The 63,018-nt window shown below is 42.3% G+C and overlaps 1 protein-coding gene and 1 long non-coding RNA gene across 2 annotated transcripts; one reads left to right on the top strand and one right to left on the bottom strand.

Annotated features, from left to right (window-relative positions):
* Positions 1 to 3,192: 3,192 nt before the first annotated feature.
* On the top strand, positions 3,193 to 8,231 carry LOC105499698 (ESX homeobox 1). Its single transcript, XM_011772465.2, has 4 exons — positions 3,193 to 3,387; positions 3,580 to 4,003; positions 5,424 to 5,469; positions 7,490 to 8,231. Exons 1-4 carry the CDS (start codon positions 3,306 to 3,308, stop codon positions 8,048 to 8,050), a joined length of 1,113 nt encoding a protein of 370 aa, XP_011770767.2. The 5' UTR covers positions 3,193 to 3,305; the 3' UTR covers positions 8,051 to 8,231.
* Positions 8,232 to 51,015: 42,784 nt separating this feature from the next.
* LOC139360572 (uncharacterized) lies at positions 51,016 to 60,482 on the bottom strand. The gene is made up of 2 exons (XR_011618056.1): positions 59,740 to 60,482; positions 51,016 to 59,363 (listed from the first exon to the last, which is right to left on the bottom strand). It is a non-coding gene; the product is annotated as an uncharacterized lncRNA (long non-coding RNA).
* Between the last annotated feature and the right edge of the window lie 2,536 nt (positions 60,483 to 63,018).

The raw sequence follows: 63,018 nt of genomic DNA on the forward strand, positions 1-63,018 counted from the left end.
CATATTAACAGTATATATCGAATAGTAAGAATTAGCTAAGTGTTAGCTATTATCATTTCAATTAATCCTCACAACAATTCCATGAAGTAGGTGCTTTCCATTATTCCCATTTTACAGATGAGAAAACTAAGGCACAAGGAGATTATGCAACCCACCAAGTTACCTATTTAGCAAACGGCAAGCAAAGCCAGCAGTCTGGCTTCAGGGTCCCTGCTTCTCAACTATTGCTGTGCTTGACATAAATCTGGTATATGTAAATCTGGCGTTCATAAATCTTGAATTCATAGCTATTTTTGCCTAGGATGAGATTTAATTAGGTATTTAAGGTTTTCAAAAAGTAAATCAATTTAAGTAAGCGTGTTAAGTAAATATCGTCCTCTCTGGTACCCAGATACGACAAAACTTGCAAAGGGACACTTGAATGACTGAGGTTTAGAAAACATTGGTAAACCATGGAAATCTAAGATGTGACAGAACACATCCATACTGTTACCAATTATACTAGGTAGGCTACTGCACACCTTGATTAAACCCTGTACGGATTTCTTGTGTGATATAACACCCCAGGCAAAAATTGTTCGCCAGGTATGGAGCCCAAAGAGAAGAAGGCCTGCAGACTCAGCAGGAGCCAGCCTTAGGAGGGTCTTGCTTAAAATCAGAAAGGCTGTGGGGTTGTAACCCTTGAAATCTTTTTGCAAGTGAATATGAGGCAGGAGGACTTATTAATTAGACACTGTAGTCGAAGTGCCCTAGGCCCATCGCACTTTTAGGGGACTGTGAAAATGTCTTAACTGACTGGGCGCGGTGGCTCACGCCTGTAATCCCAGCACTTTGGGAGGCCAAGGAGGCAGGACCGCTTGAGCCCAGGCGTTAGAGACCAGCCTGAACTACATAGAGAGAGCTCGTCTCTACTAAAAACAACAAAAAAAAAATTTGCCGAGAGCAGTGTCCGGCGTGCCTGTAGTACAAGCTATTTGGGAGGATCGCTTGAGCGGGGGAGATAAAAGCTGCCCTGAGCCCTGAGGGCATCGCTGCACTCCAGCCTGGGCGACAGACCGAGGCTCTGTCTCAGGAAAAGAAAAGAAAAGAAATGATCTTAATTTCTTTTAAAATCATAAGAAAAAAATTAATATAATCCATCCCAAATTATATTCATCCTTATACCAACACAGCTGTAAAATACAATTTTTTTTCTTAATGGAGGAAGGGGCCCAGGAAGGCAAAAATGTCTAGGACCCACGAAAGTCATAATGTGGCCCCGACATGAGGGTGAGAGTGAGGGTGAGCCTCATTACCTCTCCCTCCTGACCAGGTCTTCCAGACACCAGCTCAGCAACTAATGCATGCAGTATCCTGTCCTGTTAATATCCTCTCCGTATTGAGCAAACGTGAAGTGGTGGGCTGGGGGAACCCAGAAGTGCTGGATCCCAACCCTGTGGTTTAGGGACATCCAGCCGAGGCCCTGGAGCAAGGGGAAGAGGCCTGAACTAGTGTGCAAAAGAAGGAGAAGACCCCTCACACCCAGGAATTGTAAAGGTTATGTCTCCCCCAAACGCCACCTCCTCCTACTCTTACCTGAAATCCCACTATTATTTACTCGTTTGAATTAAGACAGCCATAATATAGTGAAAAGTGCACACATTTTGTAGTTAAAACTGGCATGTATTGCCAATGGCAAGTTGCCTGGCTCTTTGGAGCCCAGTCTTCTGTATTTTTTAAAAAAATTGGGGATGATAATGGTGGTTATCAAGGTGAAAGTAAGATAAATCATGTACAGTGCCAAGCATAGGGCCCATTATTAGCAGGCTTTTAAAAAATTTTTTTAAATTATTTTTATTTTTTGAGACAGGGTCTACTGTCGTCCAGGCTGGAGTGCAGTATCCTGATCATGGCTCACTGCAGCCTTGACGTCCCGGGCTCAAGCGATCCTTCCACCTCAGCCTCCCTAGTAACAGTCTACAGAGCTATTTTTATAATATTACGGATATTAACACGTCCTGGGGAACCTGCAAACACTTATTGGAGGGAGAACCATATAGCCTTCAATCATAGCCCGGCCTTTTAAATGTGAGACATCACTGGGGAGCAAGAATTCAGGAAGACAGTTCCAGAAAAGCGGAGGGGGGGGAGGGAGAACGGGTAGTGGGGAAGGCGGGAACTCTCCCAGGTCCACAGCACAAGCCCGGGGAATACGCGCGCTTTAGGAGCCTGCAGAACGGGCTTCTGCAAAGTGCGCTGCAATAAGAAGCACAGCAACCTAGCACAGCAGACGTTGCAAGTACCGCGCATCAAAAGACGGGGCCCCTGTAGTGTAAGCATTCTTGGATGCACTACGCACTTAGCAGATTTCTATACTTGCACTCTGACATAAGTTCATTACTGAAAATCTTAAGTCTTTGGAGCTTTCTCAAAAAGCACGTTGGGTTTCTTGCAGCGTGCACCTGAGCAGCGGACTGCTCTTCAAACTCAGCCCCAAATTCCCGCTCCCGGAATGCACGGTGGGTTCTGAATTCAAAAATCCAGAGCAAGCAGCCTTCTAGCCAATCATTGCACCTTATCACTATCCTGACTTTGGCGCGAACTGTACAGAACTAGATAGTCCTATCCATTTGTCACCAATTTCTAGTAGGGGAGAGTCGTTCTCAGAACCCAACTGCATGGTAGACTAACAAGTTCACTTTTGCATGTTTGGGCTGCTGAACGCTCCGCGCTTTCTTCAACGCCATCTCTGGGTCTTTTCCGTGGGGGAAGCAAAGGGCATTGCTCCACCCAAGTGCTGCGAGGTAAAGAGGGTTGGGCGGAGGAACACTGCCAAAATACCTCTCCACAAGCTAGTGTGAGGTCTCAACCCACCCCCTCGCCCCCAAATCGGCTTTCACAACCCAGTCGCTTTTTCCAATCCCGGTCTCCGCTCAAGTTGGAAGTAGTTAGTTAAGCGACCACTTGGAGCTACTGTTCCCCGCACAGCATGCTCACTACCTGCACCATGCTTGCGCACGCTCGCCCTATTTTTTGTACGCCCTGGACACTAATGCGTCCCCACGGGGTCGCACTCACAACTAGATGTACTGTGAATGCTAATAGGGGGCGTTTAACCGACGCGTGTGCGTACGCTTTGAACCTGCGGAAGGCACCGTACCGCTATATAGGGCGCGCAAGTGCCAGACGGCGCCAGAAAGAGGTCCCGGCGCCAGAAAAGCGCTCGCCCGAGCCATTGGTCCCAGAGCCAGTTCCAACCCCGGGATCGCCGCGGAGCCCGCGCAGAGTCTGCAGAAGTGCACGGCTTTATCGACAGCACTTGAAGCATGGAGGCTCTTCGCGAGTACACCAACAGTGATATGGGCTACCGCAGCCTGGCAGTCGGCGAGGACATAGAGGAAGTGAATGGTTAGTGCTTGGACAGGGACAGGAGCTTTCGCGAACTCCAAAAGAGGAATTTTTCCCTGGGAGAGGCGAGCAGACGGGACGCTGCGCGGCTGTCGCAGTTGCTCTTCCATAGCGGGTCCCCTGCCTCCTCCAGCCCTCGCGCCGTGGGCTCCAACGCCCTGGGGTCTCTCTTTTGCTTTCCTCCCTTCCCAGATGAGAAACTTACCGTGACCTCGCTGATGGCAAGGGGAGGAGAGGACGAGGAGAATGCACGGTCCGAACCTGAGTACGGAGCAGAAGCAGAAAACAACGTTGGCACGGTGGGGTTCGTCCCCTCGGACGACCAAGACCGTGAGGGTGGCGGTGGCCACGAGCCGGAGCAACAGCAGGAGGAGCCGCCCCTGCCCGAGCCGGAGCAACAGCAGGAGGAGCCGCCCCTGCTCGAGCCGAAGCAAGAGCAGGAGGAGCCGCCCCAGGCAACCGTGGAAGGGCCACAGCCGGCGGAGGGGCCACAAACCGCTGAGGGGCCAGAGCCCCCAGAGAGGAAACGCCGCCGCCGCACCGCGTTCACCCAGTTTCAGCTGCAGGAGCTGGAGAACTTTTTCGATGAAGCTCAATACCCCGACGTTGTGGCGCGGTAAGTGGCCTGCCCCGGAGGCGCCCAGTTCATCCCGAGACCCTTTCACTCTCCTCCCGAGCCAAAAGCCACGTACGGGGCTCACGGGCGCTGGCTCCGCCCTTGCTTTTTGAGGGATGTGGGGGGCGGGGCGCGGAGGATGTAAAAGACTGGGGCGGGACTAGGGTAAAGCGAGTCAGGGAGGGTCCGATCCCGCCTTTATTTAAAATTTTGGCAGTTTGCTCATCATGGGTTGTTTTTGCATTAATTTTGATACGTTTTAATATTGCATTAAAATAGTATTGAGTTTTTAAGCGCCATTTACCTTGTGCGCGCGTGGCGAGCGCCTCACTCTTTTCGCTCTAGTAACCGCCCTGCCACGTGGAGCGCACTTTTACAACCAGGAGGCGGACTTTTGAGCTTTCGGTAGCCAGACACCCCTTTCCTTCGCTAGCCTCTTCGGAGCCCTCCTCGTACCGGCCCCCGTAGTGTACGAAGGGGCAGGCCTTTTCTGGCCAGGCTGGAATTGGGGGCAGGGGTCACCTGGACAGGTCAGAGTAGGGTTTAGGGGACCTTTCTGGCTTCGTTGTACTTAGCCTTCGCCCGGCAAAGAGCAAGAAAGAATTTCCCGAGGGCGTGCTTGGCCGATGTGGTTTGGAGTTCACTCCCTGAGAGTTCACCTCTCCCTTTTACAATAAACAGAAATACTGTGGTTCAATACAGCGCTTTAAAGGTGTTTTGGCATTTCATTTTTTTTTTTTTTCACGGACGGACTTCCCAAGGAAAGATTTCCAGGGTTGTTGTCTGCTGTTTCACAAACAGAAGAATTGAGTCATATTCAGCTAACAAACCATCGGGCGCTTTTACATATATTCCCTTTTTCTATCTTATTTAACAGCAAAGTCGTTCATGGGAAAAACTTCCCTAAAGCGAGTCCCAACCGTATTAGGGAGGTGCACTGGGAGGTGGGGGAAAACTGCATTGGGAGGTGGGGGATAGAAATAATGTACATTCATACACACACACACACACACACACACACACACACACACACACATATATATATATGTATTTTTATTTTTATTTATTTATTTTTTTTTTTGAGACGGAGTCTCACTCTGTGGCCCAGGCTGGAGAGCAGTGGCGTGATCTCTCCTGGCTGCAACCTCCGCCTCCCGGGATCAGACGATTCTCCTGCCTCAGCCTCCCGAGTAGCTGAGATTAAAGGCATGCACTACCATGCCTGGCTAATTTTTGTATTTTTAGTAGAGACAGGATTTCACCATGCTGGCAAGGCTGGTCTCGAACTCCTGACCTCAGCACCGTCTTCGGCCTCCCAAAGTGCTGGGATTACTGGCATAAGCCACTGCACCCAGCCACATTCATATTTCATTTTATCCACAACTCCAAATACTGAATATTTGTAATTTTCTTCCCTAAGAGAAAGACTTGCAGCACGCCTGAATTTGACTGAAGACAGAGTGCAGGTCAGTAAATCTTGAAAAAGCAATTTGGCAGGACAGCCATTCTAAAGCATGCTTTAGGTTTTGTCCTGGACATTCTCAAGTTTGTGTTTTTTGTTGTCTTTTCCATGGTTGGCAAATAAGTTTTGAATAGTAGGGGCTTTGGTGGTAGAAAATAGGATATGTAAACTTCAGATTATGGAAATTGCTCGTTAACAGAGGAAATATGATTTTCTAAAGAAAAAAATGACTGTTCTCCTATCTCTATCTATCTGTATCTGTCTTTCCTTCCATATAGTGTATGCACATGTGTATGTACATATATACATTTACATACACATATATGCACATGTATACACATACATACATACATATATTCCAATAAATAAGATTAACCTTCTTCTAACACTGGTATTCTCTAGGGAGAATGTTAGTTTTCCCTAAAGGATTACTTCTATATGGAGTCATGTTCGGGGCTCAATCTGACCTCGGAAGTAGTCAAATTAATGCACAGAAGAACTGAGTTTTATAAGAAAGTTCAACTGTACTAAATTATTTAAAATATTTAAAACCAAGCACAAGCACTTAGCTAAATGAGTGAATTTATATTTAGGCATTGGGATGAAGGAGTAATTCACACACAGAACACAGTACTTAAGTAGAGAGTGGCGGACCTAAGTTTTAATTTTTTTGGAAGATTTTGATGTCAGCCTGAAAACATTGCTAACGTATTGCAATGAAGTGGTAATGGGGGAGACATTCGTAAGCTTTGGAAAACTGTCTTTAAAAAATGAAACAAGGGTACATGTGCATAACGTGCAGGTTTGTTACATATGTATACTTGTGCCATGTTGCTGTGCTGCACCCATCAACTCGTCATTTACATCAGGTATAAAGTATAATAATAATAAATAAATTAAAAAAAAAATGAAACAAGGAAAAGAAAGAAGAATTTGAATAAAGTCCCCTTACCTAAGAAGGATGGAAAGCTTAGAGAAGAATTGTATACAGTCAAACACATGCATTGCAGATGTCACACAAATTCAACTTTATGAAACTACCAAATGCATAAGAGATTGTTCACTTTTTGTAAACACCTTAGAAAAAACATCTTAGATGTTTTATTCTTTTTGGTGGTATTATTTTGAAAAGGTGGGTTTTCTGGAATTTGATTGATTGGGGGGGTGTCTCGATTCAGGCAAGATTCTTACCTGTGTTGATTTAAAATACCTTTTCATTTACTCAGGCAGTAACGACTAATTTTGCAGGTCACGAGATCAAAAGTTGACTGTTTAAAATTACAGAAGACCATAGCTGCATCAAGGAAGTATTTGCAAAAAAAAAAAAAAAAAAGTTAGAATGGGCTTATTAGCTTTGCCTCAGGGTGTGTGTGTGAGTGCAGTGATGGAAATGCACTGCACGCCTGTGGGTGTGATGTCTGGAAAAGCAGTCCAACAAAGCAGACCACTGAATGCTGGAGTCCTGATGTGCCACAGGCCTAGCCTCAGGTTGGGATGATGTATCCTCTGCCTTCTCAGGGAAGCAAGGTAAACTCAGAGGAAAAGAAAAAAGGTTTGTTGACCTGCTTTTTTTCCCTCCCAGGGTTTACATAGGCCTCTCAATGGATTTCTGAAGGAAGAAAGAGCCAGAAAATACAAAGAAGGAAAAAAGACAATATTCTCATCTATTTCCAAATTCTACAGCATGAATTTCCCTAAAGACACTTTTAGTAGACACTCCCCTCCTTTTCTTTGCAAATATAGTATACTTATTTTATGAAATCAGTATTGAGAATACAGACCCAATATGGGCCCATACCAAAATTTGCCGTCTGTTGGCTTTGGTTATGTTTAAGCAGGGGTGACCACTAGCACATCTGAGCCCGCCCCTCCCTCACTCCTCTAAGATATTTCATCAATAAGAAAATAGCTTCACCTCTTGCAGTTTAAAGTCTCAATGGCATATAGAATTGCATGTCATGTTTTTTTCTATTATGACGTTAGCTGTTCAAAATACTAAACCAATTCATTTTTCCCCTCTGAAGGTTTGGTTTCAGAACAGAAGAGCCAAGTGGAAACGAAATCAGAGGGTGCTCATGTTGAGAAACATTGCTGCCGCCGCCCTGGCCCGCCCTGCGGAGGTGTTCTTGGGTGGCCCCTATAATGCCACTCCTTCTCTGGATCCTGCTTTGTGTGTTCATCTGGTGCCACAACTACCAAGACCACCTGTGCCACCTATGCCACCCAGGCCACCCATGGTCCCTATGCAACCCAGGCCACCCATGGCACCTATGCCACCCGGGCCACCCATGGCACCTGGGCCACCCAGGCCACCCATGGCACCTGTGCCACCCAGGCCACCCGTGGTCCCTATGCAACCCAGGCCACCCATGGTGCGTATGCCACCCAGGCCACCCATGGCACCTGTGCCACCCGGGCCACCCATGGTGCCTATGCCACCCAGGCCACCCATGGCACCTGTGCCACCCAGGCCACCTATGGCACCTATGCCACCCAGGCCACCTGTGCCTCGTATTGGCCTGGCTCCTGTACGCATCACATGGGCCCCTGTCATCAATAGTTATTATGCAGGTCCCTTTTTCTAAAGTAAGGTCTTCATGACAGTTTTTCCAAAGTTCTTTCCTGCCAGATAGAAATTGTGCACAGCACAGCATCAAGTAATTCGTTAGATACTTGTTAAATGAAATGGATAGATGAACAAAGTTGACGAATGCCCTGTTATTTTTGTAGGCCACATGATGGTAGTATTTTCAATAAAGATGTGACTTAACAGTACGTTGGTTTTGGATGCCAATTGGGGTCAGTAGAATACGGATGGGAATTGCTAAGGGAATGCAATTTGAGTAGAATGGTGAAGAGGCCTCTTCTCATCAGGTAATATCCCTGAGTCACCATCAGTATGTCCTGCACATCACAGAGCTTGCCAAGTGCCCGTGATGGATTTACATTGACCCATACATTTTCCTTCCACATTTCCCCCTACCCCATCCTCAACCCTCCACCCTGCCCCACTGGGAACATATAAATGTGCGGGATGGGAAGGGGTGAGTCTAGTGAGACAACAGTGCGTTTCCAGGGAGGGCCACGTTCCATTCATGCTAAGGAGCTCAGGCTAAATCATGAACTCTGAGAGAAACTTAACTGAGGGGCTACTCACAGAGCCTTGAGGGAACGGGACAGCTAAATGTGCATCTAGTACTCTCCAAATTCTGCTCCCTGCCCTTTTTATTATTATTATTATTTTGACAGGTCTCTCTGTCACCCAGGCTGGAGTGCAGTTACATGATCATAACTCATTGCACCCTCGAACTCCTAGACTCAAGCGATCCTCCTGCCTCAGCCTCCTGAGTAGCTGGGACTACAGGTGCACCACCAAGCCTGGCTAGTTTCTGTTGTATATTTTGTAGAGATAGGGGTCTCACTGCAGTGCCGAGGGTGATCTCAAACTCCTGTTCTCGAGCGATCCTCCTGCCTCCAGCCTCCCAAAGTGCTGGGATTACAGGTGTGAGCCACTACACGCAGCCTGCCCTCCACTTTGTGGAGGAGATAGTGGAATAGGAACTATTCTGGTCCAGAGGTTCTGCAACTTCAAGGGAGACACAAGAAGGGGTTCCATCAAGACCAGAAAGAGGTGCTCTCTCTTCTTCACCAGTAGGCCAGGAGAACCTATTACTGTAGCTTCCCCAGCTAAGAAGTGGGCAGTTACACCTTCCAGTGTATTTTTCACCTTCAACATCTTTGAGAGAATCCTGGTTCCTGCCAATTAAATTGAAAGGGAAACTTTTGGTTTAATGCTGCTCAAAGCAAGAGATGGTCGGTGAGCAATGTTCCAGAATAATCACTCATTGAAAAGCGGTCAGACCTTTGCTATGCCTGCAATCTTTACACAAATCTGCTTCAGTAGGAAGCAATAAAAACCAAAATGGAGGAGGGGGAGGAAGCCAAGCCCACTATTTTTTAAACATTGAACTTTTTCTTAGAGCTTTTACTTTTGAGCAATTTCTAGCCATTTGCAGTAATTTTATGAACACATTTTATGCTATGAAATGATTGCAATGGCTTCAGATAAGGGTGTCATACCAGAATTTCTTCTCGCAGGAGGTGGGCTGGAGGGGGTTATCAAAGACAAGTTTCACAGCAGTTAAGTACTCCCAGTTTGAAGGGCGGCTCTGTTTTCTCAGAAAAGCATACTTTTTTTTTTGCAGTGTTGCCTGATACTTTTTTTTTTTTTTTTTTTTTTTTTTTTTTTTTTTTTTTTTTTTTAGACAGAGTTTCGCTGTTGTTGCCCAGGCTGGAGTGCAGTGGAGAGACCTGGGCTCACTGCAACCTTCGCCTCCCAGGCTCAAGTGAGTCTCCTGCCTCATCCTCCCAAATAGCTGGAACTACAGCCGCCTGCCACCATGCCCGGCTAATTTTTTGTATTGTTAGTGTAGACGGGCTTTGACCATGTTGGCCAGGCTGGTCTCAAACCCTGACCTCAGGTGATCCACCCCCGCCTCGGCCTCCCAAAGTGTTTGGATTACAGGCGTGAGCCACCACGCCCGGCCTGCCTGATACTTTTTATTCCTTTCTTCTCTCCCTTCACACATAAGGATGTCAAGCATTAGCAAGGCAGTTAGAGTCTTAGATTAGATTATATCTAAGATTTCTACAGCAAGGAGGTCATTACCTCCCCAGGAGTCCCAGTCTCTGATGGGAGTGAGAAATATCCAGTAATGTATCTGTGGTGCCCCTTGCCATCCTCACCGGGTGATTTTGAAACTCAGCCTTTCTTGTTTCCCATTGTTGAACTTTTCCCTTTTGTTAACATCTGGTTTCTCAATGCTTTAAGTTCTCTTAGAGCTACAGGGTCTGTACAAATAAAGGTGCCAATACCCCATCCAGTCTTGCCACTCTGAGACTCAAAGCCAAACAGCATCCAGCACACAAATCCCACAGTTAATTCATAACCAATTGGACACACACAAACAGAACTTTTTTTTCATCTCAGGCAGCCTGGAAGAAGCAAAAATAGGAATATTCTTTTTCATACGTGAATAGGGTCTTCAAGAGACATTTATATTATTTTCAAGTCATATCTACTTCTTCCAGGTTCCAGTGATTTAAGGAGGGATAGTGGGATGGGGACAGGAAATATGCAACACATTCCTGCAGATAAATACTTCCTCTGGCCAGGTGCAGTGGTTCACACCTGCAATTCTATCACTTTGGGAAGACAAGGTGAGAGGATCACTTGAGCCCAGCAGTTAGAGACCAGCCTCTATAACATGGTGAGATCCCATCTTTACAAAAAATTTTAAAAATGTAATTGAGTATGTTGGCACATGCCTATAGTCCCATCTACTCAGGGGGTTGGCGTGGGAGGATCACTTGAGCCTGCGAGGTTGAGGCTGCAGCGAGCTGTGATCGAACCACTGTACTCCAGCTTGGGCAACAGAACCAGACCCTGGCTCAAAAAACAACAGAAAAATAAACACCAAAACAAAACAAAAACAAGAAACAACCTTCCTCTCAGTCTACGTTGTAAAAGGAGGAGGTCTTCTACAATGATCTCAGAAAAAGCATGTCTCTCTCTCTGTCTCTTTTTAGGGACAGGGTCTCACTCTGCAGCTAGGACTACAAACGCATGTCACCACACCAGGCTAATTTGTTTATTTTTAGTTTTTTTGTCAAGACGAGGTCACACTCTGTTGCCCAGGCTGGTCTCAAACTCCTGGCATCAAGCTATCCTTCCACTTTAGCTTCCCAATGTTTGGGGATTAGAGGCGCGAGCCACTGTGCCTGGCTTCTAAACAGCATTTCTCTCAAAGCGCATTTCCAATTCCCTAAGACATGGATAAGAATTATTGTAATATAAGGAAATTAATTTATAAAAAGGCTTTAGAAATTAGCTGTCAGCAAATAACGTTTACCTGTCACAGATGGTCTTTGCAGAAGTTAGTTTTGGCTGAAAAGTTATGAATGTGATCTCAGGAGGGGTGCAGGAGCTTCAGCATTGTGCAGTAATCTAATAATTCTGGATATGCTATTGCTTTATAAAGTTGTTTCACATTGAAGAACATATGCCAAGGAGCTTTCACAAGAGTAATTTTTATGGTCAAATTAAGCAGGGAGAAGTTGAGCTATTTGAGGGGACAAGAAGCCTCTTTGATTAAAACTAGATTTCTATAACTTGGATCTTGTTTTTTTTTTTGTTTTTTGTTTTTTTTTTTTTTTTGAGACGGAGTCTCGCTCTGTCGCCCAGACTGGAGTGCAGTGGCCGGATCTCAGCTCACTGCAAGCTCCGCCTCCCAGGTTTACGCTATTCTCCTGCCTCAGCCTCCCGAGTAGCTGGGACTACAGGCGCCAGCCACCTCGCCCGGCTAGTTTTTTGTATTTTTTAGTAGAGACGGGGTTTCACCGTGTTAGCCAGGATGGTCTCGATCTCCTGACCTCGTGATCTGCCCGTCTCAGCCTCCCAAAGTGCTGGGATTACAGGCTTGAGCCACCGCGCCCGGCCTGGATCTTGTTTTAAATAGATGTCATCAGAACTTAGAGGTATAACTTGGAAGTGCCTGAGAATCAAAATTCTAAGCCATTATTTGGACTACAAGTACTTAGAAAAAAAGGGCAAAGAAAGAAGGGACTAGAAATAATTCTTTAGCTGAGAATACAAGGGTATCCCTTGAGATAGGTGTGAAAGGTGACATCTTAAACAAAGAGAGAAGTTACTGTAAATATATACAAAATAGAAGAACAGAGTTTTGACTTTTTTTTCAAAAGAACAGACATTTGCCCGAATTTTGATCATGGGGTGTTATATTTAAAATTGGGCATGTTCTGAGCATATATGGATGTACTGTTTTTCTACCCAATCATTTGGAGCTGGTAGCTCTAGGAATTGTTGAAAACCTGAAGGTAAAATATGACGCTTAAATAGAATCCTGACCAGATGCAGCAGCTCACGTCTATAATTTCAACACTTCGGGAAGCTGAGGCCGGAGGATCGCTTGAGGCCAAGCATTTGAGACCTTCCTGGGCAACATAGCAAGACACTGTTTCTACAAATTTTTAAAAAAATTTGCCCTGTAGTCCCAGCTACTTGGAAGGTTGAGGCAGGAGGATGCGTTGAGCTCAAGAGTTTGAGGCTGCAATGAACTATGATTATACCATTGCACTCCAGCCTGGGCAACACAGCAAGACCGTGTCTCTAAAAATAGATAAATAAATAAAAATTGAGTCCTTTACTGGATTTCCTAATTGGTAAATCCAACTTTGTCTAATTCAAATTTCTGTAGCCCAGGGACTCCTATTGATGGAAGTAGGGGAGTTAGTACAAAGTGGTGCATAGATCCTGGAGCAGGGCTCTCAAATCTTGAGTGGAGGCTCTCTGGAGGCAGTAGATATCATAGCATAACCCTCATCACACACTCCTCTTCCTGAGAATGCTGCATGAAATTGGGAAAATACATCTGGGACTTTCCTAATGCTCCCTTCCAATTAGTCAAGGCAGTAGGGTGACCCAAAGAGAATGAACCCTTTGCCTCAGACAGTTCCTTTTTCCTAGCAGGCACTTTCTCATGTTCCTTTGCAAGTGAGACGAACGTTCATGAGTCCTGCAGTAAAAGTATGGTGACCACAGGGAAATCCTGTCATTTCATGCCACTCTTCCAAGCAATGGGCCTTTCTCCTTCTGGGGGACATGCAATTGAAAGGAAGAGACCATGACATTCTTTTTGAGCCGAAAGGGGCTTTCACAGCCATCCAGTGCACTCTCTTCATTTTACAGATGAGGAGACACAGGCCCGGAGGAGTGGAATGGTCTGCCCGAGATAGCATGCAGAGTTCATCCCAGAGAAGGCCAGCTTCTGTATGGCCATGGCCTCCCCTGGTGCCCACGATTGCCCAGCTAGGGGCAGCGCATACCATTGTAGGTGTAGCTCCTCAGTGCGTATCACCTCCAGCTGCCCAGACCTTTTTCCTTCAAGGGCTGTAAACTCAGGGCTCCTCCCCAGGCCTCGGCACTGGGCCATTTTACCTCTAGGAAAAGTAAGCAACTTCCCCTGAAGGCATGCAGTATTCTGGTGTCCGCTCTTGAACGCTGAACAGCAGGGGCTTGAGAGAGTGATGCAATTTGTACCCTCCTCACAAAAGGCCGAGTGTGCTTCCACTACAATAATCCTCATTTCCCCCAATCCCCTTGCAAAGCTGTGCCTGCCAACTGGCAGCACAACACATAAGCAACAGCCAGTTCTGGGCTTGTGTTGAATTAACTTTTTTTGTAAAGTAGGCTAATAGTTTGGAAACTGTCATTATGCAATTTGTATTCATTTTTAAATGTGGTTATTTATGCTTTGCCTTGATCAATGTCACACTCTCTCCTTCCCAGATGTTAGCACAGCACTATGGGGCAGGGACCCAAGGTGCAATTGGTGTAAATTTAATTTTCAAATGCACCCCATTGATCTGAGTGCCTCCCCATGAGAAGCTCAGATCTTAAGGAGACTGTCTGGATTCCCAACATTTACATGCAAATATTTTTAGACTCTAGGAATACAAAAGACTCTTTCTGAAAGCACACTCTGTTGTGCTTCACAAACAAGGGGACACAAGTGATTGAAGAGGTGGCATACAGGCATGGGCAGCATAATTGATACACCTGGACCCTTCCGAAACACAACCCCCAGACAAAACTAGGATCTCTATGAAAACTGTGGAGTTGGAACACAATTTTCTATTCCAGGCTCAAGAATCTTGGTTCAGGAAATAAATAAGAGGCAGGGTAGAGACCAAGGAAGAGTCTCTGACCAATTCCCTTTGAACAAGAGAGACAAAGAGATGAAGCAGATGTTTGAAGTCAGGAGTAGGAAATCAGGCTGTGGTGACCTAGGGGAGAAAGAAAGCCATGTCTATGGCTGGGAACTGAGCTGTTGCTGTGGTGTGGGGATATAGGTGGTAAGTTGGCACTGGCCACTGTATAGTGTCTCTGGGAGGTAGCCAGTGGGGCTCAAGGAGGTGGCTCTAGCCAGCTGGGCTTTACAGAAAAGAAGACAGGAAAAACAGAACACAGGTTCATATGCAAATCAGTCCCTACTATCTCTTTCCCCAGTCCCAGTCCCCATCATAAGGCAAAGCAATGCAGCTGCCTTTTCTCTTTTCCCTTCATCCTTACCTTCCATTAACTCAAGGGATCATCCCAAGGGGCTTCCCCAGGACTGAAATATTCATGAGGAAAGAGGGAAAGCCAGGATAGAGAGAAGGTCCTACGATGTGATTGTCCCCGGCCAAGATGCTCAGTCCCAGTACCTCCAGAAATACCCAGGATGGTTCTATTTCTTCACTTTAACCAGAAGGAATTTCCAAGCATGTCCAATTAATTTCATGGGCCCGCCTACCATATCAAAACCTCAGTTCCAACAGGGAGTCACACAGAAATATTGCAAGGTACTGAATTGGTTCTTCTGCTGTTTATTTAACATAGAGGCTTAGACTTTAGGGCCTCTCCATGGCCCAACCTGTTCTTCCATTAAATGAACATCTATAGTCTTAAAACTCTGCTTGACGGTTCAATCCATTTATTCTAAATAGGAAGCAAGAAGGCTGGTCATCAATTGTGACCCTGGTCAACAGGCAGGACATGAAAAGATAAGAAGGTCATCTTCACAAGTATGAGGTCCCTGTACAAGGGTAACAAGCAAAGCGCAGGCCAGAAATCAAGGTCCATTCACCTCACACTACTCTTTATCATTTTCTCCCTGGGGAACCCTGAGAAGGCCTCAACCGACAGGCAAAATTCAAATGGCATTTTGAATTTCTCTATCCATAGCCCCGCTCCCCGACATTTCAGGGATCTTTGCACAAGTGTGGCTTGTTCTCTCCCATAGCTGATAAGCCTTGTAATATTACATGTCAATGTCTCAATTAAATAGGATCATATTTGCATAGAACATTGGTTCATCAGGATTGTGTATTTATTGCAGACCAAGGTAAACCACCAGGAAAGTCTTTTTTCTTTTAATCCCTTTTCCTTTTTAAGTCTCTTAAAATTATTTTGCTGTAGTTTTCATTGTGTTGTACTTTGTATACCATTTAGAGAAGTCCCAGGGATCAGCATCCATTCGATCCAATTGCCCACTTCTTTTTCAGTTACAGGCCTAGCAAGGAAGTTTGATCTCCAAAATGATGACCCTGAGGCACTGCAACCACACAGCAGACCTCCAGAATATGCCATGCTCATTTCTGACCCACACCTTTCTTAGCTGGTACTGTTCCATCCCCCTTCCTCGTCTAGCTGAATCATTCTGGGCTTGCTTCTGTCATGGCTTTTCCTCCTCCTTTCAACTCTCCTCCTTCCTCTTCCTTCCCTTTCTCAACCTCACCTGCCCAGCTCTTTTCTCCCCTCCCTGAACCCCTATGGGCCTGAAGTGTGCATCATTCATTTGACAGGAACCTTCATAACTTACAGCATCCCACTAAAACCAAACTGTTTTGTGGATGTAATTCTTGTATCCCTTACCTGGGCAGTAAGCACCTGGAATTTCCATCTGGTTCTCCTTGTCTTATTCCCCCATTGCACCTACGATGGTGCTGTACATTTAACAATAATAAATAGTGATAATGGTAAGAGCTAAAATTTGCTAAGGGCTTACAATATGCCAAATACCATGCTACATATTATGCATGAATTAATAACTATCACTATTTTGCAGATGAGGAAATTAAGACAAAAGAGATTAAATAACCCACCTGAAATCACACAGCTGATAAGTGGCTATGATAGAATTCAAGCCAAAGACTTTGAATCAAACGTTTAATTTGTTCGCTAGACTTTAAATTTGAGAGAAAAATGGACTAATACATATTTTCACAATTTTTTCAACGTAAAGGATAGAAATGGACAAAACATGGGTTTCTTGTTAATTTTCAGTTTATCAGAAAGTGCCATTAAAAAGAATAATCCCCATTTCTTGAGCATTCTGATCTATCAAGGATTTATTTTAACATATCATCATGCAATATTTCTGGAGAAAAACTCAGCATTTAAAATCATTGAGTATCAACCTGAGAATTTTGATCTCATTTGTTCCTCTACCTGAGCCCTTTTCTCTGTTTTAAGCTTTCCTTTTTAAAAGAGAAAGCAATCTCCCCTTTTCTAGGTGAGTAGAGGACAGACTGTGAACACACCATATGGTTGGAATCTGGAAGCTTCATATTTTCAAAAGAAAGGTAAAACGAGATCATGAATATTGCCAACTCTGCTTGTTTGAATCAAAGTGTGTCTCTTTTGGTGATTTTTGCTTGTTTGTTTTTTGAGACAGTCTCTCCTTGTCACCCAGGCTGGAGTGCAGTGACCCGATCTCAGCTCGCTGCAGCCTCAACCTCCCAGGCTCAAGCAATTCTCTTACCTCAGCCTCCCCAGTAGCTGGGACTATAGGTATGCACCACCACACCCTGCTAAGTTTTGTAGTTTTTGTAGAGAAGGAGTTTTGCCATGCTGCCCAGGCTCATCTCAGACTCCTGGGCTCAAGCGATCTGCCCACCTCCTCCTCTCAAAGTGCTGGAGTTACAAGCATGAGCCACAGTGCCCAGCGGTGATTTTTTTTTCTTAAGTTTATCAGACAATAGCTATGAAAGTAGTTAATGGACTACAGGCACTGGAACTGCAGGCACCCACCATCACACCCAGCTAATTTAAGATGGAAACGTTCATGTTATGTATATTTCACCATAATTTTTTAAACGAAAAAGTAGTTTGTGGAGAGTTTCTTGCAATTCTACACTCCTGTATTCAAAGGAAGTCCTGTTCGTTTATTTTTGAAGAAAACTGTCTTGAGTGTATCAAATGCCATAGTTCTACTTTTTCCCCACCTCCCTAAGGTCACTCTACCTGAAAAGCCCTTATTTATGGAATGAAGTACAGGGCAGGCATTTTCACATACTCTCTCCTATTTTAATGCCTTTTTTTTTTTTTTTTTTTTTTTTTTTGAGACAAGGTCTTGCTCTGTCACCCAGGCTGGAGTGCAATGGAGTGATCACGGCTCACTGCAGCCTTGACCTCCCAATTGATCCTCCCACCTCAGCCTCCTGAGTAGCTGGGACTACAGATGCATGCCACCACACCTGGCTAATTTTTGTATTTTTTGTAGAGACAGGGTTTCACCATGTTCCCCAGGCTGGTCTTGAACTCCTGAGCTCAAGCCATCCACCCACCTCGGCCTCTCAAAGTGCTGGGATTATAGGGGTGAGCCACCGCACTGGGCCTTTTCTTTTTTTCTTTTGAGATACTGTGCTGCCTAGGCTGAACTCAAATTCTTGGGCTCAAGCAAGCCTCTTGCCCTCAGCTTCCTGAGTAGCTGGGACTACAAGCGCATGCCACCATGCCCAGCTTTCCATATTTAATAAGTCTGCATTGTTCTTAAATAGCAAATGCCAGCCTAGGCAACATAGTGAGACCCTGTCTCTACAAAAAAATTTAAAATTCACTGGGTGTGGTGACACGCTCATGTAGTCCCAGCTACTTGGGAGGCTGAGGTGGGAGGATCACTTGAGCCTGGGAGGCGAAGGCTTCAGTGAGCCGTGATGACCTCACTGCACTCCAGCCTGGGCGACACAGCAAGACTCTGTCTCAAAAAGAAAAAAAAATAATAATAAACAAATTGTAAAAAAGAAATAGCAAATAAGTAGCACATTTATCTCTGAATGTCTCCACAACAAAAGTTTCGTACCTTAAATGCTGCAAATTATAAACATCATAAACTGGAATTAAGCAATGCAGGGCCAGAGGGCTGTATCTTACTTACATCTGAATTCACTTCTTTTTCCATTTTCTCCCCTTTCTCATAGTAGATGTGAATCTATAGTTGCTCAATTGTATTTGGAATCTGTGACACCACTGTCCATTTGGCTGTGCTTTCAAATCCAGTTTGTTGGCCAAATTTTGGAACCACGTCAATTTCCACCCCTTTCGGATAGTGAAGACGAGCTTCCCCACACTAAGCATTGGCCTCTAGGATGGTCAACCCACAACCTCTTCCTCTGGGGACCCGGTATGCAGCAGAGCACTCAGCTGCTCCTCCCAAGTCTCATGGTGAGCTCTGCATTTGGGGCTGTTCCCATTTCCTCTTTGTTTTTTCACACACACACACATGCATATGTGCACACACACACACACATGCATATGTGCACACACACATATGCACACACCGGATCTTTTTTTAATTTAATTTTACTTTATTTTAAGTTCTGGGATACATATGTAGGACGTGCAGGTTTGTTACATAGGTAAATGTGTGCCATGCACACAACAGATCTTTAACTTGAAAATATCCTGGAATGATCATATCGGTTCATTTCCTTCTGTCCTTCTTTTGGTCATTAGAATGCCCCCAACAAGCTCCAGCCACATCATTTCTACCTGTTGTCAGATATAGCTGTCAAGCTGCCCCCAAATGAGGTCATATGAGAAACAATTTTCTATTGATGGCAGAGTTTTTCCAATGAGAAATTCCAATTGGCTAACACAGGAGTTCAGGAAATATTTCCTAAATCTAGTGGCCTAATATCATCAAACTTCTTCCTATAAAAAGCAAGAAGAATTCATTATCAGAGAAGAAAGCCTGCTGAGCCAGGTGTTAGAAAGACCAACAAAGCCAGCAACCCAGCAGGGTGTCTTGGCTCGCGAGTCTGTATTGACTAAGAAGTATTCAGGAAGAAAATTAACTTTTAAAAGACCTTTCAATAACAGATTAGTGATTTAAAACTTTTTTTTAGTTTTGCAATCCTTTTAAACAATTAGTGGCGTAATTGGAAAGGGTCTACAAATTCAAATGGACTACCTATGAATGGGCTCTCCCCACCACTCCCCCTGCCCAATACCATCCTCAGAACCCTGCCAAGGTGCACTGAATGACAGCCATCACCTGCTCTTTGGAGGGTCTCAGATTGTCAAGAGGGGCAATGAATGGAAGTCGAATGCCCCCGTAGCTCATAACACAAATTAATTCCAGAAAAGGGATCAGTGTAGTCACTGTAAATGAAAATAATTCCTTCCTCTGGGCTGGGCTGAAATTCCATAGGAGTCCTCCGAAAGCCCGACTCCACTGGTCACCTGCACCTGTCGGCCAGTGGACTCTGGACGCCCCTTACTTCCCATTCAAAAAACAGGCTGCTCTAGGGAAACCCGGCAAGAGGAGCTTCTTACTGCTCGTGGGAGGGGGAGACAGGGTGTTCCCACAGGAACTAAAGTGCTTACCCACCAGACGCATAGACCACCCACTGTTGCAAAATTTGTTTTCATAGGCAATGGAGGTTAAAGTGTACACCCTGGCATCACAAAGGCCAAGCGGTAGGGGTCTCCCCTCAAAATGTTATTAGAAGGTTCCCCCAACCCCCATCCCAAGTCTCATAACCTCTCTGTGTAAATTTAGCTCTTGGATCTCACCCTGTGACTAATTGTTTTTACATATAGGATGTCCATTTTTTGCTATTTATTTATTTACTTGGGTCAGGGTCTTGCTCTGTCGCCCAGGTTGGAGTGCAGTGGTGAGAAGACAGCTCACTGCAACTTCTGCCTCCCGGAATCCAGCGTCCTTCTGCCTCAGCTTCCCGAATAGCTAGAACCACAGGTGTGCACCACCATGCTAAACTAGTATTTTTTATTTTTCTTTTGTAGAGACAGTGTCTTGCTATGGTTTCGGACACCTGGCCTCAAGCAATCCTCCTACCTCAGCCTCCCAAAGTGCTGGGGTTACAGGTGTGAGCTACTGCACCAGGCCTATTTTTGCATATTTTATAGTATTCTTCACACTGATTATTTTAATGTTTGCATTCATATATTATAATTTGTTTATATTATTTCATGGTAGATAATGAGCAAACAGATATTTGTTAAATTAATAAACATCTTTGTGTATATATAAAAATATGTATACATACATCTATACATATATAAGGACAGAGAGATTTATGCTTTGAAATTATTTTCTTAGGATAAATTTCTGGGGCTGGAATAGTCAAAATGTATGAAACTCTTCACTGCTCTTGTTACATATTGCCATAGAAAGCTGTGTAGAGCTTTGGTTAAGAACACAGGGTTGGCCAGGCACAGGTGGCTCACACCTGTAATCCCAGCACTTTGGGAGGCCAAGGCAGGCGGGTCATTTGAGGTCAGGAGTTCAAGACCAGCCTGGCCAATATGGTGAAATCCCGTCTCTACTAAAAATACAAAAATTATACGGGTGTGGTGGCGGGCTGAAGAATCTCTTGAACCTGGGAGGCGGAGGTTGCAGTAAGCCGAGATCATGCCGTTGCACTCCAGCTGGGCAACAGAGTGGGACTCTGTCTCAAAAAAACAAAAACAAAAACGAACAAACAAAATACAGGGTTTGGACTTCAACAAAGGTTTTTTAGGCTGGTTCTGGCCATACTAGCCGTGTGATGGTGGACTACTTACATCACCTGTCTGAGTTGCAGTTACCTCATTTATAAAATGGGAGAAACAATAGTTCCCTCACACAGAAATGTTATGAAGAACATGGGCGCAGTGTTGGTTACTGTTGTTATGATTATCACTTCCAACATACATATTTCCCCACAGCCTCATGAACATTGGATTTTATCATTCAAAATTTTTTTTTTTTTTTGAAACGGAGTCTCACTGTGTCACCCAAGATGGAGTGCAGTGGCAGCGATCTCGGCTCACTGCAACCTCTGCCTCCCGGGTTCAAGCGATTCTCCTGCCTTAGGCTCCCGAGTAGCTGGGATTACAGACTGTGCCACCGCTAACTTTTGTATTTTTAGTAAAAATAGGGTTTTGCCATGCTGGCCAGACTGGTCTTGAACTGCTGACCTCAGGTAATTTGCCTGCCTTTGCCTCCCAAAGTGGTGGGATTACAGGCATGAGCCACTGCGCCTGGTCGCAGGTGGATGGCTTGAGTACAGGAGTTCAAGATCATCCTATGCAACATGGCAAAATCTCATCTCTACCAAAAAATACAAAAAATTAGCCAGGTGTGGTGGCACACACTTGTCTGGAGGCTGAGGTGGGAGGATCACCTGAGCCAAGGAGGTGGAGGCTGCAATGAGGCACAATCTCGCCACTGCATGGCAGCCTGGGCAACAGAGTGAGACTGTGTCTCAAAAATAAAAATAAATGTTTTTTGTTGATTAAATAGGTATAAAAACAGCACGTTTTTGTGTTTGTATTTCCTTGTCGCATAATAAGGTTAACATATTTTTCAAGTATTTATTTTTTGTAACTTTTGTTCTGCAAATTGTCTGCTCTTTTACTTTTAAAACATTTTACCTTCAAGGATTTTGTGGTATCCTTTCAAGAGTTCAGTAAATTTTTGTTTTGTTTTGTTTTTTGGGGGTTTTCTTTAGATGGACTCTCACTCTGTCGCTCAGGTGGGAGTGCGGTGGAGCGATCTCGGCTCAGTGCAACCTCTGCCTCCCAGGCTCAAGTGATTCTCCTGCCTCAGCCTCCAGAGTAGCTGAGATTACAGGCACCCACCACCACGCCCAACTAATTTTTTTTTTAATCTTTTTATTTGAGATGGGGTTTCACCATGTTGGTCAGGCTGGTCTCTAACTCCTGTCCTCAAGTGATCCACCTGCCTCGGCCTCTCAAAGTGCTGGGATTACAGGCGTGAGCCGCCGTGCCAGGCCAAGTTTTAAAATATGTTTAAAATAACTAATACTTATCCGTCACTTATCACACTATTCCCCACATTCTATCGTGGGATAGAATATTTTTTCTTCGCTTTGTGGTCCACATTTTCCTTTTTGAGTTTTGTTTTGTTTTGTTTGCTTGTGTTTGTTTTTACAGCGTGCCACCATACTCGGCTAATTTTTTGTATTTTTAGTAGAGACGGGATTCACTATGTTGGCCAGACTGGTCTCGAACTCCTGACCCCGAGTGATCTGCCTGACTCGGCCTCCCAAAGTGCTGGGATTACAGCTGTGAGCCACGGCACCCAGCCCCTTTCTGGGTTTTTTACTTCTTCAGTCCTTTAAAAACTGTCCTTCTCGAACAGCTGGGTTTATACTTTCTCAAATAATTGAGTTTATGAAGAGCTATCTATTCTATTCTTTAGATTTAATTTTACTTGAATTTTAACTCAGTTAAAATCCCAACTGAGATCTATTGTGCCCTATAGTAGGAAATAGGTAGTTTTAAATTTATTTTTCCACAGTACTATTCAGTTGTTCTCTAGTGCTCACTTACTATTAAATACTTCACTCATTGTGTCATGGTGCATGTTTGACATCTGTTAATGTCATATATGCTCAAAGTTATTTCCAACCTCTTGCTATCATTCTATTGATAAATACTTCACTTTTGAGGCAGTATCACAGTTTTAAGCATTACTGCTTTGTATCTTGTTCTAATATGTGGTGAGATGAATTTGTACATATTATTCTTTAAATTATTATTTTGTTTTATTGCTTATTTTTCCATTTTAATTAAAGTTGTATTAAAATTAGAAAATTGTTTGGCACAAATTGCCATATTTACAAATATGCTATCTTCTCATTCAAGAGTAGATAAATAACAAGCTGTTTTACAAATAATACCTAAATCCTAAATATTCTGTCAGTGTTGCTGGAGTCTCACAATTGCCCCTAATCTTTTCTCCCTTTGGTAACAAGGGCCAATTCTCTGCAACATTCAGCAGCTGTGGTAAGTGGAATAATAACCCCAGTCTCCCAAGGACGTCCGTGTCCTAATCCCTGGAACCTGTGAATGTGTTATGTTACGTAGCGAAGGAGAATTAAGGTAGAATATACAATTAAGATTGTTAATCTGTTGTCCTCAAAATAGGGAGAGCCAGACGCAATGGTGTGTACCTGTAATCCCAGCTACTTGGGAGATTGAGGCAGAAGCATCAGGAGGATGCCTTAGGCCCAGGAGTTCAAGGCTAGAGTGAGCTTTGGTCACACCACTGCACTCTAGCCTGGGTGACACAATGAGACTTTACCTGTAAAAAGCAAACAAAGCAAAACAAACAAACAAAAGAGAGAGAGAGAGAGAGAACGGAGAGCGAGAGATGAGACCTCATCTGTCAGAGAGAGAGAGAGAGAGAGAGAGATTCTCTAGGTGGTCCTAATGTAAGCACAAGGGTCCTTAAAAGTAAAAGAGAAAGGAAGAAGAATAGGTGGCTAGGTCAGAGTGATGAGATGTGAAAAATCTAGACTCACAATTGCTAGCTTTGAAGATGGAGGAGGGGGCCAGGAGCCAAGGAATGTGGGCTGGGCTGGAAACAAGTTCTCCCCCAGAGCCTCCATAAGTGAATGGGGTGCCACTGATACCTTTCTACCGCACTTAGGAACAGTGTCTCACTCTGTAACCCAGGCTGGAGTGCAATCGTTCCATCATAGCTCACTGCAGCCTCAAACTCTTGGATTTCAAACTATCCTCCCGTCTCAGCCTCCCAAGTGGCTAGGACTACAGGCATGTCCATCACACCCAACAAATTTTATATTTTTTTGTAGAGGCAGGGTCTCTTTTTGTTGCCCACGCTGGTCTCAAACTCCTGGCCTGAAGGGATCCTCCCACCACAGCCTCCCAAAGTGTTGGGATTACAGGCATGAGCCATCATACCCAGGCTCATATGATAAATAAGTTTATGTTTTAAGCCATGAAATCTATAATATGTTATAGCAGCTACAGGAAACTAATACATTTGCTAAGTAAAAGCTGTGCAAAGGATTCTTCTTCCACTGACCTTGTTCCTCTCTGCCCTTAACCTATCTCTGAGGCTAATGAAAGTTAGCAGGAGGCCAGGTACTCATTCCTCTAATCCCAGCACTTTGGGAGGCCAAGGTGGGAGGATCGCTTGAGCACAGTAGTTCGAGACCAGCCTGGGCAACAGAGAGAGAACCCATCTCTATAAAAAATGTAAAATTAGTTGGGCATGATGGCAGCGCCTGTGGTCCCAGCTACTCAGGAAGCAGGGTGGGAGGATTGCTTGAGCCCAGAGGGTTGAGGCTATAGTGAGCCGTGATCATGTCACTGCACTCCAGCCTTGGTGACAGAGTAAGACTCTGTCTAAAAATTTAAAAAAATTAGTTAACAGACCTGCCATGGCCCCTGCCTCTTCTGGCTCTTGGCTCTTGGAATGTAGGAATCATCTGTCTGGAAATTAATTGCTTCTGCTTGGTACATACTGTACCACTTTTGTTCAGTCCTGCCTAACCACTTTTGTACTCCTACTTTCCTGCCTAAAATACTTGGGAATCTGTAGGTGCTCAGAGATAGGGGGTAATGGGGGAAACTGGAAATCACACTTCTTTTACTCCCTTACTCCCGCCACATTTATGAAATTTGTACAATTTTCACACCATCCAAGGACTTTCTCAATTATACATCTTTTCCTTCAACTACAGAAAAGGTTTCCCAGAATCACTCGGTACTAGTTTTCAAATGTTTGATAAGATGAAAGGACAAGAGTCCATGCAGCTTGTAGCAGACTGGATTTGGAATTTCCACAGCAAACTTATTGTGCCTTTGAGAATCAAAATCTTTAGAATTAAAACGCTCTTTAATTTCAAAGTATAAAATACATTTTCATTTTATTTCATGTATAAAAATGTAGAGAAACACTGATTATGAGTCACATATTGCTGGGATAACATGAGATGGGACAAGTTTAAGGGGCTGACCAGAAAGGAGATAAATTTCCTTTGGCTGGGACACATTGGTGGAGGTAGTGCTTTTATAATCTCCCTCCTCCCTTTTTTGGTAGCTTACATTTATTGAGCCTTTACTCTGTGCCAGGAGATGTACTAAATAATTTATATGGGTCTTTTCTTTCTTTCTTTCTTTTTCTTTCTTTCTTTCTTTTTTTTTTTTTTTTTTTTTGAGACGGAGTCTGGCTCTGTCGCCCAGGCTGGAGTGCAGTGGCGCGATCTCGGCTCACTGCAAGCTCCGCCTCCCGGGTTCACGCCATTCTCCTGCCCCAGCCTCCCGAGTAGCTGGGACTACAGGCGCCCACAACCGCGCCCGGCTAATTTTTTGTATTTTTAGTAGAGACGGGGTTTCACCGTGGTCTCGATCTCCTGACCTTGTGATCCGCCCGCCTCGGCCTCCCAAAGTGCTGGGATTACAGGCGTGAGCCACCGCGCCCGGCTCTTTCTTTCTTTCTTTCTTTCTTTCTTTCTTTCTTTCTTTCTTTCTTTCTTTCTTTCTTTCTTTCTTTCTTTCTTTCTTTCTTTCCTTCCTTCCTTCCTTCCTTCCTTCCTTCCTTCCTTCCTTCCTTCCTTCCTTCCTTCCTTCCTTCCTTCCTTCCTTCCTTCCTTCCTTCCTTCCTTCCTTCCTTCCTTCCTTCCTTCCTTCTTTCTTTCTCTTTCTTTCTTTCTTCCTTCCTTTCCCTTCCTTTCTCTCTTTCTCTCTTTCTTTCTTTCTTTTTCTCTCTCTCTCTTTCTTAGATGGAGTCTTGCTCTGTTACCCAGGCTGGAGTACAGTGGTGCAACCTCACCTCACTGCAACCTCTGCCTGCTGGGTTCAAGCAATTCTTGTGCCTCAGCCTCCCGTGTAACTGTGACTACAGGTGTGTGCTACCACGCCTGGGTAATTTTTTGTATTTTTAGAGAGACGTTGGCCAGGTTGGTCTTGAACTCCTGACCTCAAGCGACCAGCCCATCCCTGAAACCAATAAAAGTTAGCTGGGGGCCAAGCACAGTGGCTCATTCTAGCACTTTGGGAGGCCAAGGTGGGAGGATTGCTGTTGGCCAGGCTGCTCTCGAACTCCTGACCTCAAGTGATCTGCCCGTCTCTGCCTCCCAAGGTGCTGGGATTACATCCGTGAGCACTTGGCCCACGGATGATCTTATTTGATCCTCACATTAAGAGTTAGGTACTCTGAATCCCATTTAAAGATGAGGAAGCTGTTACCCACAGTCACAAAGTGACTTAAAGCCAGAATTCAAAGTCAAGTCCGTCTGACTCCAGAGCTCGTGCTTTGTCAAGTGTAATACAGTGGTCACACACTGCGATGCTAGTATTACAATGATCTGGCTGCCAATTCCAGCTTTGCCACCTCCCAGCTGTTTGTTCCTGGGAATATTTTAACCTCCATGTCTTCAGTGCCCTTCTCTGTAAGAGTGGAATCGTAAACAGCAGATGAGAAGAATAAATGATGTAACATACGTAATGTACATAGTACAACACTCAGCTACAGAGTAAGTGCTCCAGAAATGTTCACCACTATTTCTCCATACTATCTCCTATCATCACATTGTAACCTCTCTTGCCATCTTTCATATGTGGCACGATGGAAAGAGGCCTAATTAGGAGTCAGGTGGTCTAGCTTCTTGTCACAGTTCTTTTACTATCTCTGTAAGTTAAACAAACCACTTAACCCACTGTATCTGTTTTGTCTCACAAAATTTTAAGCACAATACTCTTCCCTATGTATACAAAGTTGTTCTAGGGATCAAGCAAAATCAGACATACTTCAAAAAATCAGAAAAGTATAAAGAGTTAAAGGTATTATACAGACATAAGGAATCATTTCATCCATGACCTTCTAGAGATCAAAGTGTCATGTTCATATTTCTAGTCCCACTCCCCTTTCCCAGACCTACCTTTCCCACTTCTTTTTCCTCAAAGAAATGAAATCAAATGTGGTGAATAACATAGAGAAGACTTAAATAGTTATCAGACTGGATATTTGATAATATTGGCCATGTTTTAACTGTGATAATGATACTGTGATTCTGTTCATTAAAAGGGTCTATCTTTTAGAGAAACATATTAAAACATTTACTGATAAAATAATATGATGTCTGGATTTGCTTCTAAATAACGGGGAGGGGGAAGACAGGGGAGTTGGAGAATTGGTGAAGGTATTAATGAAATAAGATTGGCTATGAATGAGAATTATTGAAAGAGGGTAATGCATGCATGGGGGCTAATCTTACCATTCTTTCAACTTTTATGTATGATTGATTTTCCCATAATAAAACTCTTAAAGCCAGACACAGTGACTCATGCCTGTAATCCCAGCACTTTGGAAGGCCAAGGCGGGTGTATTGCTTAAGCCCAGAAGTTTGAGATCAGCCTGTGAAACGTGGTGAAACCCTCTCTCTACAAAAAATACAAAAATTAGCCAGGCGTGTGGTGTGCACCTGTCGTCCCAGCTTCTTAAGAGGCTGAGGTAAGAGGGATCTCTCGAGCCGGGGAAGTCGAGACTTCAATGAGCCTAGATTGCACCACTGCACTCCAGCCTGGGCGACACAGCAAGACTTTGTCAAAACAAAAACAAACAGACAAACAAACCAACAAAAAAACTACCACCACCACCACAACAAATCCCTTCAAAAAAAAAAAACAAGGGTTTTGATGGACACGGTGGCTCACACCTATAATTCCAGCACTTTGGGAGGCAGAGGTGGGCTGATCACCTGAGGTCAGGAGTTCGAGACCAGCCTGGCCAACATAGTGAAACTCCGTCTCTACTAAAAATACAAAATTAGCCGGGCATGGTGGTGCATACCTATAATCCCAGCTACTCGGGAGGCTAAGGCAGGAGAATCACTTGAACCCAAGTGGCAGAGGTTGCAGTGAGTTGAGATTGTGCCATTGCACTCCAGCCTGGGCAACAAGAATGAAACTCCGTCTCAAAATCAATCAATCAATCAATCAATCAATCAATCAAGGGTTTCAAACCCAAATGCCCGCAGAGCCAGTCAGGTAACATAAAAGGGAAGCAGGCTGGGTGCAGTGGCTCACACCTGTAATCCCAGCACTTTGGGAGGCGAAGGCGGGTGGATCACCTGAGGTCAGGAGTTCGACACCAGCCTGGCCAACATAGCGAAACTCTGTCTCTACTAAAAATACAAAAATTAGCTGGGCGTGGTGGCACACGCTTGTAGTCCCAGCTACTCAGGAGGCTGAGGCAGAAGAATGGCTTGAACCCGGGAGGCGGAGGTTGTGGTGAGCCAAGATCTGCCACGGCACTCCAGCCTGGGTGACATAGTGAGACTCCATCTCACACACACACAAAAAAGGTGGTGAACAGCCCCTACTCAACTCCAGCTGACTGTTGTTTTGGATGGGAATGTGGAGCTGGATGCCAGAGTTTTTGGTTTTTCAAGAGAAGCCAGAAGTAAAACATTTTATATGAAATCTTCCAATCTTTAATGTTGGTGGCTAATTCAAATATGTTTTATCAACACTGTACCAGCCAATTAAAACAAGTCTGAAGTCCAGGCGCAGTGGCTCAGGCCTGTAATTCCAGCACTTTGGGAGGCCCAGGAGGGTGGCGGATGACTTGAGGTCAGGAGTTCGAGACCAGCCTGGCCAACATGAAAAAACCCTGTCTCTATTAAAAATACAAAAAATAGCTGGGCATGGTGGAGTGCACCTGTAATCTCAGCTACTCAGGAGCTTGAGGCACGAGAATCACTTGAACCTGGGAGGCAGAGGTTGCTGTGAGCCAAGATTGTGCCACTGCACTCCAGCCTGGGCAACAGAGTGAGACTCCATCTCAGTAAGATAAATAAATAAATAAAAATAAAAAATAAAACAAGTCTGAGGACCAGATTCTGCCTGCAATTGCCAATTTGTAATCTCTGCATAAGAGGCTAATTTTAGGCAATGTTCACAACTCCGAAGCAGTCGAATGTCATAGGATGCCCTTCCAAAACCAACAAAACTAGAATACCGTCATTCTGCCTTAATCTTCCTTAGTACAGGTCCTGCTCCTATATATGCTTTTTCTCTACTCTCCACCCCTACCTTTGAGTTCCAATAACTTTATCCTTCACTTGCATTACTTCGTTCCAATCTCAGATTCCTGATCGCCGAGGACAAAAAGTTCACAAGGTTTCAAGATGTGAGGCCTCACCACAGCAAATCAAGATTTAGGCCCCACATGATCTGATCCTTCTTTCTAACACATTTTTCTGCTCTTCTGAATGACGAGAGAAGCTTGGGAGAGTCTTAAAAATCATTATGCCCCAAGGGGCAAAGGAATAGGCTGGGAGGCATAGGGCATCCTAGAGAAGGAGCAGGTGTTGTGTTACCCTCCTGACTGACAGCCCACAGGGCAGGCATTTAGTGTGTGTCTCCTAGTCATGGTGGTGGAGAGAGTGGGTGAGTCTGTTTGAAGTCTTCCACTTTCCCTCATTCACCCCTTCTCCCATGACTACAAGCTTATGAGATATGTGGCTGGGTGATAACTATGCAGGTTTTTTTCTGAGAGGTCAGGGCAGGCTTTCTTGAGAAGTGATGTTTTAAGCAGAGAGAGAAGGATGAGTTGGAGTTAACAATATGGAGAATGGATGAGAAAGCATTTCAGGCAGAGAGGACAGTGTGGGCAACAGCCCCAAGGGAGGAAAGTACTTGGCACATTTGAGGAACTGACAAAAGGCCAGTGTAGCTGCAGAAAGGAGGAGGGTGGTTAGAAATCAGGCTAAGGCAGCAGGCAAGAGCCAGATCATACAAGCCTGGCCAGACCCAAATTGGAGAGCCCAGTGGATTCATGACACTGTTCTGGAGACTCTAGAAGCTATGGACATGGCTCAGACCTAGTCCCTGCCCTCCAGCAGCAGATAGCAAGCAGTGGGATATTAGGCAAATGCCAGTGGTTGCTAAGGAATGTTATTGGAAGGGATTGAGGAGAAAAGTGGTTCATTTTTGAATGGAGGGATTAGGAGAAGCTTCAGGGAAGAGGTGACGGTTACTTAAACCTTGAAGGATAAATGACATTTCAACTAACAGAGAAGGTGGGCAGAATTTCCAGTAGCAGGAGCAGTCTACTCAAAGGAACAGAGGCGAGACCATTTGGAGTATGCTTGGGAGAAAAGAAGAGCAAAGTTGAGGTTGGGAACAGTATTTGGGAAGCGACACTGTCATATAATACAACTTTGTGGTGGCCTGAATCCCTAACTAAGAAGTATGTGTACCATCTAACCTGTTGTAAGTACTGTAAGCTAGAAACAAGATTTCCTAAATGCAACCTTTTTCATTGTGCATCATACTTTAAAATAATACTGGGTTCAACCATACAGATTCCAAAACTCTTTTCTTTTTGCCTTTGAGACAGAGTCTCACTCTGATGCCCAGGCTGGAGTGCAATGTTGCGATAATGGCTCACTGTACCCTCAAGCTCATGGGCTCAAGTGATCCTCTTGCCTCCAGAGCTGCTAGGACTACAGGCCTGCACCACTAGGCCTGGCGAATTTTAAAAATTTTTTGTAAAGATGGGACCAAAATACTTTGTCTCTTCCTATCACAGATGATCTTGATTTACTATTTTCTCATGGAATTGATTTTTATATAATAAAATTATACCCTATTGCCAAAAATTAGAAAATACAGGCCAGGCACTGTGGCTCACACCTATAATCCCAGCAATTTGGGAGACCAAAGCAGGTGGATCACTTGAACCCAGGAGTTTGAGACCAGCCTGGGAAACATGGGAAACCCTGTCTCTACAAAAAATATTTAAAAACTTAGCCGATCATGGTGGCATGTGCCTGTAGTCCTAGCTACTCAGGAGGATGAGGTGGGAGGATTGCTTGAGCCCGGTAGGCAGAGGTTGCAGTGAACTCAGATTGCACCACTGCACTCCAGCCTGGGTGTCAGAATGAGACCCTGTCTCAAAACAAAACAAAACAAAAAGCAAAAAAACCCCAGAAATCCTAATGTAGACTGTAAAAATAGCATGCAATTTGTATTAGTCCATTTTCACACTGCTGATAAAGACATACTCGAGACTGGGCAATTTACAAAAGAAAGAGGTTTAAATGGACTTGTAGTTCCACGTGGCTGGGGAAGCCTCACAATCATGGCAGAAGGCAAGGAGAAGCAAGTCACGTCTTACACGGATGGCAGCAGGCAAAGAGAGAGAGGGGAAGATGTAAAAGTGGAAACCCTGGATAGAACCATTAGATCTCATGAGATTTATTAACTACCAAGAGAACAGTATGGAGAAAACTGCCCCCATGATTCAATTATCTCCCACCAGGTACCTCCCACAACATGTGGGAATTATGGGGGTACCATTCAAGATAAGATTTGGGTGGGGACACAGAGTCAAACCATATCACAATCTTACAACTAAGAGATAATTACCGTGAACATTTTGGTGTATATTATTCTGATTTTTTAATCTAAATATATGTTTATATAATTTTAAATAAAAATTAGATCATATTATACATTCTGTTTTATGATATCATTTTCTTCTAATAATACATCAGGAATGTCCTCATTCTGTAACAATAAAAATGCATTTCAGTCATTACAATTTTTAGTATCTTCATAGAGTTCTAGCATATGGGTTGCCATAATTTGTTAAACCAAGACTTTATTGTTGGACATTTCACTCATCCCTAGCTATCTACATCATAATTAACACTGTGATTAACATCCTTGCATTAGATTAAACCATATATAATTGTCATTGTTGAAGGTGAAAAATGGTCAAATATCAGCAATTTCATATTATTCAACTTAATACATACATCTCTATGCCAAACTCTGGTTACTGCATTAGAATAAATTTCTGGAAGGAGAATTGGCCAGATGTGGTGGCTCATGTCTGTAATCTTAGCACTTTGGAAGGCTGAGGCAGGGGGATCATTTGAGCCCAGGAGTCCAAGACCTAACTGGGCAACATAGTGAGACCTGTCTCTACACAAAATATTTAAAAATAGAAGTAGAACTACTGGATAGGAAGGTATGCACATTTCAAAAGCTTGAAACATTTTAGCAGATTCGAAATTGATCTCTATTACCATTTATTTATTTATTTATTTATTTATTTATTTTTGAGACAGAGTCTCTCTCTATTGCCCAGGCTGGGGTGCAGTGGTACAACCTCAGCTCACTGCAAACTCTGCCTCCCAGGATCAAGTGATCCTCCAGTCTCAGCCTCTTGAGTAACTGGAACTACAAGCATGTGCCACCATGCCATGCGGATTTTTGTATTTTTAGTAGAGATGGAGTTTCACCATGTTGGCCAGGCTAGTCTGGAACTTCTGACCTCAGGTGATCCACCGACCTTGGCCTCCCAAAGTGCTGGGATTACAGGCGTGAGCCACCATACCCAGCCTATTAACTTTTATTTTTAAAGTACTTCTTCTGTTTCACTGAGGTTCCTCATGATACTGTAGAAACATAGATTAGCAAGTATCAGATGTATTCATCTAATGTTTGGGCAATTGTGTTTACCTGTTCAAAAAAGCAATGCGGGAATACACCATAAAATTTGTATGTGTACCACCTAATCCGCCGTAAGTACTACAAGCTAGAAACAAGTTATTACTTTTTTCTACATGGTATCTTCACTGTGTTGTCCAGGCTGGTCTCAAACTCCTGGGCTCAAATGATCCTCCTGCCTCAGCCTCCCAAAGTGCTGGGATTATAGACGTGAGCCATTATGCCCGGCCAATTCCACTTCTAGAAATTTATCCCAGTGCAATAATCAGAGTTTGGCATACAGATGTATGTATTAAGTTGAATAATATGAATAATAAAAAATTGTTTATGTTTTATATAGAAAAATACATGCCCACAAAGAGTTTAAGTCTCATATACTTATTGAAAGAAAAATAAAATCTCACTGCAATCAAAGAGTTTGGGATTCCCTGGGATCTACTCTTACTGTCCAGCAAGGGTATTTACATTTTTTTAATTTGAAGTATCAGATGAAAGTCCCGGTTGAACTACTACAATGAACAGCACTGGAGTTAACCAAGTTGTTTTAAATATTTTGTAGCAGGGCTGGGCGAGGTGACTCATGCCTGTAATCCCAGCTCTTTGGGAGGCTGAGGCAGGCAGATCACTTGAACCCAGGAGTTCAGGGCTGCAGTGAACTAGGATCATGTCACTGCACTCCAGCATGTGTAACAGAGAAAGACCTTCTCTCACTCACTCATTCTATCTATCTATCTATCTATCTATCTATCTATCTATCTATCTATCTAGATTATATATATATATATATATGAATTACCTGCTACACTCTATGTGTATATATACATAGAGAGAGAGAGAGTAGCAGGAAATTAGATAACTGTTTTATATATATGTATATATATGTGTGTGTGTGTGTGTGTGTGTATATATATATATATATGTATATATGGAGAGAGAGAGAGGCAGGTAATTAGGTAATTTCCACTTGTTTTCATTTCATGAAAGCTTGTATTGCCCTGGAGGATGTATCTTAAGAACATAATCCTAGCTGGGCACAGGGTATACCTGCAATCCCAGCACTTTGGGAGGCTGAGGTGGGTGGATGGCTTGAGTTCAGGAGTTTAAGATCATCCTGGGCAACATGGTGAAACCCAACTTTGTCAAAAATACAAAAAATTAGTCGGGTGTGGTGGCATGCACCTGTAGTCCCAGCTACTCAGGAGGCTGAGGTGGGAGGACTGCAAGAGCCCAGGAGGTGGAGGTTACAGTGAGCCGAGATCACTCCACTGCACTCTAGCCTGGTTGACAGAGTGAGATCCCATCTCAAAAAAAGAAAAGAAAAAAGAAAAAAAAATGATCCTTTTTGAAAATGAAAATTTTAGCCCATTTTAACAAGATGTTGCAGAGAAAATCCAAGTATGGGGAAAAAATTGTCCAAATAAAAAATTTTAAAGAAGCACAATTCTTGATGCGATCTTTATAAGGAAAGAAAAACAATTGTAGTTATTTAAGTGTTGTTTTCAGGTATCCATATTGAATATTTCAATACAGCAGCAGTAATGGCTAGTTGTTGTGTGGTCTTTGAATGAGGCCTAGAACATGAATAGGAAGAAAAAATGAAAATATTAGCATGGTGTTGTAGGTTAAATTATTGGCATCAATTCTTCACCTCACCTTGTGTCCATGTATTTTGCCAAGTAGCTTTGCTGTTCCTCCTAGTAAAGGCCAAATGCACTTCCCACTTCTTGACTTTGGGCTCTGCCATGTGACTTACTTTGTTCATTGGAATATAAGTAGAAGTGACAGTGTGCTAATTTCAAGACCAGACTTTAAGAGGCAGTACATGTTTCTCTATGTATGTATGTATGTATGTATGTATATTTTATTGAGATATTCACATAACATGTAATTCACCCATGTAAAGTATATAATTCAGTGGTTTTCAGTAGAGTCATATAATGATCACCACAATCAATTTTATTTTCAATATCCCAAAGAGAACATCCTCATGCTTATTAGAAGCCACTTCCCATTCTCTCCAACTCCCCTCTCTGGTCTCTGTTAACCAGGAGTCTACTTTCTGTCTCTATGGATTTGCCTATTCTGGACATTTCATATAAAAGGAATCATACAATACATGATTCTTATGACTGGCCTCTTAACACCTGGCATAGTACATTCAAGTTTCGTCCATGTTGTAGCATGAATCAGTACTTAATTCCTTTTGTGGCTAAATAATATCCTGTTAAAATATGGATACTTCACATTTTATTTATCCATTTTTCAGTTGATGAATATTTGGGTTGTTTCTATATCTCCATGGCTATCATGAATAATGCTACTTAAACATTTGTGTACGGGCTTTTTGTGGATATATGTTTTCAGATCTCTTGAGTATATGTCTAGGAGTGGAGTTCTTGGGTCATATGATAACTCTATGTTTAGCCATTTGAAGAACTTGTCAAACAGTTTTCTAAAGTGGTTGTATTATTTTACATTCCCGCAGCAGTATATGATTTCTTCACATCCTCACCAACAATTGGTACTATCTAACTTTTTGATTATAGCCATCCTATTGTGTGTGTGCAGTGGTATCTCATTGTGGTTTTGATTTCATTTCTGTAATAACTAGTGATGTTGAACAATTTTTCATGTCCTTATTGATGATTTGTATATTGTCTTTTGACAAATGTCTAAAGAGATCCTTTGTTCACTTATCTCTGTGTCTCTGCCATGGCCAGAAGGGCTTTCCCTGGGTAGCCAGAGCACCTTCGTCCTGTGCCCCAGAATGAACACACCTAGAGCAGATCAGAACTAACCAGCAGTGGTGAATCAACCCCAGTCAGATCCATAGCTTGAAGCATAGCTGCCCGGCCAAGCTGCCTTGACCAGCCAACACTTAATTAATATATAATAAATTAGGCCTGGCAGGGTGGCTCACTTTTTTAATCCCAGCACTTTGCGTGGCTGAGGCAGGAGGATGGCTTGGACCTAAGAGTTTAAGACAAGCCTGGGCAACATAGTGAGATCCTCATCTATAAAAACAATTATAAAAAATAGCCAGGGATGGTGGTGTACTTTCAGTTACTTAGGAGGCTGAAATGGGAGGATCGCTTGAGCCCTGGGAAGTCAAGGCAGTAGTAAGCCATGACTGCACCACTGTACTCCAGCCTGGGTGACAGAGTGAGACCCTGTCTTCCCCCCTCCCTCCCCCCCAAAAAAGAGAAAGAAATAAGCATATCACTGTGTCTCACTGAGATTTTGTGCTTGGTTGTTACTCTGTAATACTTGACTGATAGTGAATAAAAGAAAAATAGGTGACATACTAATTACATGTGACAACATCTGTCTAGAAATGCTGATAGCAATTCTTTGCTTCCTAACTCCCCTCCAACTCTCTCCACCAAAATAAAACAGGTTCACATCCTCCATCTTTAGGACATCGCTGACAGTTCCTTGGGTACCTTTTGAATCATCTCATCCACATTATTACTACCTTGCTAGCATTTCCTTTTAAGAATTTCCTGACTAATAAAATTAATTCTATAACAGAGAATTTTAAGTCACCTGAATATACAACACCAGTGTTCTTTTTATTATCCTTTACTATTAATACTTTATTATATTTTCTTTCTGCCCATCTACCACACCAAAAAGAAAAGAAAAAACCTTAAATGAAAAAAATGGAACTTCCTTATTCCCTCTTTACTACTAAGTGTTCTGGAATGTTCCTACCAACCAAGAAAGATGCAAACAATTAATAATTTGAAAGTGATTTTTTATAGTCAGATAATTCTGGGTATTTATAGCAATTTCTTGTCAAATATGCATTGAGTAAAGAGACCCCAGAAGAGAGATGGAAAAGAATACGTCAAGCAAGCCAAGAAATTAAAATATAAGTTCACCAACAGATTCTCTTTCAGTGGGAAGAGCTACTCTAAAATCCTCTCCACTACTAGCTTTACTGCTAGCCTAAAATTAAGGCCCAAATAACCATGAAAAATAAGAGACATGAAATAGAGTGAGTGAACAGGCATCAACTGCTATACAGCAGGACACTTACTACATAATCAAAATAAACTTTCCAAGAGCATCTAGTTTGGTCTGTCTGTCACTTAATCCCCTCTTTGGCTAAATAGAACTGGATGTCACCTATGAACCCAGGTTAACGTAAGAAATAAATTGCAATGTTATCTCCATAGATACTCAGATGGTAAATGGAAATGGTACTTAGAATTTAGTAAGAGAGTTAAAAGTAATATACTGAAAAATAATAAAACTATCTAACAGAAAACGGGGCATGATTTGTTAACTCTTTAGAGTTAACAAAATGGAAATATAATACACACATATTATAAGATACAAGTATATAGTGAATAATTGCTTAAAGCTTTTATGTTTTTATATTGCCCCCAAAACATACTAGCTTTTCAGTCTCTATTAATACAAAGAATGTTACTTCTAAAAGAGAAATCAACAACAAAATGAGCAAAAAACATCTAACTTTTGAGATGATCTCAACAAATAATGTAGAATCAAACCTAGGCCATTATCTCTGGCTAAGAATAACTGGTGCAAACTTTTGGAATCTTCCATGAGTTGCTAAAGCACAAAGTTTAAGCACTCAAAAATAAATGTAATTACTAAATTAACAGAAAGAAAAAGAAAAAAAACATCTGATCATCTGAAGAGATGCAGAAAAAGGTGTTTGACAAAATCCAACCTCCATTCCTGATTAAAAGAAAAAAAGTTCTTAGCAACTGAATAATTGATGGGACTTTCCTTAATCTGTTAAAGGATGACTCTGAAAAATCTGCAGTTAACATCATGATGGTAACAGACTGAACGTTCTCCCTGTAACAACAGCCTCAGGCAAGGAGGAAGTTGAGGTAGTTGAAGCTAGAGTCTCGATTTTCTCTTTGAAGGCGGTAACATTCTCTGCCTATGCCAGTCTTCAGTCTATCACTCTGATATTGTTCATAGATATTGCAGATCTAAGAAGGAAAAGAAAGCTAAGCACTTAACTTTGAACAAGTAATGTACAAACCAATCATTTATTAGAATTGTTTGAATTCACTAAGCAACACTGTGCCAAGCACTACACATGACATGAGGTACACCTCAAAGTCTTAAATTGTGAAGCAGTAGTTCTCAAACTTTGATATGCATTCAATCACCTGGGAGCTTAATAAAATGCATGTGCCTAGGCCCCACTCCTAAAGAATCTAATTCAATGTATCTGGAGCAGAACATGGGAATCAGAGAATCGATGTTTCAAAAAAGCGCCATTCAATCCCTGATACCGATGCAGGTGGTTCCTAGACGCTGTTTGGAGAAATACTGGAGTAAGGGCTCCATCACAACTGTGACAATCACAACTATGGCAACCTAATTTTGGTAGAAGGGTATTGGATGACAAGCTGTTTCCCAGTGCTCAAGCTGCCAAATTATCTGTTGAAATCGTTACAGGCCACAGAGACATTCTTCACGCTTTCTCTACCCTGCCTCCATGATACAATCTGATTCAAGGCTTCTACCCTTTTCTCTAACTGCCCGTAGGGCAATTTTGACAAGGACTGGCTCTATATTGACATATGTGGAATTGCCAGAGGAAGGGGCATTTTGTGGTCCACTCTGCTGAAATCATATTTGTTTAATCTTCTCCACCTTCTTGGCCTGTTCCTTCTCTGCTTGACCTCTGAGGGAGTCTGACAGAGCTGTGCCTACCGTGGGGATCATTTCCCTTTTTCAGCAGAGCTGTATATGTAGAAAACCATGTGTCACGTGAACCTGAAAAACCCAATCCTTCAAGATGCATCCCAAGTGGCTAATTAGGCCTAAATTTAAAATAGAGCCAAGTGGCCATTTGCTGACTAGAGGTCACACATTTACTCTGAGTTGCTCCAAAAACTCACCTCTGTTTAACTTTGGCACTTCCAGAACCAACCAATGAGAGCTCACCTGAACCAACCAATCAGAACTCACCTGCCTTGACTAATCAGGGCTCAGCCAATTGGAACTAAGAGAGTTTGAATCCTTTATTTGCATAAATGGGCGTGATTAGGAACCTAGGTGGGAACTTATGCTATAAAACTTGAACCCTCCTTTTGTTCTTTGGAATGGATTTTCATTTTATACCTAAGGCTGCATCTCCCTGGCTTGCAAACTGTTCACTGCAAGAGAGTCTCTTTCCTCCAAATTCCTTTTCTTAGAACTTTTGTTCACACACAAATATATGTGTATTTAGAACCATTTACATCAAAACTGATGGTATGCAGTGAAAAGATATACTTGTAAACTGGCCAAAATTACAACTGTGTCTGTCCATATTGGTTTGCTTTGTAAACTCAAAGTGCAGTTGAAAGAGCACCATGATGTCTGACAAGCTCTGAAAAGCGGCACTTGCTGTAAGTAATTTAAATGGAGCACTATCATGGTTTATGGATTTTTTCTGTTTAGAATCAGTAAGAAGCAAAGGCCTGAAAGTTTTAAGCTGATGCTTATCACTTTTTTTCCCATAACTCCTTGTGGTTATGTATTTTTTTTTTACTTTGTATCTTAGTCATTGAAGTTTCTTGGGCAGCAAAGTATCTTTAGTGATCTTTAAATATTTTACATGTTCTCCCTGCCCACTCCCACTTCACCAAATTTTCACCTATAAATTGGTTGCAATAGAACATTTTGTTTGGAGACAATTGATCACAGGCACAAGAAGGGAAATGCAGCTAACAAAGACACATCTTGAGAACAAAATAGGGTTGGTATGTAATTTCAGATGGCAAGTTTATTATGCCTTACTGACATCTACTCCTATCAACACAGGTTTTAGAATAGTGGCCTCATGCTGGGGTTGGGAGACACTTATGGATCATCTACTGCTATCTCCCCTTTTCAAGATGGGCAAATTTAGGCCAAAGAGGGAAGTGATGTCCCCAGCTCCCAGAGAGTCAAGCTTTGCCTTCCTTCTTTTCTCCCTTTCCCCCTCCCTCTATCCTTCACATGCCTTGGGGCTAGCCTGGAGTTTAAGGTTAACCATGTTATGTCTAGAACCCAGAAGACTGGGCTAGGTGCGGTGGCTCATGCCTGTAATCCTAGCACTTCGGGAGGCTGAGGTGGGTGGATCACCTGAGGTCAGGAGTTCGAGACCAGCCTGCCCAACATGGTGAAATCCCATCTCTACTAAAAATGCAAAAAATTAGCCGGGCGTGGTGCTGGATGTCTGTAATCCCAGCTACTTGGGAGCCTGAGGCAGGAGAATCATTTGAACCCAGGAGACAGAGGTTACAGTGAACCCAGATTGTGCCACTGCCCTCCAGCCTGGGTAACAAGAGCCAAACCCTGTCTCAAAAAAAAAAAAAAAAAAAAAAAAGAACCGAAAGAACCCAGAAGACCCTGACCCTCTTGACCTGCTTTGTCAGTCTCCAAATCTGTGGAAACACCACTGTTTGCATTTACTGAATCGTACCTGAGTTCCTCTCTGGGGCCTGCCCAATCTACTGCCAAATCTAGTGATTCTTCTTTGGCAGGACTTTCCAAATCACTCCATGCCTTCCTAATTTCTGCAGCCAACAGTCAAATTCAGGCACTCATTTCCTCTCCTCTGAGTTATTGGTACAGCTTTCTAACTATTCCCTACCACCAGTTTCTTTGTCCCCAGTCCCATCTCCACTACCACCCACCATAGAGCTGGAAGACTAACATCCCTAAAGTCAAGTCATCTTATGACTCTCTTGCTTGAAACCTGTCAATGGCTCCCTATAATGGAAAACAAAAGTCCAAACTCCTTGATCTGGCATTCACGGCCTGCTAGGAATTGGTCCTCACTTATTTATACAGCCTCATCTTCAACTATTCTTGATGTATCATATGCCCCAAACTTGACTTCTAGCATATTTCCAAATGTACCCCATATTCTCACCTTCGCGATTAATCTAATACTCAGCTTAAAGATTCCCCTGCCACATAACATATTAGAAATTCTCTCTCCTTCCTCCTTCTTAGCACTTAATTATAATTTTGGAGAGAAATATTTGATTCTTACATTCTTCCTACTCAGACTGTAAGTTTCTTGCCAGCATGAATAATCTGCTTAATCTCTGATTCAAGCAAAAGTCATGGTGACCATGCTGCGACTGGAGCAGTTGTGCAATGGAAAAATAATGCGAGTCAGATATGTAATTTTAAGTTTTCTAATAGCCTCATTTTAAAAATAAAAGATTCATGGAAAATTAAATGTAGTCCTTATTTTGACTTATATTAAACTATCATCTCGACATGTAATAATATTAAAATATTATTGAGATATTTTATATTCTTTTTTATATTCTATTTAATATTCTTTTTATATAGAATATTTTATATTCTATTTTATATTCTTTGAAACCAGGTGTATTTTTCAAGTGGACAGCACATATTAACTTGGACTAGCCAAATTTCAAGTGCTCGATAACCCCATGTGGCTGGTGGCTGCCACATTAGACAGTGAAGATCGGGAGTCTTTCTGCCAGGGCTCAAATCCTAGCTCTGTAACTTACAGCTGTGTGATCTGGACTAATTGCTTAACCCCTCTGTGCCTTATCGTGAATATCTTTAAAATGGCAACAATAATAGTACTTACCTCATAGGGTTACAGTGAAGATTAAATGAGAAAATGTGGCCATGTGCAGTGGCTCACACCTGTAATCTCAACATTTTGGGAGGCCTGGACAAGAAGATCGCTTGAGCCCAGGAGTTTGAGACCAGCCTGGGCAACATAGGGACACTCTGTCTCTACAAAAATTTTAAAAATTAGCTGGGTGTGGTGGCACACGCCTGTAGTTCCAGCTATTCAGGTGGCTGAGGTGGGAGGATCACTTGAGCCTGGAGTTCAAGGCTGCAGTGAGCAGTGATGCACTCCATCACGACAGAGGGATGACACTTGCCAAAAAAAAAAAAAAAAAAGAAAAGAAAAGAAAAAGATGGTGGAGAGAGGGAAGAGAGAGAAAATGGGAGCTGAGAGCTTTGCATGTGGTTAGCATACAAGAAATTGTAGCCACTATTTTTAATATCATTATTTTTGAAGGTACCAAAAGGTCTAGAGACATCTATGGTTGGCAACTACTGCATGTTTATTGAATTGAAATGAATTCTGCTGAGTTCCCCAAATCACGGAGGGATTAAAGTGATATTTATGAAAAATTAGCCTAAAAGTGTGAGGCTTATTAAAGTACAAAATCACACTAAAATATATGTGTCTTTTCAATGTACTGAATTTCCTTTGCAGCCTCTCAGGTTCTCTCCATGTCTCTGTGGTCCCAGGGGAAAGGATTTGCTACCACTCAGATCACTGGTTCTCAACCTTGACTGCATATTGGAATCATCTGGGAAGTCTTTAAAGCTACTGCTGCCCAGATCTACTCCCTCACCATTCTGATTTAATTGGTCTTGATGAGACTGGGACATTGTTAGTTTTTTTGTTTTGTTTTGTTTTTTGAGACAGAGTCTCACTCTGTCGCCCAGGCTAGGGTGCAGTGGCACAATCTTGGCTCACTGTCTCCACCTCCCGGGTTTAAGCTATTCTCCTGCTTCAGCCTCCTGAGTAGCCGAGACTACAGGCATGCACCACCACACCCGGCTAATTTTTGTATTTTTTGGTAGAGACGGGATTTCATCACGTTGGCCAGGGTAGTCTCGAACTCATGACCTCCAGTGATCCACCCACCTAGGCCTCCCAAAGTGCTGGGATTACAGGTGTGAGCCACCACGCCCAGCCGGACATTGTTAGTTTTAAAAGCTCCCCAGACAATTTCTCTCTCTCTCTCTCTCTCTCTCTGTCTCTGTCTCTGTCTCTCTGTCTCTCTGTCTCTCTCTCTTTCTCCTCCCCCTACTGGTATTTTTAATTGATGTATAATACTTGTACATGTTTATAGGGTGCAGTATGATATTTTCATACATGTATATAATGTATAATGATCAAGTCAGGCTAATTAGCATATCCATCACCTCAAACATTTATTATTTCTTTGTGTTGGGAGCATTCAAAGTCCACTCTGCAGCTATTTGAAAATATATGAAAATATATAAAATAAAATATAAGTTGTTTTAAATTATAGTTGAACTACAGTGCTATAGGACACTAGAATGTATTCCTCTTATCTAGCTGTAATTTTGTATCTGTTAACCAACCTCTTATCCCCCTTTCCCCGCTACCTTTCCCAGCATTCAGTGACAACTACTCTACTCTCTGCTTCTATGATATCAACTTCTTAAACTTCCACATATGAGTGATGACATGTGGTATTTATTTTTCAGTGCCTAGCTTATTTCACTTAACATAATGGCCTCCAGTTCCATCTATGTTGCTGCAAATGACATGATTTTATTCTATTTTATGAATGAGTAGTATTCTATTGTGTATTTATACCGTATTTTCTTCCCTTAGTCAAGATTACATTTCTTGGCTATTGTGAATAATGCTGCAATAAACATGGGGGTGCAGATATCTCTTTGACATACTGATTTCCTCTCCTTTGGACACATACCCAGTAGTGGGATTGCTGGATCATACGATATTTCTATTTTTAGTTTTCTGAGGAATATTCATACTGTTTTCTACAATGGTTGCACTAATTTCCATTCCCACCAACAGTGTATAAGAATTTCCCTTTCTCAGGCTGGGCATGGTGGCTCATGCCTGTAATACTGGTACTTTGGGAGGCCAAGATTGGGGGATCACTTGAGGCCAGGAATTTGAGACCAGCCTGGCCAACATGGCGAAACCTCATTTCTACTGAAAATACAAAAATTTGCCAGGTGTGGTGGTACGCACCTGTAGTCCTAGCTACTCGGGAGGCAGGAGAATCGCTTGAACCAGGAGGTGGAGATTGCAGTGAGCCAATATCTCGCCATTGCACTCCGGCCTGGGCAACACAGTGAGACTCCGTCTCAAAAAAAAAAAAGAAAGAAATAAAGGAAAAAAAAGGAATCTCCCTTTCTCTGTGTACATGCCAGCATTTGTTATTTTTGTCTATTTTTGTGTTTTTAAACATAACTTTATTGTAGATTCGGGGGTACATGTGCAGGTTCGGTACCTGGGTATATTACATGATGCTGAGATTTGGGGTGTGAATAATCCCGAAACCCAGGTAGTGAACATAGTACCCACAGTTAGTTTTTCAACCCTGTATCCCTCTCTCCTCCTTCTACTAGTCCCCAGTGTCTATTGTTGCCATCTTTTTGTCCATGATTACCCAATGTTTAGCTCCCATTTATACGTGAGGACACTTGGTATTTGGTTTTCTGTTCTTGCATTAATTCACTTAGGTCATTCTAACTGGAATGAGGTATCTAATTATGGTTTTGATTTACATTTCCCTGATGAATACGGATGTCGAGCATTTTTTTCATTTATCTGTTGGCCATTTGTATGTCTTCAGAGATGTCTGTTCAGCTCAGTTGCCCATTTTAATTGAATTATTTTTTTGCTATTGAGTTCATTGTATATTCTGATTATCAATCCCCTGTTGGCTGCATAGTTTGCAAATATTTCCTCCTATTATGCAGGTTGTCACTGTCACTTCACTCTGTTGATTGTTTCCTTTGCTGTGCAGAGCTTTTTAGTTTGGTATAGCTCTATTTGTCTGTCTGCTTTTGTTGCCTGTGCTTTTTTTTTTTTTTTTTTTTTAAATGGAGTTTTGCTCTTGTTGCCCAGGCTGGAGTGCAATGGTGCGATCTCAGCTCACTGCAACCTCCGCCTCCCAGGTTCAAGCGATTCTCCTGCCTCAGCCTCCCGAGTAACTGAGATTACAGGCACATGCCACCACGCCCAGCTAATTTTTGTATTTTTGGTAGAGACGGGGTTTCACCATGTTGGCCAGCTGGTCTCAAACTCCTGATCTCAAGTGATCTGCCTGCCTCAGCCTCCCAAAATGTTGGGATTACAGGTGTGAGCCACCGCACCCAGCCTAGGACCATCTTGTTTCTGGGAAGTGGGTGCCCCTGTAAAGTGCTCTATGGATATGACTGTGCTTCCATGAATCCAGCTGGACTTTGGCAAGGCCACAAGGTTTACTTAGCCAATCCAATGGAAGTGGCTGGTGGCTGGCCAGATCTATCTGGTGGCCTTAGAGGTTTTCCCTTCTCTCTGTGGATATTAAGCAAACTTAGTGTGATCAATGACAGTGTTTGGATGAGAAATATATATTTTTAAAATCATGAATGGTTTTGCCTACAGGAAGAATAATTACATTGTAACCTGAAAAGCAAGGTAATAGGCAGCCATCCTTATGTGTTCAACAAGAATCTACAAAGTGCCTGTTTTGTATGCAGTGCTGTGTTCTGTGCTGTCTCTTTGCCCTAGCAGGTCCCTTTGCCAGGAATGGATGGCTGCCTCCTAATCTTGTCTTTCAAATCAAAGCTTAAATTTTCCCTCCTCAGTATTCCCGAATCTTAAGTGACCCACTCTCCATCACATTATCTGATTTTATCTTCTGCATAGTGCTTTTGAGTATCTGAAATTATCGTATTTGTTTTCTTTTTGTCTCACTCTTTTCCTCCCTCCCTCGCCCTCTCTTCTGCACTCCCTAGAATGGAAGCTCCAGGAAAGAAAACTGGTCTTATCTGCCTTGCTCATTTCTATATCCCAACAAGTAGCCACTCAATAAATATTCATTGAATAAATGAATGAGACACTTGGAAGACAGGAATCTCCAGTCAGGTCTTAAAACGACATAGCCATGGGTCAGAAGAGAAATCAGCTTTCCAGATAAGGAGAATAGGGTAGAAGACTTAATGACCTCCGTTTTCTGAGGGCCTGAGGGGAGCAGCCAGTGCATAGCCCAGGGGTTAGGTTAGGGAGCAATAAGTGCTGTCATCAGAGGCACAGTTCCCATGGAGGGGACTGTAAAGCATGGAAAACCACAGATGCTAAGATGAGGATGTACATGATCCAAAAAGTAGTTAAAAAAAATCAAGGGGGCCTGGTGTGGTGGCTCATGCCTGTAATCCCAGTACTTTGGGAGGCCAAAGTGGGTGAGTCACTTGAGGTCAGGAGTTCAAGACCAGCCTGGCCAACATGATGAAACCCCATCTCCACTAAAAATAAAATAAAATAAAAAGGTGGGTGTGGTGGCGGGTGCCTGTGGTCCCAGCTACTAGGGAGACTGAGGCAGGAGAATCGCTTGAACCTGGGAGGCGGAGGTTGCAGTGAGCCGAGATTGTGCCACTGCACTCCAGCCTGGGAGACAGAGACAGACTTCGGAAAACAAAACAAAACAAACAAACAAAAAAACACAGAGAGAGAAACAATGGTTTATTGAGTAGGAAAATAATGAGAAAAACTGTATTTAGAGTTTATCCTAAAAGAGTAACAAGAGTAAAATCCATTCATGTTCCTGAAGCACACTTGTTCCTCAAGTAAAACCTTGGAGAACACAACATAAAACGGTTAAGTGCCTTACCCCTTTCATTCTTCTCTTTCCCCTTCTGTAAAGCAGGAACAGAAACACCATTAACAATAATTATATGCTAACAGTTCTATTGTGAGGCACTAATTCATACAACATCATTATGAGGTAGGTGGTATTATTAGCTCTATTTTGCAGATCAAGCAACAGAGCCTCAGGGAGGAGGTTACATAAATCAAACCCAAATCTAGTCCAGAGTTTTATTAACCACCATCTATAACATGGAAGTTTCAAAGATAAAATCCCACTTGTAAATTTATTGGGAGAAGATGTCACCTTAAAAGAGACAAAGTACATAATGTTAGAATAGGAGATTTCTGGACACTAAAACCTGAGATGAAAACACTGTAGTTGTGCTCTGCTCTGACAGAAGGCAACCTAAGTGTATATGCAGCCCTGTGATGTGGTGTTAAGAGTGAAGGCTTTGAAAATGAGATCAACCTGAATTTGAGTCATGGCTCAACTAGTTTCTCGGAGTGTGATCTCAAACCTCTCTGAGCCTCAGCTGCCTCATCTATAAAATGAAGATGATACTAATACTGAGGTCATTAAGATATAGTGAAGATTAAATAAGCTAACATATGTAATCTGCCACTGTAGAGAACAGAATCAACAGCTTTACAATCAGACAAATCTAGATAAAATCCTAGCTCAACAGTTCAGTAGCCGTGTGACCTTGGGCAGGATGCTTTACCTTTCTGAGTACTGATTTCCTTATATGTAAAATGATAAAAATAACACTCACAACTCATTCTTCCAACAAACATATATATAAAATATATGTAAAAATACATAATACACATGTAAAAAAAATATATATATATATAATATATATATATAATTTAGAGACAGGATCTCTGTCACTCAGGCTGGGATGCAGCCTGATCATAGGTTACTGCAGCCTCGAACTCTTGGACTCAAGTGATCCTGCCACCTCAGTCACCCGAAGTGCTGGGATTATAGGCATAAGCCACTGCACCTGGCCCAACAAATATTTTTTCTGAGATCCTAGGCAAAAATACCTTCTAAATGCCTCTGTTGCTTTTCTAGGTTTTTGTTCACAACATTTGGTTTTCTCTTGTACATGGTTAATTTTGAGTGAGTGATGAACACTATATATGAACAATGCAAAAGATCATTTGAGGCCTAGAATGAAAGTGCCCTGCTCAGAGAGCATTTTTGCAAGTGACTAGAGTCCCTAGCAATCTGAAATTATCTTGATCCATTTCAATGACTGAGATTATCAGAAACTGGTCTTTAAATCCTGCAAGGGTCAATCTATTTCTGGTTTCCCATTATTCCTAGAGTTACAGCGTTTTGAAGTCCCAACCAAGAGTTGACTGGGGGGTGGAGTTGCCAGGCCCTACTGTCCTTGCTGAGCTCTGGACTGCAGATTTTGTACTCCCTTTCCCCTTGAAGCTATCATAGTACTGCTTGAATTCTCAGTCATTTAGATGTTTCTTCTGGAATCAAGAGAGGCCTTAGAGGAAAAGTTGTCCAAATGCCAGACTCACTTCTATGAGTTTCTGCCTTTTCTTAGACTTTTGAATCTCGATCCCCACGATTCTTCATTGCTTTGATACACTTACACACACACACACACACACACACACACACACACACACACACACACACACACAATTTTCATAATTGTCTTCAATGAGAGGGTTGCCTAAATCCCTAGTCCACCAATACTAGAGTGGAAATGTTGCTAGAAACGTTTTTAAAATATTACTTCCTGTAATACTCACAAATGTGCTCAGCATCACACAGGAGAAAAGTGGAAGAGACAGCTATGGTAGCCCATTCTTTCTGATTCCAAAGTCTAAGTAAAAAAACAAACAAGGGCGATGTAGCAGCCTGCATGGTGTGCGGCTATAACTGGCGAATTAGTTTTTATTAGTTTCATTCCATCTCTAACATTTAATGCTAATTTAAGTATTAGAGGAAAAGGAAAAAAACTCTATAAGTGAGTTATGTGTTTGAGAAAGAAACACCTCAGAGAAGGGTGACTAACATATATAAATCTCAGCAAAAATAAGTTGTGGTAACTGACTTCTATACAGTGAAGAATGCCTCTATTCCCCCCTTGCCATCCTCATTGCCATTGCCTTAGTTGAGACCCTAATCATCTCTCTTCTGGATCTGTCTCTGTAAGTTCTCTTCTGCAAAAGAAAGTAACAATGCTCAATCTTCTTCAAATGATAATGGGGTCACCACTCTACTTAAAAGCCTTCAAAAAGACTCTAGGATTCCCCTTGACTTCACAGCCTCCTCCAGCTACCACCTTATTTCTTTGCTCCTTGTCACAGTAAAGTTTCTCAACAGAGTTGTCTCTGTACTGGCTATCTTCACTTCCTTGCTTCTCATTCTCCCTTAAACCCACCACATTCTGGCCTCTGTCCCTCAGCATTCCACAAAAACTTCTTTTTTTTTTTTTAAAGTTTGAGGTCACCACAATCTTCATATTGTCAAACGCAGTGGACCCTTTTCATTCTCATCTTACTCTCAGTAGCATTCCACACTCCCTCTCTCTAGAAACACTAGCCTGGACTTTTTCTGACTTCTCCTCCTCTCTCCAACATCTGAAATTTGGTGTCTCAAGTCTTGGTTGTGAGAAACACTTCTCCATCTGCGTTCTCTCCTTATATGATCCCATCCTGTCCTACCTTGAAATACTACCTATATGCCGTTTCCCAAATTTACATCTTCAACCAGATCATTTCTCAGCTTCAGTCTCCTATGTCTGATGATCTGTTTGATATTTCCACTGGCATACCTCAAATTCAACATGTCAAAAATGAATCTTTGATTCCCACAATGCCCAATTTCTCTTACAGTTTTCCTCATCTCAGAAGATGTCATCTTTCCATTTCTACCATCATCCTAGTCCAAACTATCATCATTTCTTGCTTAGACTATACCAATGGCTTCCTAACGGTTCTCCCTGCTTTTATCTTTGCCTTCCTATAATACTTTCTCCATAGAGCAGTCATAATAAACCTGAAAGCCTCAATCAGAACATAGAACTACCCTTCTTAAATACTTCCTTCTATACACACAAAGGGCTTACATGTAGTAGAAGGAATAAAAATTATAAGATAGCCCTAGCATTGTTAAGGATTTGTGCATACGTCTTACTCTTCCTAACAAATGTATAGCTTCATAGATTCCACAGTGCCTTACACATTAGGAATCTGCAAACTTTTTCTGTAAAGGGTGGTATTTTAGGCTTTGAAGGCCATATTGTCTCTGTCACAACTACTTAACTTTGTTATTGTAGCACAAAAACAGCCATGGACAATAAATGAAGAGGCATGGATGTGTTCCTACAAAACTTTATTTACAATAACATGCAGCAGGCTGGATTTGGCTCACAGGTCATAATTTGTCAAGCCCTGTTCTAAGTGTCCCGAGTCTTGTGTAATTATATCAAAGAAAAATGGCTACTATGGCAGACATGAAGGTGCACCATTCAGATCTCCCTTCAAGGGAGAAACTAGTCAAGGAGTGCAATTATCTGACAGCCTCCAGTTGCAGGTTGCTTTAGGATCTGTCCAGTTTTTGAGCCAAGGCCATGTGCTTCCCAGGTAGTTCTCAGCCTATGACTGAGCATAGTGGTGGTACAATGGCTCACCATTCATGGCCAGCACAGGACAGTCTTTACACATGGGTGAGCTTTGCACCAGAGCTCCCTACTTGGCTGGCTGAGGTTTTTTTCAGAGCTGTGCTGCAATGCGAGGCTATTCCTCCCCAATCCTCCTTTCTTCCCACTTTCCTTTGTCAGGGGTCAAACCTGCATCACAGTCTAAAGGCAAGTAATGTGTTGGTGGGCTGGACTTCAGTGGTAACAACAGTAGTGGTAAGAAATGGTCAGATTCTGGACAAACTCTATAGGTAGAGCCAACAGGATTTGCTGACAGAATGGGTTTTGGGTGTGAGTTAGAGAAAGGAGTTAGGGGCCGGGTGTGGCGGCGTGCACCTGTAGTCCCAGCTGAGGCAGAAGGATGACTTGAGCCTCAGAGGCAGAGGTTGCAGTGAGCTGAGATCGCACCACTGCACCCTAGCCTGGGCAACAGAACAAGACTCTCTCTCTCTCAAAAAAAAAGGGAGTTGCCGAAGATGACTCTGTTTAGTGTTTTCTGGTCCACTCATTTCTGCTCCTATTTTTCTTATTACCTGTCTTATATTTTCTTTAGTTTTATTCTGTTGTTCTGTCTCTGAATTCTTCATTTATACAGTTAATGAATCAATTTGGAAGCCTTTTCTCGTTTTATAAGCACTTAAGACTACACATTTCCCATGAGATAATTTGGCTGCATACCACTTTGTTGCATAGTACTTTCATTTTTATTCAGCTGTATTTTAAAATGTGTTACTTCTTCATTGACCCATGAGTTATTTAGAAGTACATTTTCAAACTTTCAAAGATGTTTTTCTCTAATTATTATTTTCTATTGGTTCCAGTTTATATGCACTGTGGTCAGAAAATGTGCTCTGATGAGATATATATATATATATATATTTTTAATGTTCAGACATGTTTTAAGGCCTGGTCTGTAGTCAAATTTTGTAAAAATGCTGTGTGGGCTTGTTGAGACTTCTGTAATGATTGGGATTATGTCCTATATATTCCATTAAATTAGGCTTGGTAATTGTGTTGTTTAAATCTATACCCTTGTCAAACTTTTATCTGTTCAATCTAAAAATAGAGAAAAGTGCTTAAAACTCCCACCATAATGTAGATTTGTCAATTTCTCCTGGTAGTTCTGTAAATTTTGCTCTCTATATTTTTGAAACTACGTTGTTAGGCAAATTCAAGTTTAGAACTGCTATATTCTTCTAGTGACTTGAACCTTTTATCATTACATAGTGACAACCTTCTTTATTTTTAGTAATGCTTTTTGCCTTCAGGTCTATTTTGCTTGTTGTGAATGCAGTTTCACCACCTTTCTTTTGGTTATTATTTGCCTGATATACCTTTCCCTGTTCTTTGACCTTCACCTTTTATGGGTCCTCATGTTTTAGATGTGTCTATTACAAAGAGATTACAAAGAGCATTTGCTTTTCTTCTCCCTTAACTTAATCATATAATATTTTAACATTAGTTGTTTCACATTTATTGTGATTTTAAAAAATGTATTTGATTTTCTTTCAGCCATTTTGTACATTCTATTCATCCCACTTTGTGGGTTTTTTTCTTTTCTTGCCTTTTTTAGATTTTAAAGATTCTTTTTTCTTGCTCCATTTTTTCCCTTTACAGATTTGGAAGTTAATTACTCTTTTATTTTCAGTAAACAATCCTTGGAATTCAAATTTAAAATAAAAATTTTAAATATTCATTGAAATAAAATTAAAATTTAATGTAATTTAGGATCTTGTATAAGCCCTTAGAATATTTTGACTGCAATCATGCCTTCTGGCTTAAATGCTCATTTTGAAGCATTTTATTGAAATATACATACAGAATATTGCACATTAGTGTACAGCTGACTTTCTACAAGCAGACTACATTATTTAACTAACCAACAGCCATCTCAAGAAGTTGAAAATTACCAGTTCCCCAGAAGGGCCCCTCAAATACCCTTGTAGTCATTACAGGCATCCCAGACCCATAAAGGTAACCACTGTCCTAGTCCTAGCAACATAGTTTTAATTTTCTTTTAATACCATGTACTATGTACTCCTTTGTATTTGGTTTATTTTGCTCAACATCATGTTGGTGAGACAGATTTATATTGTTGGGTATAGTTGTAGATAATTCATGATCAAGATTGTATAGTATTCCATTGTGTGAATATACCCTGATTAGTCTATCCATGCACCTGTTGGTCATTTGATTAGTTTCCAGTTTGGGGATATCACAGTGTTGCTGTAAATATTCTAGCATATGTCTTTTGGCAAACATACACCTTTCTGAGGTAGGAGACTGTCAGCCCTTATTTTCTGGTCCTGACAGGATGAAAAGAAAAAAACCATTAGAAACCAGCAGATGGTAACTAAAGTGATCCTGAGCTGCCCTCATTGCTCATTAGCACCATGACAGTTTACAAACACCATGGCAACAACCCAGAAGTTACCGTCTCTTTTTAGAAAGTTCTTTATAAGCCACCCCTCAATTTGCATTAACCCACCCCTTAATTTGCATGTAATTGAAAGTGGGAATAAGTGAGTATAAATACAGTCGCCAAGAGCCCATACATTGCTGACTGTGGGTGCACTGTCTACGATTTAGCCCTGCTCTGTGAGGAGCTGTGCTGTTTAACACAAGACTGTTGTCTAATAAACTGGGTTATCTTAAGGTATTAATTTGCTGAGCTATGGGAAATTTTGCTTTTAATGGTATAACCAGTGTCTTTTGGAGCTTCTTGGATTCATGCCTCAGAGGTTCAACTGTTGTCTCACTATTTTCTGCTCTCTCCTTTTAAAAATGCTGGGGATGATGGCTCTCTTTTTTAGCTTTTTTGTCAACTTCTGTGACTTTTTCTCCTCTTATTCTGACTTTTGTTGTGGCCTGATACTAAAGTGTTTTGTCTTAAAGGTCTGTAAGAGCAGTGGTTTCCCTCAGTATTGCTTGATTCTATGCTTTTAATTTTTCCTAATATATAATTTTATTTTTGACTTTTAAGTATTGACTCTCATATTAAAAGAGCTTAAAAGGGGTTAAGGTTTAATAAGTGCCTGCCCACCTTCATTCCCGTTCAGCCCACAACATACATTTATTTATTTATGAGACAGAGTCTCACTCTGTCGCCCAGGCTGGAGTACAGTGGCACCATCTTGGCTCACTGCGACCTCCGCCTCCTGGGTTCAAGCGATTTTCCTGCCTCAGCCTCCCAAGTAGCTGGGATTACAGGTGCACACCACCATGCCTGGCTAATTTTTGTATTTTTAATAGAAGTGGGGTTTTGCCATGTTGGCCAGGCTGGTCTCGAACTCCTGACCTCAGGTGATCTGCCCTCCTCAGCCTCCCAAAGTGCTGGTATTACAGACATGAGCCCGCACACCCAGCCCTTAGGACGTTTTTAAATGGCCATACTCCCAGTGGAAATAAATCTTTATTTATTTTTATTTTTATTTTTTATTTTTTGAGATGGAGTCTCGCTCTGTTGCCCGGGCTGGAGAGCAGTGGTGTGATCTCAGCTCACTGCAACCTCTGCCTCCCAGGTTCAAGCAATTCTCCTGCCTCAGGCTCCCAAGTAGCTGAGACTACAGGCGCCCGCCACCATACCCGGCAAATTTTTTTGTATTTTCAGTAGAGATGGGGTTTTGCCATGTTGGCCAGGCTGTTCTTGAACTCCTGACCTCAAGTGATCCTCCCGCCTCATCCTCCTAAAGTGCTGGGATTACAGGCATGAGCCACCGCGCCCAGCCGGAAATAAATCTTTTAATAACTATCTTATTTAGACATATTCATACTACACTGATGACAAGGCAGTTTTCTAAATGTGCATGAGATAAATGGAATTAACACTGCTAAGCGAATGTGACATTTTTGTTGTACTGTGATCATAGATGAATCAACTAAGTAAAACAATTAATCACAAATCAGTGTTACCAGGCTCACTGAGAGACTATTTCTCCCTTGCAAGGCAGTTAGAAGCTCTAAATTTATAAGCTAATGAGTTTATTCTAGCTATAAGCAGACATAAGTATCTGAGTATGCAGAAAATGTGTGGGCAATTAAGCTCAAATGATGATCCCCTCATATATATTTTGGCACATTTTTATCATATGGGTGTTGTGCGGATATATAAAATGACATACATTAAAGATAAAATTTGGATAATATAATACTAAGATAACTAGTCTAGAATTTCAATACATGTCAATAAGATACTTAAGAATCACAAATTATCTTCATTTCATCAGTCTTTAAATAGCTTTGCTTTGTTTTGCAATGACTAGAACTTGTAACCTTAATAAGTATCATTATCATGACCAAAATCATTTGGAAAGGAAGAGGGATTTACAAAGCTTTCAGCAAGTATTCCCTTAAAAACAGGAGAAAATGAAGAGTGATGGTGTTAGGGTTTTTAAAGTAACCTATTTGAATTGAAATCTCCACCAAGCTCAGATTGACAAAGTTATTAATAATATCAAATTAACAAAGTTCTTTACACAGGCACAAGGAACCACAAGGATGTAAAAATGAAAACGTGGACTAGTGGGAAAGACAGACAAATAAACCTTCTTAACTGTAAGGCAGAATGACATACAAGCTGAATAAAGGTACATAAATATTTGAACAGTGCCTAGAAGCAGCAGCCTACATGTGGCCTGTGCCGGTCTATAATGAAGTTTTCACTGGTCTGTAGCAAAATGATCAATATAACAACGTAGAAAAGTTTCCATACAGCTTCTTTAGATTATGTCCTTCCTACTTTCTTGGCATTAAAATTAGCTTTCTTTTAATGAAATGTATATTGGTTCCCTCTTCTAGGAAACTGAAAACCTATGCAAAATAATGTAAGCTCTGTAGGCCGGGTGCGGTGGCTCACGTCTAATCCCAGCACTTTGGGGCCAAGGTGGGCGGATCACCTGAGGTCAGGAGTTTGAGACCAGCCTGGCCAACATGGCGAAACCCAGTCTCTACTAAAAATACAAAAATTAGCCAGGCTTGGTGGCAGGTGCCTATAATCCCAGCTACTTGGGAGGCTGAGGCAGGAGAATCGCTTGAACCTGGGAGGTGGAGGTTGCAGTGAGCCGAGATCACGCCATTGCACTCCAGCCTGGGTGACAAGAGCAAAACTCTGTCTCCAAAAAGAACAAAAAAAAAGAGAAAAGAAAAGAATGTAAGCTGTGTGAAGGCAGAGACTGTATCTGTTTTTGTTTACCACTTATCTCATGGTGCTTAACATAGTGCCTAGTAGACATTCAACAAATGTTGCTGAATAAATGAACAAGGAAGCAGCATATGAGTTTTCCTTTGCATGATGAAAAGGTTGCAAGAGGAAGTCATTTCATTGTATATTTTTAGTAAATGATGTACTAGTTACCTAGCACTGCATAACACATTACCCCAAAATTTAGCAGTTTAAAACAACACACATTGTCTTGCAGTTTCTGTGGGTCAGGAATCACATACTACTTAGATTGGGTGTTTAGCTCAGATCTCACAAGGCTGCAGTCTTCTCAAGAATCCACTGGGAAGGATCCACGTTCTAGCTCACTCACGTGACTGTTGGCAGGATTCAATTCCTCACAAGCTGTTGGCCAGAGGCTTCCTCCATGATTCTTTGCTATGTGGCCCTCTCCACAGAGCATCTCATAGCATTGCAGCTTGCTTTATCACAGCCAGTGACTAAGAGGACAGAAGAGAATGCCAGCAAATGATTGCATAAGCAAGGCAACAGTTTTCTACACTACCTCACTTGTGCTGTATTTTATTGATCAGAAGCAAGTCACACAGCCCACACCCAAGGGAAGGGAATTATACAGGGCACGAATTGCCACAATCATTAGAAGCCACATGAGAAGCTGCAGACCACAAACACTGAGTAGACTGGTTGGTTTGATTGTAGAGTAAATGAACAAATACACAAAGTAGATTGAGGCCAGGCAAACAGTGGAGGCTCTTGAAATGTCCTAAGTTGTCTGAACTTTGTTCTGACCCTTGCTGCCACTCAAAGTGTGGGTCATACAGCATTCATATCACCTGGATACTTGCTGGAAACACAGAATCTTGGGGTCCTACCACAGACTTACTGAATCAGAATCTGCATTTTAACAAGTACCTATGTGTATTAAGGTTTAAGGAGTATTGCTATAGATCCTGAGAAGGAGAAAACAGCTTTGGTGATAAGATTGAACGTGAAGGTAAAGGAGGGGGAGGAATGAATCAAAGATGACTAAATTTTTTGAGGATACAAGATAAGAATTTGGTCTGATCAGGGCATTAGGAGGTCTACCGAAGAATATGACTCACCCTCAATTAGTGGCTTCCACACTTATTCTGCATTAAAATCACCTAAAGGCTTTTTAAAAATGGTGCTCAGGGTCAAGCATGGTGGCTCATATCTGGAATCCCAGAATTTTGGGAAGCCGAGGCCAGAGCATCATTTGAGCCCAGGCGTTTGAGGCTAGGCTGGCCAATACAGTGAGGCACTGTCTCTAAAAAAAATAGAAAAATTAGCCAGGTATGGTGGCTTGCGCCTATAGTCCCAGCTACTCAGGGAGGCTGAAGTGGGAGTATTGCTGGGGCCCAGCAGATTGAGGCTGCAGTGAGCCATGATCATACCACTGCACTCCTGTCTGGGTGACAGACTGTGACCCTATCTCAAAATAGAAGAATCAAATGGTGCTTAGCTCCTTAGAGAAATGGCTAATTCTAGGGCTGGGGCATCATGTAGCGCCAGAAAGTAAAGAACTGCTCAAAATACAAAAGGATGAGGGCAGGTCAAAGGGACACTGGAGCCAAGCTTTAAGAATTTCTAACATCCAAAGCTGGAAAAATTTGAGTAACAAAATGATAGTACTTGGTTACAACCCAAAGTATAAAATAAATATCCATTAACCTGTCCTGACATGAATGATTGAATAAATAAATAAGGGTCGGGCACGGTGGCTCACGCCTGCAATCCCAGCACTTTGGGAGGCCGAAGAGGGTGGATTACCTGAGGTCAGGAGTTAGAGACCAGCCTGGCCAACATGGTGAAACCCTATCTCTACTAAAAATACAAAAATTAGCCTGTTATGGTGGTGCATGCCTGTAATCCCAGCTACCTGGGAGGCTGAGGCAGGAGAATAGCTTGAACCCAGGAGGCAGAGGTTGCAGTGAGCCAAGATCATGCCACTGCACTTTATCTCGGGTAGGCAACAGAGCAAGACTCCGTCTCAAAAATAAAATGAAAATAAAAATAAATAAGTAAGCAGAAGAAACAAATCTTTCATATGGAAGAATTCCAAATAATACATGTAGATATTCCATTCTTCAGGAAGTGGAGCCTCCCCTCCACTTTGAGTGTGGGCTGGACTGAATGACTTCCTTCTGGAGAACAGAATACAGAAAGCGAAAAATAGTAACATTACAATGAAGAAGTCTGGCAAACACTATCTTAGCCAGGTGATCAAAGTTAGCATGACTAGTGTTAAGCCATGTTGATAGTATATATCTTTGAGGTGAAGAGAATGGCACTTCATTTTTTTTTTTTTTTTTTTTTTTTTGAGACGGAGTCTCGCTCTGTCGCCCAGGTTGGAGTGCAGTGGCCGGATCTCAGCTCACTGCAAGCTCCACCTCCCAGGTTTACGCCATTCTCCTGCCTCAGCCTCCTGAGTAGCTGGGACTACAGGCGCCCGCCACCTCGCCCGGCTAGTTTTTTGTATTTTTAGTAGAGACGGGGTTTCACCGTGTTAGCCAGGATGGTCTCGATCTCCTGACCTCGTGATCCGCCTGTCTCGGCCTCCCAAAGTGCTGGGATTACAGGCTTGAGCCACCGCGCCCGGCCGCTGGCACTTCATTTTTATGGTAATCTTCCTTAAGTCCCCAAATCCCAGTCTAACCATGAGAAGAACATCAGACAAACCCAAATTGAGGGGTGATATTCCACAAAATATCTGACCAATTCTCCTATAGGTCAAGATCACGAAAAGCAAGGAAAGGGCTGGGCATGGTGGCTCACACCTGTAATCCTAGCACTTTGGGAGGCTGAGGCGGGCAGATCACTTGAGGTCAGGAGTTTAAAACCAGCTTGGCCAACATGGTGAAACCCTGTCTCTACTGAAAATACAAAAAAGTTAGCTGGGCATGGTCGTGGGCACCTGTAATCCCAGCTACTTGGGAGGCTGAGGCAAGAGAATCACTTGAACCCGGGAGGCGGAGGTTGAAGTGAGCCGAGATCCTGCCATTGCATTCCAGCCTGGGCGACAGAGCAAGACTCCATCATCAGACCAGAGGAGGATAAGGAGACATGACAATTAAATGCAAAGGGGATCCTGAATTGGATTCTGGGATATAAAGAGGAGATTAATACAAAAACTAGTGAAATCTTAAAAAAGTCTCTAGTTAACAGTAATGTACTAACATTAATTTCAAAGTTTTGGCAAATGTACTATAAGTACATTAATATATTAACATCTGGGTGAGAGGTATGCAGTTCATCTCAGTATTATCTGTAACAACTTTTCTTTAAATCTAAAATTACTCCAAAATAGAATGTTTATTATAAAACAATAAATACCCAGGCCTCACCTTTGAGATTCTAATTGAATTTGTCTGGGTGAGGGACAGGGAACATCAGGCACCAGTATTTCCAGTATTTTCTTTTTTTTCTTTTCCTTTTTTTTTTTTTTGAGTCTTGCTCTTGCAGCCCAGGCTGGAGTGCAATGGCATGATCTTGGCCCACTGCAACCTCTGCCCCCCCGGGTTCAAGTGATTCTGCTGCCTCAGCCTCACACGTAGCTGGGATTACAGGTGCCCGCCACCATGCCCAGCTAATTTTTTGTATTTTTAGTAGAGACAGGATTTCACCATGTTGGCCAGGCTGGTCTCGAACTCCTGACCTCAGGTGATCTGCCTGCCCCGGCCTCCCAAAGTGCTGGGATTACAGGAATGAGCCACTGTGCCTGGCCTGGCACCAGTATTTTCTAAAAGTTCCCGGATGATTCTGATGTTCATCCAAAGATACACTACTCTATACCAGTGTTTCTCAAACCTGAATATCCATCAGAATACTCTGGCAGGCTTGTTGAAACATGGATTGCTGGCCAGGTGCGGTGGCTCATGCCTGTAGTCCCAGCACTTTGGGAGGATGAGGCAGGCAGATCGCTTGAGCTCAGGAGTTCCAGACAAGCCTGGGCAGCATGGGGAAACCGTCTCTATGAAAACACAAAAATTAGCTGGGCATGGTGGCACACGCCTGTAGTCCTAGTTAGTTGGGAGGCTGAGGGGGGAGGACTGTTTGAGCCCAGGAGGTCGAGGCTGCAGTAAGCGGTGGTCGCCCCACTGCACTCCAGCCTGGGTGACAAAGTGAGACCCTGTCTCAAAAAACAAACAAAAAAACACAGATTGCTGAGCCCCTCCCCAAGAATGTCTTACTCAGTAGGTCTAGGTTGGGGCCTGAGTGTTTGTACCTCCTACAAATTGCCAGGTGATGCTGATTTTGATGGTCCACACACTGGGACCACTGTTCTATACCAAAATCTTAAGGTGGTTTCTCCCAATTTCTTGGTGTGAGTTGTACAAGTGTGCAAACCACTGTGAAAAGTAACAGCATGACATATGCAGTGTGATATACCTCCAGAGACTTGGATTCTAGCCCTTAATCTGTCATCAACCAGCCATGTGACCTGGATGAAGCACTTTACCTCTCTGGGCCTCACGTTTCTCATCTGCAAAATAAAGAGACTGATTTAATGACCATTAAATCAAAAAGCCTATATCTCATTCAAGTTTTCAGATTATCAACTAGCTCTGTTATCTCAGATTTGATAAGTGATTATGTGAAATCTAACCCGATATTTCTAAAACATTAGTGAAAGATTTCTCGAGTACATTTTATGATTATAAAGCAATAAAAACTCTTTTAAATCAATAAGCCAGAGCTAATACATCCAAAATAATATCACGCCATTCTATGTTACCCTGATACACCTAGTCCAATAATGCTGTCTTGCCCAAGATATTTCTGGATCTCTAGTATGTATCAACACCAGTTTTAAGGCCACACACACATAAAAACCAGTGTAATTACTTTAAAAATTATACCTCATTGACCAAATCCAGAAATTTCCAGCTTTCTCACTCCCATCAACCACCAGACAGCTTCCAAATGACCCTTGGTTATTTTCAAACACCAAAACTGCCCTAAAAACACAGTGTTAGTCATTAGGGGGAAGGAAATTCACTTGAGAACTTGATAGAAGATACAAAACCCTCTGTAGAAAAACATATCAGCAAACAAATTGCCAATAATTTTGATCGCTAGACTCCAGGTTAGTAACTTCTGTCCTAGAAAGACAAAAGATTTACTACTACCAAGAAAATCCACACATGCAGAGGAGACTCAAAAGAAAGCTTCTGGAGCCAACTACTCTGAAGGGAAAAAACATATAATAGTAAAAGCACTGGATTGGGGGTAAGTCACCTCAAGATTTAGATTTAGATTTGGCTCTGTCACTAACCAGTTTTGGGCAAAGAAGTAACTTTCCTCCTAGTGTAAGTTTTCTCATTTGCAGGGAGGGAGAAAAAGGGACTGAGCTGCATCAATAGTTCCTTGTGTTCACTGGATGAGCAGCATCACATAGGACCTGTTTTAAAAATGCAAATTCCCAAGCCCCACCCCAGACCTATTCAATCAGAATCTCTGGGGGTGGAGCTCGACCATCAGTGTTTTAACAAGCCCTCCTGGGGATTCTAATCCACTGCTCAAGTTCGAAAACCAAGACAGATGATCTCCAAAGTCCTTTCAAGTTCTCAAATTCTATAATTTATTTGAAAAGTATACTCTGGTAAGTTAAAATGCAAAAAAAAAAAAAAAAAAAAAAAAAAAAAAAAAAAAAAAAAACCAATAGTCTCTGTTATATGTTAAAAAATATTTAATTTCTAATAAATAAAAGGTTAGAAATGTCTATTTTTTCTTATATTCCCCATGGGATCCTTACTTTTTTTTTTAAATAAATACTAAGTATTTGAATCTGTGACATGTGGGCCAATTTCAGCTAAAAAAAGAAAATTCTTAAGCGCAGAGGTAAAGTGGGACAGAAAATACCTGGCTCAGCTTATTTTGAACAGTTACTTTCCTGCCTGCTACTCAAATTATCCTGTGGCTTTAATAACAAAGTAGAGAGGAAAACAACTGGAATTTGTTTTTATCTAAGAATAATAGATACCTCTCTTTCAATTAAAATGTGCTCAAGACACTATCAGGACCTATCAAGTAATAGTAAAAATAACTATTCTACCTTGGTGCTAGCAAAATGCAGAATGATTTTGAAATTAACACAAATGGTTATAATTTTGATGATTCTGAAATGAACACAAATGGTTATGATTTTGATTTCAAATAAGTAGACCAGATATTTGATATTACAGAACTAATTTTATTTATAAATAAACAAGGTATATTAAATAAATAATAAATAAGGAGGTACGATGATGGTATCATAATTATATATAAAATGGGAAGGCCGGGTGTGGTGGCTCATGCTCATAATCCTGGCACTTTGGGAGGCCAAGGTAAGAAGATAACTTGAGCCCAGGAGTGCAAGATCAGCCTGGGCAACACAGGGACTCCATCTCTAAAAAAAATTAAAACAATTAGCCAGGCATGGTTGTGCACACCAGTGGTCCCAGAGGTCCCAGTACCTTGGGTGACTGAGGAAGAAGGATTGCTTGGGCCTGGGTCGAGGCTGCAGTGAACTGTGATTGCACCACTCTACTCCAGCCTGGGTGACAGAGTGAGGCCCTGTCTCCAAAAAAATAAAAGTATCCTTACCTTTTAAAAATCATATACTGACATATTAAAAAATGAAATATGCCACCTGCGGTTTGCTTTAGTATCACTGCGAGTTGAGGTAAGGTGAGTGGGTAGGTGGGAGTAAAAGACACAAGATTGTCTGTGAGAAGAGTTGAAGTAGATACGGGTACGTGTGGATTCATCTTACTGTTCTCTCTACTTGAAATTCTTTGTGCGTTTGTTTTTGGAGACAGAGTCTCGCCCTGTCACCTAGGTTGGAGTGCAGTGGCATGACCTTGGCTCACTGCAACCTCCGCCTCCCAGGTTGAAGCAATTCTCCTGCCTCAGCCTCCCGAGCAGCTGGGATTACAGTGCACGCCACCAGGTCCGGCTTTTTTTTTTTTTTTTTTTTTTTTTTTGTATTTTCAGTAGTAGAGACAGGGTTTCTCTGTGTTGGCAGACTGGTCTCGAACTCCTGACCTCAAGTGATCTGCTCACCTTGGCCTCCCAAATTGCTGGGATTACAGGCGTGAGTCATCGCGCCCAGCCGAAATTCTTTATAACACAAAGTTGAAAATATATAAATCCAATCTAAATACATACTTTTAAGATAAAAAAGCATATAACAGGATCCTGGTAACCAAAGGAATAAACTAGAATGTTAAAATGTTTGCTCATTACAAAGAGAAGCAACATTGTACCTAAATCTAGTATCTTATCAACTTATTACTAAGAAACAAGGATACCATAATACAAACATCCCACTTACCATGAAATCCAAACTGATGGTGAGAGGGCAGAGGATTGTCTAACCCAAGTAACAGTGACTATGAAGTCTCTCACATCACACGAATTTAATAAAAAACACTTTGGGCCGGGCGCGGTGGCTCACTCCTGTAATCCCAACACTTTGGGAGGCCGAGGTGGGTGGATCACCTGAGGTCAGGAGCTCAAGAACAGCCTGGCCAACATGGTGAAACCCTGTCTCTACTAAAAATACAAAAATTAGCCAGGTGTGGTGGTGGATGCTTGTAGTTTCAGCTACTCGGGAGGCTGAGGCAGGAGAATCGCTTGAACCCAGGAGATGGAAGTTGTAGTGAGCGGAGATTGCACCACTGCACCTCAGCCTGGGCAACAGAATGAGACTCCATCACACTCCCCTGCACCCTCCCCTCCCCAACAAAAAAAGAAAAAACACTCTGAGGGGATGATTCCAAAATTCACATTTCTACTTATTTGTAAGCATAGTTTTAAACAACTGGAGTCTTCTAAAATGTATTCAGTTCTGTGTCCCAGCACTGTCATTTACAATTGCTTTTTTGTGCATCAAAGGACTAACTCACAGAGAAAGCTGCATGGCAGCACTCTGCAACAATAAAACCTGTGAAACTGGCCCAAACTTCTCACATTATTCAAACATTAAATCTTACTCATAGTCAAATGAAATGGTCACTGATAAATTTCTCCATTAAACTACCAAGTTCTCAAATTTGGTAGTAGCTTTAATGAAGCAGAAAGTGAAATACAGGCTGGGTACACTGGCTCACACCTATAATCCCAGAACTTTGGGAGGCCAAAGCAGGAGGATT

Source organism: Macaca nemestrina, chromosome X (genome assembly GCF_043159975.1).
Source record: "Macaca nemestrina isolate mMacNem1 chromosome X, mMacNem.hap1, whole genome shotgun sequence".
Taxonomy (NCBI): Eukaryota; Metazoa; Chordata; class Mammalia; order Primates; family Cercopithecidae; genus Macaca; species Macaca nemestrina.

What these genes read in the sequence shown, in the direction of transcription:
- LOC105499698 (XM_011772465.2), top strand. Translation starts at nt 3,306, where the DNA reads ATGGAGGCTCTTCGCGAGTACACCAACAGTGATATGGGCTACCGCAGC. An exon ending in GGACATAGAGGAAGTGAATG is followed by an intron (nt 3,388 to 3,579) that starts GTTAGTGCTTGG and finishes CTCCCTTCCCAG; the next exon opens with ATGAGAAACTTACCGTGACC. An exon ending in TACCCCGACGTTGTGGCGCG is followed by an intron (nt 4,004 to 5,423) that starts GTAAGTGGCCTG and finishes TTCTTCCCTAAG; the next exon opens with AGAAAGACTTGCAGCACGCC.